The sequence below is a fragment of the Tachysurus fulvidraco genome, chromosome 1, assembly GCF_022655615.1.
Source record: "Tachysurus fulvidraco isolate hzauxx_2018 chromosome 1, HZAU_PFXX_2.0, whole genome shotgun sequence".
Taxonomy (NCBI): domain Eukaryota; kingdom Metazoa; phylum Chordata; class Actinopteri; order Siluriformes; family Bagridae; genus Tachysurus; species Tachysurus fulvidraco.
This window is the reverse complement of record NC_062518.1, coordinates 38,235,934-38,308,022: the sequence shown is the minus strand read 5'-3', so window position 1 is coordinate 38,308,022 and position 72,089 is coordinate 38,235,934. Positions and strand designations below refer to the sequence as shown.

The 72,089-nt window shown below is 38.2% G+C and overlaps 2 protein-coding genes and 1 long non-coding RNA gene across 3 annotated transcripts; 1 reads left to right on the top strand and 2 right to left on the bottom strand.

Annotated features, from left to right (window-relative positions):
• Positions 1–13,290: 13,290 nt before the first annotated feature.
• LOC125145184 (butyrophilin subfamily 1 member A1-like) lies at positions 13,291–34,938 on the bottom strand. The gene is made up of 8 exons (XM_047816144.1): positions 34,867–34,938; positions 21,726–22,076; positions 21,224–21,502; positions 20,902–21,000; positions 19,906–19,926; positions 17,891–17,917; positions 17,102–17,128; positions 13,291–14,090 (listed from the first exon to the last, which is right to left on the bottom strand). Exons 1-8 carry the CDS (start codon positions 34,916–34,918, stop codon positions 13,543–13,545), a joined length of 1,404 nt encoding a protein of 467 aa, XP_047672100.1. The 5' UTR covers positions 34,919–34,938; the 3' UTR covers positions 13,291–13,542.
• Positions 34,939–44,501: 9,563 nt separating this feature from the next.
• Positions 44,502–48,076, top strand: LOC125145227. Its single transcript, XR_007143561.1, has 3 exons — positions 44,502–44,688; positions 47,525–47,603; positions 47,695–48,076. It is a non-coding gene; the product is annotated as an uncharacterized LOC125145227 (long non-coding RNA).
• A 1,518-nt stretch (positions 48,077–49,594) lies between these two features.
• Positions 49,595–62,783, bottom strand: LOC125145211 (butyrophilin subfamily 1 member A1-like). Its single transcript, XM_047816439.1, has 10 exons — positions 62,688–62,783; positions 59,385–59,735; positions 57,387–57,665; positions 57,014–57,112; positions 56,000–56,020; positions 55,517–55,523; positions 54,195–54,248; positions 52,013–52,029; positions 51,601–51,627; positions 49,595–50,147 (listed from the first exon to the last, which is right to left on the bottom strand). The coding sequence occupies exons 1-10, from the start codon at positions 62,737–62,739 to the stop codon at positions 49,603–49,605; spliced, it is 1,452 nt and encodes a 483-aa protein (XP_047672395.1). The 5' UTR covers positions 62,740–62,783; the 3' UTR covers positions 49,595–49,602.
• Positions 62,784–72,089: the final 9,306 nt, after the last annotated feature.

The window sequence follows — 72,089 nt, the reverse complement described above, 5'->3', positions numbered from 1 at the left end:
CCACTCATGTCTGTCATTTGCTATTGATAAGGCTTTACTAAGTGTCTCACTGAGCTCCCAATTCACAGAGTGTCAGACTCTTAAAATTGAGAAGCACACTGAACTTGTCTCTCACTTCACTGAGACTGACTGAGAAATCTTTCTTCAACAGCTTTAAAGAATGTCAGTTCTTACTTCTTTAACGCATCCATGAAAGGTTCATCATGAGCTTCATAGACGAAGCAAAGTTTTGTGCACCTCAGCCTTTTTTGCTTTTGTGTGGCTACTGTAATCTACATTCATGGCATCATAGATGTCCTTGGCTGTTGCCTGTGCTGCTGCAAAACCAGAGACTCTGTAGTCAGTGAGGGACCTGTGTGTCTTATTGAGCAGATCAACAGCTGCATAAGCTTGCTTACATGCTGGACAAAGGAAAGAATGTCATACCACACCACAGAGCAAATGGAGAAACAGAATTCTCAATTCTGAGGTTTCCATCAGTGGTCTTTTCCCTCACCTTTAAGAGAGCTTCTCTTACTTCTGCAGCCTGATAACGTAGAACCTCTACACTTTTTATCCTGCTTTCCCACCTTGTTTCTGTCCAGCCCTTTACACTGATTTCCACACGTTTTTTAAGTATTGCCCACCTTTGAGGAGCTGCTGAAAAAAGGCAGTAGATTTTTTGGAGGTATCCAAAATAACTTCTTGCATCCAAAGAGGCTTTGGCTGCATCAGCTAGAACTAAATTTAGTGTATGTGCAACACATGGTACAAAAAATGCACGTGGATTCTTATCCAGCAGCCTTGCCTGGATGCCCTTGTGCTTGCCTCTCATATTTGCTCTATTGTCATAAGCCTGACCTCTGCAATTATCAAATGAAAGATTGTGTTCTTCCAAAGCTAATAGAGTACGTCAAAGTATTAGCTTTGACAATTGCTCACCAGTGGTTGCTTCAGCTGTAAGGAATCCGAAGAAATGCTCCTAGATTTCAGGCATGTCATTGAAAGTGACTGTTCTTATGACAACAGACATTTGCTCCTGGTGGCTTACATCAGCACGTCAGCTGGATCAAGTGGTGAAGCTTGCATGACTTCAGCAGATACATCTACAGCAGGTGAAGCAGTCTGATCTGATGTATGGGGTTCTGAGGTTCTCCCTCTGAATCAGTAAATTGCCCTTAAAAGCAATTCTAATCAATCAAGCACCAATAATGTCCATTCTCTGCTAAGTTAACTTGTGCAAAACATAATACATACATACAAATACAAACTTTGGAAACTAAATCAAATTGCATTCCTCACCAGCAGTGCTATGAAAAACTTCAGATGGAGATGGATCTGTCTCTGTAACTGTGGTACCTTAAGGACAAGGATATTAATACAGAATAATTATAATTAATTAATGGTTGAAGAGTCTGACTCGTAATCCTAAGGTTGTGGGTTCGAGTCTCGGGCTGGCCACGACTGAGGTGCCCTTGAGCAAGGCACCGAACCCCCCAACTGCTCCCCGGGCGCCGCAGCATAAATGGTTGCCCACTGCTCCAGGTGTGTGTTCACTGCTGTGTGTGTGCACTTTGGATGGGTTAAAATGCAGAGAACATATTCTGAGTATGGGTCACGCCGTATGTCATGTCACTTTTTTTTTTTTAATTACTATTGGGTGATAGTGTTCTGTATACTGTTTTTGAGCCTTACTATAGTACATTTTTTTAGTATCTAAGAGTTCTACCACAGTATACTATAGTAAATGATATTGTATAATAGTTTTTTTTTCATGTGGGTTCATTTTTAGGGTGATGGACATTTTTTATGTTTTTAAATTAGCATACACATTAAACAATGTAAAGTAGAACATACCTTTTACTTTTAGCTTGATTTTCTTCCTCTACTTTTCTCTTTTTTCTCTTTTCAGCTTTTGCCTACCACTGCAACCTCAATAAAATAAGTCTTATTTTTTTTATTTGAAAAATGTAACGTGATCATTACGTTGTTATATGATACTACATTACCCATAATCCTAAATGTTTTATTTCCAAGCATGCGCAATGAGATGTATTTTGATACCTCCGCAATTGCGTCATTAACTTTATGCAAAATAGCCCACTCTGCTCCTATTTTGTAATGTTTTCTGTCTTATTTATACTGATGTTTCGTATTTGTCATTTTACCATCGATTGTTGTGTGGAGAGTTTATTGAGTTTAAGTCTGTTGTTAAATCCCTGTGGGGTTTTTCATCTACCGCTTTTGTGATCCCTGTGTTAATCAATAGAGTCCTTGCGCACACGTATTACTTGCTGATCGTGTCTTTGAGGATTGTGAAATTTCAAAATTATTTTTAAGATTTATGGGCCCTCGTCTTTTTGTCGGGCCCCAGGCAATCGCCTGTATTGCCTGTTGGACGGGCCAGACCTGCACAGGGGATGGGATGCTAGAGGTCACTGCTCTTTACAAAGCAGAGAGTACTCACACACACACAGGCCATATGTCCTTATTTACTACACTGATTGGGGGTGAGGTCACGGTTGATCAGTGGGAGGTCACATATGACAATGTGTAGTCTGTAATCTTCCATAAAACCCCTGCAGGAATCGTATGACATTAGATTTGTCTATATTTTGTCATTTTGTGTTACAGCAGATGACAGAAAAGAATAAGCACTAAAGTGCAAATAAGATGAGACAGTTTTTATCTCTATATGTATTATAACCTGGAGTTACTGTATCTGTATGGAAATGTTTACATTACTCTCATAGATTTTATTATGAGCATTACTCTTATAAATGAAAAGCTTCTATTTAACCAAAGTAACAATTTTAATTAGGGCTGGGCAATTAATCGAAAAGTAATCGAAATCGACATTCAGAACCTATAATCGATCAAATTTTTCCAGGTTGATTATTTCGATTACTTTCCCATTAAAAACACTACCGCGTGTGGAGTCACGTGACCCCGCTCCGTTACGTTATTCCACAGACATGTCGAGCATGGCGAGCTTAAACACTCAGACAACTGAGCAACAAGAGCAGCTTGTACCAAAGAAAAACGCAGTCTCCGTCATTTGGACACATTTTGGCTTCAGTAAGGATGACATCGAACAAAATGAAGTCAGATGTAGACACTGTAGAAAAACAGTTTAGACGCCCAAAGGTAACCCCACCAATTTGTTTCAACACTTGGAGTGCAATCACGTTACTGAATATGAACAGTGCATGGCTCAAAAAAAAAAACAAAAAGAGACAAGCGCCCAGCAAAGAAGTGCCTCCGCAAAGCAGATGTCGATAACAAATGCATTCACAAATGCCACACAGTATGAGAAGAGTTCAAGAAGATGTAAAGAAATAACTGACGCTATTTGATATTACATCGCAAAGGATATGACTCCCTTGGCTACAGAGGAGCGAAGTGGGTTTAAACACCTCGTTAAAACTCTCGACAGAAGATACACTGTGCCATCGCGATCACGTTTTTCTAAAACTGCGCTGCCAGACATGTACCAAGCATGTTGTAAAAATGTAGCTGCTGAACTGAAAAATGTTCAACACTGCAGCCACATCTGATCTCTGGTCAAGTAGGACGATGGACCCATTCTTGAGCCTTACTTTGCACTACATTGACGAAGATTGGAAGCTGCACCAGAGATACCTTGAGACGGCATATTTTCTAGCCGATCACATGGCAGATATAGTATGATTGCGCAAGGTCTGAAAGATATGCTTTCTGAATGGGACCTTGCGGAAGAAAAACTTTCAGCCACAACGGTGCTAATGTTGTCAAAGCTGTTGCACTTAATGGATGGATACGGCAGCAGTGTTTTGGACACCAACTACACCTTGCAATTGGTAAGCACACGTCAGCTTAATTAAATATAATAGCATTGGGATGTTATCTAATTGGGCATATCTGACCTTTACTATATTCTGTCTATGCTAAATTTGTTCATAAAGCACCATTGTAAATGTTACAATATGCTTGATATTACAGTTACAATGTTAAGTTCACATTACAATGTAACAGAACACTACATCATTTAAAGTAAAAATCTTTGTGTTGTAAAAATGTGTTAATCTGATATTATTTAAGAAATATAAGAGGCTAATTAATTTTGGTACTTTTAAAGCTTCAGGTATAAATAAAATATTGTCAATAATAATAAAAAAAATAATTGTGTGTTTCAGAAAATGGATTTAAAGATCAACGTGTGACACGTGCAGTGAGGGTATGCAAAAACAGTCAGTGCTTTTTCCTATAGCTGGAAAAAAAGAATGCATTAAAGAAGGTGCAACATGAACTGAACCTGACACAACACAAGCTAAAAACAGCATGCGTTACCAGATGGGGATCGATGCAAATGATGATTGCAAGAGTCCTCAAACAAAAGAAAGCTATTACACAGGTCCTTTCTGAAGACAAAAAAAATGCAGACACCTTGTTACATCGTGGGCTGACCTGGATGTCTTAGAAGCTGTCAGCAAGGCTCTTTCCCCTTTGATGGAGTTCACAGACGCCCTATCAAGGGAAGAGTATGTGGCCATTTCATTTGTAAAGCCTGTACTGCACATCCTCAATTCACGACTTTCTGAGGAGAAGGATGATGTGGAGCTGACTAAAACTCAGCATCCTCAGGTACATTAAGGAGAAGTACTCAGATCCTATCACTGAAGAGCTATTGGACACAGCCAGTTTTGTTGATCCCAGATTTAAAGCTACCTACATTTCTGCTGGCAATGTCCCCACCATTCAGGAGAATGTGAAAACAGAGATGGAGATGTCAGAAGCTGAAGTCTGCAGAGAAAGTCAGATTACAGAGACTGCAGAACCAACAACTTCATCAGCAGTAGCAAAAAAGCAAAAGAGGTCATTAGGAAGCTTTTTTAAAAGGAGTGAGGCAACACCTTCAGCTACACCCACTCTGTCACTTCAGCAATCGCTAGAAGCAGAGAAGAGCAGCTATTTGGTGTCCCCTATGCTAGATAGTGAGGCAAATCCACTGGACTGGTGGAGGAAGCATCATGTACATTTTCCCACTCTAAGTAAGGTGGCAAAAAAGTATCTCTGCATACCAGCTACTAGTTCCCCATCAGAGCGGGTTTTCAGTTCAGGCATAAACATTTTACATGCCTCAGGTCCTGCCTGAAACCTGAAAAGATTAACATGCTCATGTTTCTTAGTAAGAACTTCAAGATCACTAAGATCACCTCATGTAACAGTGTTTAAGAGAGTTCTATTTTCATTACAACAATCTGTTGTTTACATTGATACATTGCACATTAAAATACAGTATTTGTTTACAGAAAATGCAAGAAATGCACTGTTTAAAATATTATTTATTTAAGAGTTATTTTATTTAGAAGAGATACTGCTTATTTTCTACTTTTAATATGAAAAATTTTGTTTCCAAAAGTGCAAGTTATTTATTTTTACTTTTTTTATAAGAATAAAGTGACTGTTTGTTTTAGGAAATGTGTGCTTTAATTTCACTTGTTCAACATTGTTCAATAAATAATCATAGATAGTAGATAGTGTGTGTTTCCTTCAATTATTTTAAAATCAAGTAATGCACCCTTCATTCAAAAATCTCTCACTAAATAAAACTTGTCAGTGAACTATTAGGGCAAAAAAAAAATATTAATAATCGTTCATTAATCGTAATCGAGTTAAAATGTTCAATTAATCGAGATTTTGATTTTAGGCCAAATCGCCCATAATTTTAATTATGATACGGATTTTAGGCACCCAAATGAGCATGTTAATTATAACTTAATGTATAAATAATATATTAACAGCCGTAAATATAACCGTTCATTTGTATACTTACATGTTGAAGCTAATGGAGACAGAGAGATAAAGTGAGAATCAGCGGGTGAAGGTGAAGCATCACTGTCGCCTCACAGGCTCTCACCCCTCCCCTCTCTCTAACTTTAATTTGTTTTGTTTGTGTAACTGTTTAGCTTGTAAACTAGAGCTGTAATCTATACCACTGTTTTCTCAGAGGTAACCAAAACAAACCTTTAAAAATCCTGCCCAGCTTTTCTTCTCTTGTCTTCTGTCAGAACCTTTAGCATCCGAAGCTAACCTTTTTATGTTTTATAGCGTGCACGCGCATCCAGGGAGAAACAGATGGCGCGAGGCCCCGTAGCCATGGCAACATTTGGCACCCCATGAAAATTTTGCTAAAAAAACATAAGAAACATGTCCTGGTATTTAATCAGTAAAAAATAATACTTGTAACAATCACAAAACAAAATATACAAATAACAGAGGGTACCAGGTAGTAACAGAGTGGCTGAAGTAATTAGACTGACATACGTGTCCTCTAGTGACACTTTTCTGATAGCGTAGGAAATCCCTTCCACAGTCCCACTAAAAGATGTGTCCTAGTTTGCACGGGTTAGTTTTGAAAACACAAGATCAACAATTAGAGTTGCTCTTACCTTGAACGCAGGTATCCTTCGAAATCCTTTGGTCTTCTAACAAAGGTTCTGCTCCAAGTTCTTCTACCTATTCTATTGATTGAATCTTTAAATGAAGGAGGCAGACTTAGACCTTTTTGTCTTTTCAGGATCCTCACAATAGGAGGCCTTGTTTTTATTAAAAGTAGTGTAATACAAATAGATGTGTGTAATACATGTAAGGTAAAATAAAATAAAATTACAAATAAAAACTCCTTCAAATAGTCAAACAATTCTAGCATAAGTAGAAATAAGTAAAATGCAAAGATAAAACAAACTAAGAAACACTCTCCAAGTGTAAGCCTGTATTTGTTCTCCTGATGCACCCTCTATAAACAATAACAAAGTATAACACAATGAGCTTGCCTCAAGGTGAATGCACACCAATAACTGGCTCTAAAACCCTATTTATAATATTTATTAGTTTGATCTCATAACGGTTATTCTGCCTCAGTCAGCATACCGTCAGGTCTCCTAGGAAGAAGTCTCCTGAGAAGTCTCCTAGGCTGCACAGCTGACTGTTTTCTTATTCTGCTGGCACAAAGCTGCTGACACAAAACCTTGTGATTTTCCTTTTAAGCTTTCACTGTTACTCTCTGTCTTAATATCTAAATATACTATTGAATATTATATAATTTCCTAATCCCAAAATGGTTACATTAATTCATAATTCAAGGTAAAGGAAACTTTTCATTCTATAAAATGGAAAAGAAAACGTATAACAATTCTGTAATCTTCTTTAAGCAAGATGATGGGTCTTGATCAAACTGTGTAGGTACAGCGTCTGTTTCTCCTGTTGTTGAATCAGCTTCCTTCTGGATCTCATCTTTACAGTTTTAATCACATACATTCAGTTTCTTTATTTCATACAATAATTTACCCATTTCTTTTAGTTTATTTTCCATAGCTTCCTTTTTCTTTGCTTTCTATCTCTGCTGTTTTATTTTATTTCTCTCTTTTTTTCTGTATTCATTTCACTGTTTCTTTATTGTATTGGATGAGTGTCACATATGGATAACCAGGTGCATGTTGTATGGCAGTTACTCCACTCCTAAAATTTCTATTCACCGTAATAATAATAATAATAATAATAATAATAATAATAATGATAATAATAATAATAATAATAGAACTAAATAAAGCTAGAGCTAATGAATTAGTAAAAGCCCATTAGTTACTGAATACATTTTTAATGTCGATTTTGCTAGACTACTATGCGTGTACTTGGCTGCTGAATGCAATAAGATTGAATGTCTAATCTATAACGGTTTGGCTGAAAAGAGGTAGACCAAGCTGGCTGGCGCTGAATCTGTACACAGGAGGTGGAATCTCTGAATTCCAAATCGAGAAAGAGAATCAGCGATTTGATTATTTAACGTGGAATGTGAACAGCTCAAAAATGAAGTTATCCCTGACAGATAGCCAAGTAAGGGCCTGACGAATCTGTTGATAAACGGAACTGATGAGAAACCTTTGTTGATAATGTTAACAGTTGCCTCATTGTCACAACCCCCCCCCCCCCCCAAAAAAAAAAAAAACCCAAAAAAAAACAACGGAAGGTGCAGCATCTGTATACGATTTAAAAGACCAGGCAAAGACCAGGACCTTTTTAACATTCCATTCCAGGTTCAGCTACCTTTAGGGACAGCAGCAGAGGAGAGCCAGCAGCAGAGGAGAGCCAGCAGCAGAGCTAGCTAAATCACAAACAGAACACAAGGCTACAACACCACAAATTAAGGTTTTACAGCGAGCAAAATAACTGACTGTAACATACAATACAGAACCCCTCTCCATTTAATGCCAAATAAATGCCACTGCGATGGATGTAAAGGCATAACTTTGAAGGCATCTGAAATATCTTCCTTTGCGAGCCATGCAACCCTACCTGCTATTTTAATCATTTTAATTGCGTCGTCAACGTTTGCGTAAAACAGAGAAACAGGAGCCAGAGGAATAAGACTTTTAATACTCTGCACAGCATCATTATGAGGTGAGGTGCAGCAACAAATTGAGAGAGGAGATTTTTCAAAAAGCCCAATAAGAAATCCTTTCTTAACTTCCTTTTCCAACAAAGAATAGAACAATTTCAGGTTCTTTAATAGCAGAAAGCAAATTATAACAGGAAAAATAATGAGTAGGCAACCAAGACAATCCTGCAAAAACCTTGGATAAGTCCAGGATAAGTCCATAATTTGATGACGTGCGGTTAGGATGCTTTCTCAGTGCCTTTCCCAGTTTGGAACATTGATATTTATTTTTTACAACAAGCATGTTGCATATCCACTAAGCTATAGTGGAGACGGCAGGGGAAGCGTCACCCTGGGCTGAGCATAAATGCAACAAGCATGTTGCTGGGAACTTATTTTTTACTCTAGAACAGAAACACAATACAAGCAGAGCCAGCAGCCATCGATTATCAATCTGCCAGGTCACTATCTTTCTTTCGCTGGACACTGCTGTAGAGCTTCAACAAGGAGGAGAGAAATTTTATCAAAAGCTTTTCATTGCTGGCTAACATTTAACCATTGTCAAGTTTAAGAAGAGTTAGAGAATTTGTCAATAAATATTTCCTGACAGATTTTCTGTAACCTTTAGTATATAATGCATGAAAAATGGACTCAGTTGAACAGAGGAATCAGCTGTTATAATTGCCAACCATTTATACACATTTGCGTTCTTTTCAGTGAATCATAAAATCTTTTATAGCATGCATTTGGCAGCATTGTGAGTTACTTATGAAATCGCAATGTGCTATTTGAGGCTCCTTGTGCACTGCTGTGATCCGTTCCACTTCCAAGCCCAGTAAACGAGAGCTGCAGATCAATTACTGCCAGGGAAGCGTCACCCAGAGTGACTGGAAGCATGTCAACCGAAACATAAAACAGGAAATTTGGGCGAGGAACAACATAACCTACTGTAGCATGACATAGCATAACATGACGTAACATAACATAGACTAACATGACTTAACATAACCAAACGTAACTTACATAACCCAACATGACATACCATACCTAGCCTAACATGACGTAACATAACGTGGCCTAACATAGCGTAATATAACATAGCCTAGCAAGGCATAGCATAGCATAATGTAACATGACGCCTAGCAATGCATAGCATAAGCTAACATAGCCTAGCGAGATATCGCATAACGTAACATAACGCCTAGCATGACATAACGCATCATAACAGCATAGTGCGTCCTAGCATAACGTATCATAACAGCCTAGCGAGTCCTTACATAACGTATCATAACAGCCTAGCGAGTCCTAACATAACGTGTCATAACAGCCTAGCGAGTCCTATCACAACGTATCATAACAGCCTAGCAAGTCCTTACATAACGTATCATAACAGCCTAGTGCATCCTAGCATAACATGTCATAACAGCCTAGCAAGTCCTAGCATAACGTATCATAACATCTTAGCGAGTCCTATCACAACGCATCATAACAGCCTAGCGAGTCCTTACATAACGTATCATAACAGCCTAGTGCATCCTAGCATAATGTGTCATAACAGCCTAGCAAGTCCTTAGCATAACGTATCATAACAGCCTAGCGAGTCCTTACATAACGTATCATAACAGTCTAGCAAGTCCTAGCATAACGTATCATAACAGCCTAGCGAGTCGTAGCATAACGTATCATAACAGCCTAGCGAGTCGTAGCATAACGTAACATAACGCCTAGCAACACATGGCATAACATATAACAGCCTAGCGAGGCATAGTATGACGTATCATAATAGCCTAGCTAGGCATAACCTAGCGTAACTTAACATAACATGGCCTAGCAAGGCATAGCATAATGTAACCTAACATAGCCTAGCAAGGCATAGCATAACGTAACGTAACATAGCCTAGCAAGGCATAGCATAACGTAACATAACATAGCCTAGCAGGGTATAGCATAACATATCATATCAGCCAACGAGGCAGAACATAGCGTAACATAACATGGCCTAGCAAGGCATAGCATAACGTAACCTAGCCTAGCAAGGCATAGCATAACATAACGTAACATAGTCTAGCAAGGCATAGCATAACATAGCGTAACATAGCCTAGCAAGGCGTAGCATACATAACATAGCATAACCTAGCATAACATAACTGGCTGGCATAGCAAGGCATATCGAGGCATAGCATAACCTTATCTTATAACATAGCGTAACATACAATAACATAACCTAGCATAGCATAACATTGTATAGCATAGCATAGTGAAGCATAGCCTAACATAGTGTAGCATAACAGACTGTACAACACACCAGCCCTAAGGTCGCTTCCGGCTCAACAAAAGCACCATTATACACGAACATGCGCACCATATCGATTTACCGTAAGTTCAAAGCGTAATCAAACTTCCCTTTGGGCTCGAGTATACTAATAGTAATCACGACCGCTTATAGTTCCATATCGCGAACACAAAAGGAGATAGCTTGCGGTTTAAACTCTGAAAAGCCACAGAGTTTAAATCGCAGCAGCAGCAATGCAGAGGAAACAGCCAAGCAGACAGACTGAAAATGCACTTAAATAGGCCACCCTGTTTGAAAGGGACCAATTGCGTGCTTAGGAATCAGATCAGCTGATGGGCTGGGTTAGACATTTTTGCCAATCAGCTGATAGTCGAGCTTGACTATGTGGCCTGCCTGAACTGACGCTGAACGCTATATTTTACGTCGTGAAGTATTATATATCGTCTAGTATTTTACTGCTGTACTGAGCTATTGTTTGTTCTACTCATGTTTGATCCAGTGTTCTGTTTTCCCGGGTTTACACACTGCTTCTTCTTTAATAACTCTGTTAAAACATTTAATGACAAATTATGTCTAAATAAAGTAACATCATAATATTTACTAGGGATGAGCAAGTACAGCATTATCTGTATCTGTACTCGGAGTGGGTGGGGCCTAACCCGGAAGTAGGCAGGGCTTGTCTTGAAATAGGCGGGGCTTTAACGGTATGTTATTTTAAGCATGCAATTGATATGGGTTGATCAGAAATTGTTATATTTATTGCTGATTAGAAAAATATTCACAGGACAGCATCAGGATTGAGCTTCAGATCAATGGTTTTGATCACAATAGCAAACAAACTATATTACAGAACAAGTTTTGCAACAATGAAAACAGAACAATGCTGTGCAATTATGAAGTAAAATGTAATGAACAAAACTTTCTTTTTAAATTTTTTTATGATCAGTGTGATTTTAAATTAAATTTTTTTTGTTTTTTTTATTTTTTCATTTCCACACCAGGTGTGTGTGTGTGTGTAGCTTAATGATTAATTTGTAATATTAATTTGTAACACTAGCTTACTACCTTTATGTTTTTATGAAATACAGCAAAAACGTGTCGGACACTCAGTGTCTGGTTACTGGTTAGAGACAAAGAAGGTTTAAAAAAGAAAAAAATATGACAGGCAGAGACGCAATGCGAGTTGCATTCTACCAAGCAACACCACGTCTGAACAAACCCACGTTTACCAGAACTCTATGGGGTCAGAATTGTTTCATTATTCTGAATAAATACACTATGATCCACAAATAAATATAAAGAGTTTCACAAATATTTTTACAAATTTCACAAAACGAAATGAAATTCACAAATAAATAAAATGGGATTTGCAAATAAAAAAAATATTTATAAATTGTATTTATTTGCGAATTGCTTCCTGCTCATTTGTGAATTGCGTTCTGTGCATTTGTGAATCACTGCACGCATTTGTGGATTGCGTTCTGTGCATTTGTGGATTTGAAACATTTCTAACGCCAAGACGTGCACAAAAATCCACAAATAGGTGGACTCCGAACACCGTCTTCTCCAGCCAATCACGTTCTGATTTACTCGCTCTTCACACTACCACTGGACCCAGTGATGATGCTGAGTGCTGGCTACAATCCATACAGGGTTACCAGATTGGGCTCGAATCTGCGACAAATGTTTTTTGTTTTTTTTTAATCGTATTTTGCAGTACATATTACACTGTGATAGTGCGAGTAAATCAGAACGTGATTGGTTTGAGGTAGACCGTGCCACGATTGGTCAGCGCCACGAGACCGTTGTCCAATTGGCTGGAGTAGACGGTGGGCGGAGTCCACCTATTTGTGGATTCTTGTGCGCGTCTTGGCGTTAGAAATGTTTCAAATCCACAAATGCACAGAACGCGATTCACAAATGAGCAGGAAGCAATTCGCAAATAAATACAATTTATATTTTTTTTTTTTTTATTTGCAAATCCCATTTATTTGTGAATTTCATTTCTTTTTGTGAAATTTGTAAAAAATATTTGTGAAAGTCTTTATATTTATTTGTGGATCATAGTGTATTTATTCAGAATAATGAAACAATTCTGACCCCATAGAACTATACTGGTTAGTAAGTACGTATTATTAATGTTACAACCTGAAGTAAAAAGCTGAAGAAACCCTAAACGTTAACGGAAAAGACCCGCGAACCCGAGTGACTGAGGGAGAGACAGAGAGCTGTTCTGTGTGTGACTGAGTGAGCAGAGTGAGACACAGCAACACAATACATCTGTATGTGTAAAGGAGGGGCGCTGTGACTAGCCTATCACAGAACGCTGACACAATCAGCTACCCAATGATGATTTTCATTCAATCCGAGCACAGATATTGACTCGTGTTACTCGTATAATACTCGAACTCAGCAGAAGCGCTTTATCCGTACCAGATACTCGTAGTAATATAGTTACACTAATGTGCAAAAAAATTACTGAACTTTTCATTTTCTACATTTATCAGACTTCCTTATCCAGAGTGACTTACATTTTATTTCAGTGTATGCAACTGAACAATTGAGGGTTAAGGGCCTTACTCAGGGGCCCAGCAGTGGCAGTTTGGGGGACCTAGGAGTCAAACTCATGGCCAACTGATCAGTAACCTTAACCACTAGGCTACAACATCCGATTTTTTTTGTGATGCTTTCAAACTTGTACTGCAGCTTCTTTCAGTTATTGTTTGTTAAGAGGACATTCATTATTCATTTGTTTTAATTTAACTACATGCACTGAGCTGAAATAATATTAATATTAAAATGTTTCTTTTTATTCTCAACTTTTAATAGATGATTAAATTTGTGAGGTGAAAATTCATTCAGTCTTAAATACTGAAGAGATGATCAGTGGTGCTGAATTTTCACCTTCTTTATTTAAACCTGGATAGAAGAATGGATAGAGTTTCTCAGTGAAAGACTGACCAGTGAAAGAGTAGATATGAGATCTGGACTTCACATCATAAAAGGAGACCAGACCCTCCTCATAATCCACAAACACCCCCACAACCTCCACCTTCTCTCTCAGTGTGAGGAGGACAGGGGGACCAACACAAGCCTGATACTGATTCTCATTCTTCAGAGCCACAGTCCAAAATCCATACTGAAGAGTCTCTATAATCCACCCCTTCCTGTTAATGTTCTCTCTCACGAATCCTAATGTCCAGTCAGTTTTCCCTCTGACCTGCACCTCAAAATAAAATCTCCCTGAAGAGACACTCTGCTTTCCCAGAACACAGAGCCTTGTATCAAACCTCTGTGGTGTATCAGGGAGATTTTGTCGTATGTCTCCATGTGTCACTTGTTTTCCATCAGCAGACAGTATGAGAAATGGATTTGCTGTATCAGGATCCAGATTCACATCCACTGAGAGAAACACACAGTATGTGATATGAGTAAACAGGTAAAATATTAAATCATCATCCAGTGAATTCAGAGAAGCTGAATTCAATCCAATCATGAAGCTGAACAGTGAAGGGGAAAGAACAGTGATTTAATCCAAGTCTGTAATTTGGATTAAAGCCTTTGTGTGTTTATTTATTGTCAGGACACAAAACTGTACAACATGCTCCAGGCTCGATTATCTTTACCTAACACTGAGTAACACGGACGATAAACCTGACTTTTCTGTGTTGAAACTAGGGTGAGTGTCGTGACAAACTTTGATGTTGGCTTTGACGGTGCAAGTATTCGCAAAGGCCAGTGCTTTTTGGAGGCGAGTGAACAGAGGGATTGTGAAAGATACTGGACCGCTAGGGTGCCAATACTTTTGGAGGCAAGTGGACATGAGCATGTGATGTGACCACAATACCTGTGGGGCAGTTCCCCTCATTGTGCTGAGTGTTTTGATATATGACACGTCCATGTTGTGCAAATTTTTAATTTTCACGTGACGTCACGTGACTGCCCCACGTGACGTGACCCCACATGAACTGCCCCACATGACGTGACCAGAATACCTTTAAACTCTTTAAAATATATTTAAACTCTGTGAATACGGAAGTTCAACTCATTGTGCTGAGTGTTTTGATGTGTCACATGTCCATGTTGTGCAAATTTTTGATTTCGCTTGTTTTGGGGGCGGGGCGGGGCTACACGTGACATCACGTGGTGTCGAGTGACATCACCAGAATACCTGGTGGGGTGCCAATACTTTTTGCAAAAAGTGGCTACTGAAGGTTTGGACATTTCATGTCAATGCTGCAGTCATTATGGGATTCTACTTATTATACTGCATAGAACAGTACATGCAATGCTTAATGTTGGATGTATTGTGTGTGTGAGAGCTTAGAGGACTTTTTGGAATTCCCCATTCAAGTCTATGGGATGTTCGACCGTCGACTACGGGAAAACCGTAGTAAGGTCCTAAAGAACCTTTCCGAGTTTGGTGTAAATCGCTCGAAAACTTGCTGAGTTATAAACCTCAAAAGTTTATAATGGAAGTCTATGGGAAAAAAAGGCCAATTTGAGCTTCCGTACCGGGAATGCCGGAATTCCGATCGCTAAGAAAAATAGGGGCAAGAAACTTCAGACCAGCGTCTATGACATATCTGAATTTGGTGCATGTGGCTCGAAAGCCCTAGGCCGCATTTTTAAAAAAAAATTTTGTCTAAGAATAATAATAATAACTAGATTAGTAAAGTTCGTCACGACAAACTTTGATGTTGGCTTTGACGGTGCAAGTATTCGCAAAGGCTGGTGCATTTTGGAGGCGAGTGGACAAAGATTGTGAAAGCTACTGGACCGCTAGGGTGACAATACTTTTGGAGGTGAGCGGACATGAGCATGTGACGTGACCAGAATACGCGTGGGGCAGTTCGCCTCATTGTGCTGAGTGTTTTGATGTGTCACATGTCCGTGTTGTGCAAATTTTTAATTTTCATGTGACGTGACCATAATACCCGTGGGGCAGTTCCCCTCATTGCGCTGAGTGTTTTGATATGTCACATGTCCATGTTGTGCAAATTTTTTATTTTCACGTGAATAATAATAACGGAAATCAGAATGTTGGCTTCTTCAAAGCCAACGTAATAATAATAATAATAATAATAATAATAAGCTTATAACAGAAATCAGAATGTTGGCTTCTACAAAGCCAACATAATTAGTGAACACTGTAAAAATAGATGTGAATATTGACTTGATGTTAGTGGATTCCTCCGGAGTTCCAGTTTGCGGCGGTCATTGGTGACGTCACTTACCGGTCAGCAGCCTCTGAATCCCGGCAGCGCTATTTAAGTGTTTCTGCATGATTTTCACCAGATGATCTCTCTACAGTTACGTCGTGATCTGTGAGTTATCTCACCGTCCTCCTGTTCTAGTTATTTCTCAGGGACTCGCTGCTGTTTGCCCGAGTGGACTTTTGCCAGGTTGGAGTTACTTTTTCTTTTTGTTTCACCTGTTTTTGCGGACTTCAGTCGTGCTTACGGACTATTCAGCACTATTCAGACGGGGTTAGTTTTATGTGGCGACGTGGAGTAATGCAATTTTACCTCAGGACGTCTGTAATATTAATTGGCCAATTCGCACGGGACAAGACATCTCAGTAAAACTAGCAGAAGTGGGAGGGGTAACTCGCATTACACACCACAGTAACCTCCTTCTCGTCATGTGCGTATGATGTTGCTTCCTGTTATCACGTGCGCAAACAGACAACTTGGCGCCTCCATGCTTGAAAAACGAGCCAAAAACCACTTTTAAACATGAAATGACGGAATTTTACCGTACATGTTTACAGCAGGTCTTTTCGGACGGGATTAGTATTACCCGAGGTAATTTTTATGGACCTTTTTACAGAAGGTAAAAGTTGCCGTAATCTTTACTGACATTGTCCGTAATGATTACCGAGATGGCACATTAGGACGGGACTAAAATCACAGAGAAGCTCTGGTAATAATTACTTTACCCCCACGTCCCCAGGTAAAACTAATCCCGTCCGAATAGGGCTTTAGTCGAGCAAGTTTGCTGCCTGCACTTTGTTTTGGTTTTTGTGCTCTGGTGTTTTTTTCTGTTTGTTTCTTGGGTTTTTTTTGCTATTTTTGCTCTCCCATTTTCCCCGTGGATTATTTCCCGTTTGTGGATTTTTCCTGCTTATGGATAGTGACCATGGTGGATTAAAGACCTGCGCTGGTGGACTATTATTGTACTTTGGCTACCTGTTGCTACCTGCTTGTGTTATGAGGTTTGTGCTGTGACTTTGACCTGCTTATGTCTCTGTCTCTGTTTTGCATCCTGTGTGGATTCGCACCTGAAAGCAGAGGAGCATGTGGAAGCAATGTGGGGCAACAAAAGCCCTAAAAGTGGGTAGTTCTGCGCTGTATTATTACAGTTCGGATGGTTTTAATCTGGGGCCTTTAACTGTAAAGAATTATTCTTACCTGCATACTGCTTCTTCTTTAATAACTCTGTGAAAACATGTACAATATAGTCAAACAATGACAATATAGTCCAAATAAAGTAACATTAAACACATCATAATATATACACCAATGTACAAAAAAATGACTGAAATTTTCATTTTTTATTCATTTGCTGCATTTTTCTTTTGTGATGCTTTCAATACTTGTATTTCAGCTTCTTTCGGTTATTGTTTGTTTTGGGTGTGAAATGGAGGTGAAATGCTGCTCAGTTTGGTTTTTGATTTGGCCAATATAAAACCTTCCACTTTTCCCCCTGTTTACGTCCAGAATTTTGCTGGCAGTGTGTTTTGGGTTTGCTTTGGAGGTTGTTTGTGATGTTACTGAATGCTGTGTTTACCATCATCAAATTTCATTCTTTTTTTTTCAGATCCTCCCAAATTGTTGCACTGGCTAAACCCAATGTTTCAGAGGAGAAACACGGAGCTCAGATCAAGAGAAAAACATTCAGTACTGTGTGATTAACAGGGCACTTTTGGGCAACAGGGAACACGTATCAGTAAAATTTCAATCATTTCTGTCACTTGAAAAGACACAGGTTCAGATAAAAGGTGAGTTGTTTAACACATCTAGCTATAAATGTCAGGAGAATGAAAATCTGATCTATTGTGGCATGTTCAAATGTTGATCTCAAATCAGTGTTCAGTGTAGAGCAAAATATAATTGACTTTACAACCCAACACATTTGGTGGGAACTGTAAATATTACACACAGAAAATCCTAAATTTTCACAAAACCAGGTGTAATTACCGTATTCCACACTCAGTCTCTGCAGTTCTGAAAAGAGAAAAAATATTAATTAGATATCTACTTAGATACTTGATAGATACTGTTTAATACATTATTATTATTATTATTATTATTATTATTATTTTATATTCAGGAATTATGTATTATGTATTATATAGGAACCAGATTTAAGTTGATCTAATTTGTTTATTTGTTCAGTTCATTCATTCATTCATTTTCTACCGCTTATCCGAACTACCTCGGGTCATGGGGAGCCTGTGCCTATCTCAGGCGTCATCGGGCATTGAGGCAGGATACACCCTGGACGGAGTGCCAACCCATCGCAGGGCACACACACACTCATTCACTCACACACTACGGACAATTTTCCAGAGATGCCAATCAACCTACCATGCATGTCTTTGGACCGGGGGAGGAAACCGGAGTACCCGGAGGAAACCCCTGAGGCACGGGGAGAACATGCAAACTCCACACACACAAGGCGGAGGCGGGAATCGAACCCCCAACCCTGGAGGTGTGAGGCGAACGTGCTAACCACCAAGCCACCGTGCCCCCCTTTGTTCAGTTCAGATTATTATTATTATTATTATTATTATTATTATTTATTACTATATGATTATACAAAATAATGTAATCCACTAATTTGCATGAAGAGGAAATATTACATATTAAATATTACATCACATGATAGTTTATCTTCTAACAAAATTTAATTTGACTGAATAAATTAACATTTTAAAAGTTTCAGTTTCATTATCTGTCAGAAAACGTTATCCAACACCAACTGGTCCTGTAGGAACAACCTCATAAAAGTGAATATATGTATGATTACTACTTAATGACATTAAAATCATTAATTTGTCTGGCATGTGTGCTTCATAGATAATAATCTGTATTAAACTAGAGCTCCATTAAAAATGTGTACAAATGTACTGACCATTCAGTTCCATGATCTTGTAAGAAGTAGATATCATTAATAAACCTCACAGAAGGCAGGTGAACAAATTTTTGCCATATACTGTGGTATATATCTATTATAGGGCATTCTAATTGTTTTAAGAAGCCCACATAACTGTCAGACTAAAGTTATTGTTTAGTTAATAACTAAAGTTATTTACTAAAGTTTTAATAAAATTTATATTCATTACATTCTATATTCTCCAAGTGTCAAGAATTTTCAGTTTGTAAAAATTTGTATCTCAGATCAGTCAACTTATTATAATTAATCATTGTTCTATATTCCTTTTGAAGAATCTAATATAGTTCTAGACATATTGACAGAAGCTTGTCATAAATGTTAACTGCTTTATAAAATATGTATGCTATTCTTAGGAATGTATTATAAAAAGCACTATGCAGATGGTCTTCAAATAGCATCAACTCTTTCTTTCTTTCTTTCTTTCTTTCTTTCTTTCTTTCTTTCTTTCTTTCTTTCTTTCCATGAATTGATTTATAAACATTATTGTAATTTCTTTCCAGATTCCTATAATATTGTTCTAATATAAAAAATGCTTCATTTAATTAAATTAATTAATTCTATTTAAGCAATTTGAGTAGATTTTACCTGTTTCTCTGTTCAGTTTAGTAGTGATTTATTTGTAGCAGCAATTCTCTGTACATAAACTACCATCACACAGTTATGTGTATTTTGTGTCACTAGTGCAGGGCTCTTCAATCTTACCCACAAAGTGTTGATGTGGCTGCAGGCTTTCAGATACAACTGACTCCGCTTTAATCAGCTCATATCCAGTCTCAGATATCAAGCAGTGCCTCTTATCAGGCCGTCATTGTAAATAAGAACCAGTTCTTAATGTCTTGCCTGTAAAAATAAAGGTTAAACAATCTGTCTGCTTTAAAAGCCTGCCTCCACACCAGACCTTTGCATATAAGATTGAAGACTTCTGCTCTAGTGGATCATCTGCCATTACAATGGTTGTAGATTATGGATTGTAATTTTCTGCCAATACAATGGAAATAAAAAGTTTATACACCCCTGTTAAAAAATTCTCACTCACCTTTGGACTGCTTCTGCATCTCTGTGGATAAAAAAAGATTTGTTGAAACATATTTGGCTTGAAATATTTTGTGGAAATTCTATATATATAAACGAATCGAAAATGATTAAGCACTGCAACACTGACAACACAAAAAATTGCGGATTATACAAATGATTGACAGATTGGTGGCTCTGTTATGGTTAAGCTATAAAATGTATAGAGTGACAGTAAATTAGTAAAGGTTTAAAAAATAGCAAAATATTAGTAAAAAATAATTATTAAATTAAAGATTTTAATCAACAGCATTTACTTGTTCATACACTATCATTTTATGTCCTCTTATGTCCTCTACTGGACATCTGCCATTACAATGTATATAGATTGTGGATTGTAATTTTCTGCTAATATGATGGGAATAGAAAGTCTTTACACCCCAGTTAAAATGACAGATTTGTGATGTGATGTAAAAAGATAAACTAAAATAAACCATTAAGAGAGTAATCAGTTGTCATATATTCCTGCAGCTCCTTTAATGTTGCTGCATGTCTCTTAGCAGCCTCTTTGGTAAGGTTTGTGTCTTGACTATATACACATTTTTAGAGGAAAATCCTCTAAAAAAAAAATGTTCTTAGTGATGTGAACAAAGATGATGTGAAAAAATCCTAAAGAAACAGGTGAGCATTATTAATCAGAATAATTTAATTGATGACAGCTGTATGCTAATTATTTTTTAAAATGAGATTGAATGTGATAGGTTTATTCTGAAGACAGCCATAAAACATATGCAAATTGGTTCTTGTAACTTTTTTAAATGTATTTTCCATAAAATATTTCTATTTGTTTTTACTTAATTTTTACAATGAGGATGAAAGTCTTTTTATATCCATTGTATATTTATGTACAGTGTAAAAAGGTCTCTCTGAATTAATTATGTTAAGTCTAAAATGTCTGTTTTATAATCTGCAGCATAACTTAATGTTGTGGTATTATTAAATAAAGATAATCAATTTTTACTTTTCTTGTGACAAACTGCAGTTACGATCATTCCGATGGCAATTAGACATGCTGAAACTGAAATCCCAACAATCCACTTCCAAGCATCAAAGACTTTACCTAAAATAAACCACATTTAACACATCACATATTTTAAACCATTCAATTAATTTATAGGTACAAGTGTGTTGTATTAATTATTAATAGCTAAAATAAAAATAACATGTAAGTTCAGATGCATAAATAGTGTTCATCAAGCTCATGTGTCATTATTTATTACCTTAATCTACATTGATTACAGTAGAACGTAACAAGCTAACTTAAGTATAAAAGTGACACTTACTATTGATGATAATCTCTGTCTCCAGCATGTGATGACGTTGCTGAAGTCTGCAGTAAAACCTGTTAGAGTCGCTATAATCATAAACAGTGATGTGGCTTTTCACACTGAAGAGATCAGTGTCTCTGTGTATCTGTGTATCTTCAGCAGTCAGAGTGACTCCTTCTCTGTCCAGCCACAGAACATCAGGTGCAGGGTTCCAGCCTCTGGACTCACACACTAGATTAATCCCTCCTGAGTTATCATAACTCTCCATCATTATCACGGGGTGGCTTCCCTGAGCTACAGTCAATAAAGAAAAAATAATATTAGATTTTACTGATACAAACAGACAGTAATAAACATCAATTAGAAAAGAACGTCAATAATAATAAAACATTAATTAATTAAATCAACAGTAATTAAATCTTCCCAACAGAGGTTCAACACTAAATACTAAAAACAAGACAAGGCAAAATGTTTTTCTGAAATTTTGTGAAACTTTCATCACAGAAATTGATCTTACCCTCTACAATGACGTTCACAGTGATGTCATCGGACCAGGATTTGTCCTCAACAAGACACTTATATTCTCCTTCATCAGAGACTCTGAGATCTGAGAGTTTGAGTGAAGTGTTGCCTTTCTGTAGCTCCTCTTTATACAGTGATGTTCTTGCTCTGTAGGACTTAGCCTGACCTTCATTTTTGTCTTCATGATCTCTGTAGAGATGCACTAATGAGTCTTCTACATATAGTTTGAACCACTCCACTGTCATGTCCACAGCACTGGTGTTGGGTTTGATAAAACAGGGCAGAACCAGATCTTCACCAGATAGAGCAACAAGAGGAGCTTCTGGACCAACCACCTGTAAACTCTCTGTATTGTGGTGAAAATAGAGTAAATATGGCATATCACTATATTTATTATATAATTTTATTTTTGAACATAGAATCAGGTTTTTACTTATTTTTACAGAAAATAAATAAATAAATGTATAATATTTATTACAAAAAAAAACATTTAAAGAAATACAGGTAATTCATGGTAAACATTTGTAGTTTCAAACAGGCACTTAGAGTCTCGCTGTTCTGGTGGATGAATGATGCTTTATTAGCTATTTACTGTAGCTTATTAAATTTTCAAACAACATTATATATTTTGTTTACAAAGGTTTACAAAAAACTATAATTCAAATCAAACAACTGAGTGGGGAAATCCAAAACAGGCAAGGTTCAACCATCAGGCGAACAACAACATCAAAGGAAATCCAAAAACAGTAGTCAATAGTCCAGGCGTAGGTCAGGGCAGGTAGCAAACATTCATAAACACGAAAAACAAGCAGGGTGAAAACAAGGCAACAGACGGAACCGATAATACGCTCAGAATGCAGACAATGCTAACAATACTTCGCGACATCCAAGAGTTCTGAGTGAGCTTAAATAGACCAGGTGATTGCAATTAGGAAACAGGTGTGCTGAGTTGGTGGTGCAATGAATTGTGGGAAATAGAGTCCTGATGCTAAAATGCAGCAAATGCCGGGATGGGATGGCGGGCCAGGTCCATGTGGCGGTAAAGGGTGGAGCCAAAGGCCTGGGCGGAGCCGGCAGAGCAGGTTGCCAGGGCGGCGCCGGCAGAGCAGGTGATGCTGTAGGCGAGGCCAGGGACCACAGCAGAGTTGGCGGCCAGGGTGGTGCTGCAGGTCGAGACAGAGACCCGAGCAGAGCTAGAAGCCAGGGTGGAGATCAGGGTGGTGCCGCAGGCAGAGCCAGAGACCAGAGCAGGACTGGAGACCAGGGTGGTGCCACAGACAGAGCCAGAGACCAGAGCAGGACTGGAGGCCAGGGTGGTGCCTCAGAGTAACTCAGTAAACTGGTCGGCATCGCGATCCAAGGCGGTGCTGGAGGCATTCCGAGCCTGTAAACAGGGACAGGAGGTAGAGGGGCTGGCAAAGCCAGTGAAACAAAACACAGGACAGATAGCACAGGAAAATTGGTTGGTTCAGGCCAGGCAGAGAGCTCAGGGAACCCCGAAACGACCATCTTGGGCCAGGCAGAGAGTTCAGGGAGCCCGGAAATGACTATCTTGGGCCAGGCAGAGAGTTCATAGTTGGACATCTTCAAAGATAAAGGCATGCCTACTTTAAAATCAGGATCTCCATAGTGTCCATTAGAGTAGGACGTTTCGTCCTCGTTCATGGATTCACTCGCCGTAGGAAGCACCTGCTCAGTGGACTGTGGTGAGCGAACTTCAGCAGGCATTGAGTGGGTGGTGGTGGTCACTGTGGGTGATATATCAGGAATAATGTCCTTGAAACAGCTCAAAGACAGGAAACGAGTGTTTCTCCTTAGAAGAACTGGAGTTGCTCTCGTGTACTCTTTGGACATCCAGTCTCTGAAGTTTTACATGATGGTCCTTGCTGACTGTCTGATACCAAGCACATCTTAGCTGTTAAGCTGCTGCGGTCAGTGGAGGCCCAAGTCTCCACAGGGGATATGTGGTATGGCGTATGACCAGCAATATTTGGACCAGATGTTGGAGAACTCAACTCCAAAGTCTTTTCATCTGGGCTAATGCAGACTTGGATGGGTTGTCCTTCAGCAGGTGGATTGTCCCTCAGAGCACCGTCGACCCAACTAAACTCAGTGGGTGTAAGGTCCAGATTCACACTGTACTCATTCTTTGGATTCTTGATATTTCCAGAGGCCTCAGTGAACTTGGCTGGATTCAGTATGTCATCTGTAGACTTCTCTGGACACTTATAGTTGTTTTTTTGGATCAACTTCACCTCGCGTTTCCTTCCTCAGTGGGATACTAGAAGACAATCCATGTAACTGCTCATGTTCCATTTCCAGAAACTCTGTTGTCATATCCTCAGGTGAAAAGATTTCTGAGTGTTTTGGATCTGCACCCACATCACTTGAGAACTTCTGGTTTTGCTGCTCCTTCTTAGATTTATTGATTTTTACTTTAATTGATTTTTCATTTGTCGTACCACTGCTTGTCCTGGGTTCTTTGGTCTGAGACTTGACACTGCCTTGGCTCTCAGCTCTTTTTGGATGCTTTTCTAGACCTTCCAGTGTCTTAGCTTGTGGTGTTGACCCAGGGAAAAGAACTTGTATGATCTGATCTTCTACTGGGGTCTCATTGGCAATCGAATTATCACCAGTGTTCTCTACGAGAGAAATTTAATGATCGGGTTGAGCCTGCTTGCTCATTTGCTTTTCAGATACTTCAGCTGTACGATCAGGGAAGCTGGACTTTGCTTGAGGTTTTAGTTCATCTTCACAGGAGCACTCATCCCACTCCTACAATGAAAAACCTTTCATTTCATCAAGCGACTCAATTGGTTCAGATGCTTCAGTAAATTCATCAGATTCAGCAGTTTCGGCAGATTCAGATGATTTGGCCGGTTCAGGTGGGGCAGGTGAGGCAGTGGGTCTGGGTGAATCAGCTGATTCCGATGATTCCATTGGTTCAGATGACTCCGAAGCAGATTCAGTAGGTTCAGTAGATTCAGATGATTCAGGTGGCTCGGGAGAGTTATATGGTTCCGAGTCATGGATTTGGGAACTGCCTGGTGAAGCAGAAGAGCAGCAAGCATACCATGGCACCATAGCAAATACAGGAGGCATGGAACTGAGATAACATACCTCTGTAGCCCTGGGGATCATTAAACTTGACATAACTGGATTTCGACTCTTAGACACCCGCACAGATGTCATCTGGCGGTCCAGTAGACTAGACACTAGAAGTGGATTTGCAGGAACAGGAGAGGTAGATGTGGCAGCCATTTTGTGAAGTGGTTGGGATGCAGGAATGGCAGCCACCTTGACAACAGGGACCGGGATGGCAACGGCCCTCTGAGGGACAGGTGTTGTCAGGACAGTAGCTCTTTTAACAGCTGGGGCAGATACGGTAGTAGCCCTCTTGAAAACAGGTGCAGGTAAAATGGTAGCCATCTTAGGGGTAGGTGCAGACACGGCAGTCTTGCTTGTGAAGCGTTTTCTTCTGATTGCCCTTCTAGACAAGGGTTCAGGCAGCATAGCGGCCATTTTATGATCTGAGCCAGGCGTGTTGGCGGCCCTTTTGGGAGTAGAGGCAGGCGTGGCAGCGGCTGTTTTAGGAGCAGAGACGGCGTCCTAGTGGCGGCCATTTTGTCAACGGATTTTCCATCTGGGGTTTCCCATAAGTTCCATCGGGTTTGGCTTTCTAAATTACTGACAAAACCCCAAAAGTCCAAAATTTGTAAGCTTTGCATTTCTGTTTAAGATAAAGGTTCATCCAAACAGTCATTTAAGTACAACTTTAATTCCATGTCTCTGAAGTTCAAACCAGCTGCACATGTCCAGAATAATTGGGCAAAACAACTCACCGCTCGTCCTTGTTGGCGGAGAGACATCAAGTCGTCCAACCTGTCCCACAATTCTTCCTCAGTGGAGGGGGGCAACACTTGAACTTGTATGCCGCTGTATCGGTACATGTCGGGGTACGGGAACACACCAATCGGAACGGGAAAATATCACTGCTGAATCCTTAGATAAGTGGTCAATAAAGGTGCCGGAAGACTTACTGGGAATGCTGGATTTAGTCGTTGGGTTTATGGCTGATGTAGTGATGAAACCAGGGTGGATGAAATAAACTGCTGGATCTTGTCAGGCAAAGTATTCTGTCATGCACGTGAAACAGGTTAGATCCAAATGCTGGTTTATAAGGCGATATCCAAAACAGGCAAGGTTCAAACATCAGGCGAACAACAACATCAAAGGAAATCAATAGTCTATAGTCAATAGTCCAGGCGTAGGTCAGGGCAGGTAGCAAACATTCATAAAAACGAAAAACAAGCAGGGTCAAAACAAGGCAACAGACGGAACCGATAATACGCTCAGAATGCAAACAATGTTAACAATACTTCACAACATCCAAGAGTTCTGAGTGAGCTCAAATAGACCAGGGGTCTCATTTATAAAACTGTGCGTAGGATCCCTAATAAAAGTTTACATACCCAAACGCCAAAAACTCCGATTTATAAATCCGTGCGTATGCACACCTGTAATCAATGTTACCTTCATAAATCACAGATCACCCGCAGATGTGCGTACTTGAACCAGCCTCAAATCCCGCCCTGTACACGCCCATTTTTAACCATAAATAGTCAATGCAAATCACTGCACGGGCACGAGAGTGGACCTCGTTATATTGAGTTTCCTCTGTGCTCTGCGGGTTTAAAAATGAGGTGAGGAGCCAGCGTCTCAGGGGTAGCCACTGTCATCCAGTTATTCGTCCTGGGGTCTGAGTGAACGCTGCCGCGTCTTGGCTGCCGCTGCTCTCCCCGATAATCATTAACATCATATACACTGCATAGACTACAATGAGGATCTATTGCTTATGGCTTGTACTTGCCTGGACTGTACTGCATCTTGTACAGTCCGCAGTACTGTTTCAATACTCTGCTGCTGAACTTTTGAGTTTCCGTCCGTGTTTATATGATTCAATACCTCCTGTACTGCTTGCTCATCCGGACATCTTATATCTGCCAAGGCGGAAATATATTCATCGTGGCTCTCGGCGGAACTTCTGGTTTAATAAATCAAGTGATATAAAGTCATTATGGTCAGCTGTTCGACGCCCACCAAGGAACGCCGGTCTTCTTAACATCCGCTCTCTTACGAGTAAAGGGCATCTTGTGCAGGATCTTCTTGCAAATCGCAAGATTGATTTTCTCTGTTTGACTGAAACATGGCAGCAAAAAAATGACTTTATTGCACTCAATGGAGGAGGTCTGGCGATAATCTACCGTGAGAAGTGGAGACTGATGTTAGTGAATGTTTCTGTCTCCCACTCATTTGAGGCTGCAGTTTGTCGGCTCTCTGGATCTACTCCAACTATTATCAGCACTGTATATCGGCCACCAAAATTTAACAAGGATTTTATCCCTGACTTTGCTGCTTTTTTGAATGAAATAACTACTCTTTCACCAAATATAATTCTTGTGGGGGATTTCAATATTCACATGGATGATGTTCACAACAACCTTGCTAAAGAATTTACATCTTGTCTGGATAGCTTCGGACAGCAGCAACATGTGAAATTTCCCACGCATATTAAAGGACATACTTTGGATTTAATCTGTTGTTCAGGTGTCTCTCCAGGCAACCTCAATGCAGACTTTTTTCCATGTACTGATCATCTGTTACTGTCCTTTAATGTTGATCTTCCTCTTTTTAAATCAAAATCTTCACGTATTATATCATTCCGGAAAATCAAGGACATTAATTTGGACAACTTGTCTTTATGCATTGCAAGTCTTCCTAGGGCTGACAGCTGTTCCACTCCAGATAATTTGGTCTCTCAGTACAATAATAGTCGCCATAATTTGTTGAATACTTTTGCTCCAGTTAAGACTAGGACTGTTTCGTTTACTGTTACTGCACCCTGGTTCACTCCTTTTCTCAGGCAATTAAAAGCAAAAGGACGACAGCTTGAGAGACTTTTCAGAAGAACTGGCCTTACTGTCCACAAGGAAATGTACTCAGAACATATGTCTCACTATAAGGACACTATTGCTAAAGCTAAATCTACATACTATTCTGGCTTAATCGGTTCTAATGAAGGGAATTCAAGGCTTCTTTTTTCCTTATTGAAAAATTTTACAACACCCCCCGACTCACTTCCCTCTCATTTGTACTCATCTGATTTCTGCAATACTTTAGCATCATTGTTTACCTCAAAAATTGAAGGCATTCATCGTCAACTTATGGCCACTCCTGTTTCTACTCCATGTGTCTCAGTTCTACCTGTTCCTACACAATTGTTCTCTGAGTTTATTCTGCCCACAATTGATGATATCTTAAAACTTATTCATCAATCTAAATCTTCAACCTGTGTTCTTGATCCTTTACCAACTGTCCTTGTTAAGGCTACTGCTTCCTCTCTGTCCCATTTTATTATGGATATTATTTATTCTTCCCTTACCACTGGGGTTGTTCCTTCTCTTTTCAAAACAGCTGCTGTAACTCCAATTCTAAAGAAACCAGGTTTGGACACCAACAACCTTAATCATTTTCGTCCTATTTCTAATCTTCCTTTCATTTCTAAAATTTTGGAAAAAGTTGTTGCTGCTCAACTTCATATCCACTTGTCTGGCAATAATCTATATGAACAATTCCAATCTGGTTTTCGCCCATTTCATAGCACTGAAACAGCTCTATTAAAAGTCACAAATGATTTGCTTATAGCAGCTGATTCTGGTTTACTATCCATCCTCCTTCTCCTTGATCTGAGTGCAGCTTTTGATACAATTTCCCACGATATTCTTTTAGACAGGCTTTCCACTATTGGCATCACCAACACGCCTCTGAAATGGTTTCATTCATATCTCTCTGATCGCACACAGTTTGTTCAACTAAAATCATTCACCTCTTCTGTAGTTTCTGTTACCTCTGGTGTTCCCCAGGGCTCTGTTCTTGGCCCTTTGTTATTTATTATTTACCTTTTACCCCTTGGACATATTTTTCATAAACATCAGGTTAAGTTTCATTGCTATGCGGATGACACCCAGCTCTACCTTTCCACAAAACCACATTCCAAACTCCCTCCATCTGCTCTTTCTGATTGTCTCATTGACATAAAATCATGGTTTTCAGCAAATTTTCTTAAACTAAATAGCAATAAAACAGAATTTTTCATTATAGGCACAAAAACTGTGCTTAACAAATTTTCGAATTTTCTTATTTCCATTGATGAATCTCTCATAGCTCCCTCATCTCAGGTTAAGAGTCTTGGTGTCATCTTTGATAGTACCCTTTCTTTTACCTCACATGTAAATAATGTTACTCGGGCTGCATACTTTCACCTTCGAAATATCAATAGGCTTCATTCCTTTCTCACCACTCAATCTACCACCACTCTTATTCACAGTCTAGTAACCTCCCGGCTTGACTACTGTAATTCTCTTCTTATTGGGCTTCCTCACAAAACCCTTCATAAGCTGCAACTCGTTCAAAATTCTTCTGCCCGTATTATCACTCGTACTCCCTCTATCCATCATATTACACCTGTTCTGGAACAGCTACACTGGCTTCCCATTAATTTTCGTATCAAATATAAAATTCTTCTTCTAACATTTAAAGCTATCCACAATCTTGCACCTTCATATCTTCTTGATCTTCTTCATACTCCAAAACCAACTCGCACTCTTAGGTCTTCTTCTTCCACTCATTTCATTGTTCCCTCTGTCCGTCTTGTAACTATGGGGAACAGAGCTTTCAGTTACTCTGCACCTCAGCTCTGGAACTCACTTCCATCTGAGCTCCGTAATATTGATTCTCTTTCATCATTTAAATCTCAGCTTAAAACTCATCTGTTTAGTTTAGCATATTCTAGATCATGATTTGTAATGTTGGTCCAATGTTGGTAATGTTTTTTTCTATGTAAGTATTTTATAACTATATTTTTTGTTGTTTTTCTTCTTCTTTTGTACGGTCACCTTGAGTGTTAGAAAGGCGCCTTTAAATAAAATGTATTATTATTATTATTATTATTATTACCTGCAGGTTATAATTATATTACAGTTTTTTCAGTTGCTAACAAGCATTTGTCCAAACAGTTGTCACATTTTCAAAACTCTAAACACAATTAGCACAGCATCAGTCTTTTGTGGCCATACCTTTCACACATTTCATGTCCTTTTCACACAATATGCAATCAGTGAACACATTTCCACAATGCTTACATTTTCTTAACAGACAAGCTATACCTCCCAACAAAATTATGGATTGTTTTTGTAATATTCACGAATGTTAACACACAACATCCCACAATAGCAAAAACAATATTCCAAACCTTAGATACAGTATAAAAACCTCTGCTTCTGCAATGATATCAGTTCAAAAACAATATATCTCAGCTGACAATCAACAAACAATCACCTCCATTATTCGCATCTTTCATCTTTCAAGTATTGCATTTTACATGGAATGTTTCTATTCTCACTTGACATGACAATAAGGTCATACAGTAATGCATATGTTGATTTTTCCCCCTCTAAAGAATGCAACGTCTTCCACCCTCTGGGGGAAGAGGAAAGATCCTCAATAAGGATCAAGAGCTTGCCATTGTAGAAATGGTTGTTGCAAATAATGCAATAAAACTGCATGAAATTAAAACTAGAATTGTGGAGGACCATGAGATATTTGGCAATATAGAAAGCATCAGCCTCACAACCATTAGACAGACATTGTCCAAACACAGAGTGCGGATGAAGCAGCTCTACACTGTTCCCTTTGAGAGGAACAGTGAGAGAGTCAAGGAGCTACGACGACAATATGTCCAGGTATAGTGTATATTCAATTCAATGTCCAGTTCTATAAGCTTTGCACTTTGCAAGTAGGAAACCTACACAGTAATAGGTTACAGTACAGTATGGTATACAGTAATGACATGATATACATAAACTTTGTTTCAGAGAGTTATGGAATTGAAGGCCAACCAGGCCCTTCATGAATTCATTTACTGTACTTAGATGAGGCAGGATTCAATCTATCCAAAAGGCGACGTGGACGAAATATAATTGGAAAAAGGGCCACAGTTGATGTGCCAGGACAGAGAGGGGCAAACGTTACCATGTGTGCAGCAATGGAAATGCAGGATTACTCCTTCACAGATGTCAGGTTGGACCCTATAATACAGTGTCTCCTTGCCTTTCTCAATGATCTCCAGCAGCATGCGGACCTTTGTAATTACCTGGGACAATGTTGCTTTCCATCATTCGCAAGCAATAACAGCATGGTTTGAAGTCCACCCAAGACTGGTAAGTCTCTTCCTTACACCCTATTCACCTTTCCTCAACCACATAGAGGAGTTCTTTTCTGCATGGAAGTGGAAGGTTTATGACCATCAGCCACATGACCAGATGTCCCTCCTTGAAGCCATGGATGCTGGCTGCAGGGACTTCACAGTTCAAGATTGCCAAGGGTGGATCCGACATACCAAGCGGTTTTATCCCAGGTGCATCGCCTTGGATGATGTCAGATGTGATGTTGACGAAAACAAGTGGCCTAACCTTGAGGATCGCAGGGATTAGATACATTAATTGTGTGCTATTTTTTTTCCCCCCCTTCTTATCTGGGCTTTTTGCTGTTTTGTTTTTTTGTTTTTCAGAATGCTATTATATATGATATTTTGTTCACTGTAAGCAATACTGTAAGACTTTTTCTGTTCTATTATATTGTGTTTCTACTGTACCTCATTTAGTAAACAGTAAAGAAAAAATAACTGATTTGCTTTTTACTGGAATGCATTTGAATGTGAACATTACTGTACATGTGGACATACAGTTCCCAACTAAGACATTTTGTGTAAAAGGTGGATCGCATGTTACCTGAAACATAAAAGTCTATGCAGTTTTTCTAATGTCAACAATAGCCAGTATTTTGAAACCTGCTGTACTTTGACTGACTGCATATACCTTGTGAAGTGAAAACAAGTGTTATTCTTTGACAGAATAATTTCATTTTGAGTCAGATTTCCAGTGTTTCGGTAAAGTTAGTGTGTGCAGAGAAAGATGTGTTCTGTTTTGAAATGGAGAGTTAGTATATATTTAACAAAATGTGTTTTTGAGAGGAAAATTATCAATTTGGCCAATTGTGTTTTGTAGGTGTAAGTCTGTGTTAAGAGTTTAGAAAAATTATCTTAAGTATAGGTAAGCGCTTGTTAGCGATTGAAAAAAACTGTAAAAGCAACATTGTTATAATTATATTACAAACAAAATTGTTACATTTTCTACTTTTTAATATTGTTAAACTCACCAAGAAGCAAGCCATCATGTACTGCGCCTGCATTTAGTCTGTTCCATACACTGTTATGTGTCAAGATAAAGGAATCATGTGTTGAACCATCTATCTGATTAAAACTATATAAAGATGGGGTATAAATGCAATTGATTTCAACATTATAAATGGTGTTTAAAATTAAAATGGTTAAAGTCCGTCATCCAAAATTATCATTCTTTTTGGTATTGTGATGGACATTTTTACTAAGATGTTGTTTGTAAAGTTCCGACCTTCTGTGTGCAGGACCAGAAGTTGGTTGTGACTAGAAATTGTTATTTTCAATCTCTGGTAATAACAATTTCTAGTCACAACCAGAGTCGTTGTACAACAAGAGTCGTTGTACATCTAGCCAATGATTGAGGATGTTTTCCTTCCTTCAGTCTGTGTTTGAATGATGTCTATAAAATCACAATATAATGAATGATCAGGGCCTTTCCTCTCTCATGCTACATGAGGAGCATTGAGTCCTGTTTCACAACAGCACAAATAAATTGTGAACCTTTTTACTCTTGCCCGTGCCTACCAGTGTGCTATTTTCTTAAAACAGTAAATTGTCTGTTGGTAACTAATGGTTAAAAATAGAGTACTCCAAGGTTTTCCCATTAATTTTGTGATAAAAAAAAATCTTTTACAAGCATTTTACCCAAACCCTATTAAAATGTATCCATCTATTCCTCTTCCTCTGAAGGCTAAGAAAGTTAACTTTTTAATTTTAAATGAGATTTATCCCAGAAACAAGTTTTTAAGATTAAAATTCAATCTTGAAGTAAATAATTGTTTATTTTGTGAAACTAATATTTAAAGTTTAGACCCTGCTTTCTTTCTGTGTGCATTGGGGCAACCCTTTTGGAGAGATGTACAGAACTGGTTACAATCCATAGAGATTATACTTCCACCCCTTACAGTGCAGCTAATCAAGTTTTTAATGGAGAAAAATTATTTAGATTTTGTTGTTAACTTTTTGATTTGTATGGCTGTTTTTCATTCATAAAAGTAGGTGGTTTAAATCAAATCCCAACTTCAGTCAGTGATTAAAAAGAATAAAACAGATGTATAAAACATTACAATGGGTTAATAATACAAAAGCTTTTACTCTGATTTCACTTTAGTGTTAATTTCGTCACCTATTTTTAATTTAGTCTTAGTCTTAGTCTTGGGCCAAATGTCCTTGTTAGTTTTAGTCATATTTAGTCATTCAGTAAATTACCAACTTAATGAAAATGTTATACATGGAATTGCACACACCATTATTGATGATATTTGGAGCAATATTACGTGTAATTGTTAAACTTGATTCCCTTACATATACATTTGCTTTTAAGCCTAATTAATAATTTTGATTATGATGTGATTGTGACATGGGCGTGGGAAGAGGTTTCAGGTTGGGGGTTCTGAGTTTTTTCTGTCACCACTTTTGAATAAGAAACAATATCAAGGCTATAAAACTTGTCAAAACTCTGCGAATCACAAAAGTATCAGTGAGAAGTTGAGAACACTTAAACAGTACATACACTCGAACTTGACTGCACACATTTTTTACTTTATTGATACTGCTTTTAATCATAATGCAAAGACGGGTCATCGGGACATAAGCGGTCATGTACAATAAAAGCGCCTTCTTAGAGACAGGAAATATCATTTAACACAAAAAGCCGCCTATACGGTGGACTTGCGCTCAGGATTTTTTTTTTTTTTTTTTTTTTGAGCGGCGTGTGGACGAATTCTTTCTACGCGCACACTATTTTATTTATTGATAACAGACCGCTGCTAACTATAACACAGCGTTGCCATGGACACACAGGATTCTAACCGTAGAGACGGAGCACACTATGTTCTTTAGCGGAAGCAATACAATTGTTCAGCAGTTTCGTATTGCAGCCACAGGCGTATGAGACTTGAGCAACAGCGCGAAGCCGCGAACAAGTTCTGAATATTTTAAAGGCGTAACAGCTGAGGAAAAAGCAGAGACAATTGTAGACGAAAATGAAGAGAGATTTTATCTTAGTTTTTATTTCATACAAAACATTTTCGTCTCGTCTTTTTTCGTCAACAATAATGCATGTTAATTTAGTCTTAGTCAGAGTTTTTGGACAGCGGTGCGGTCTTATCATCGTCTCGTCTTAGTCATGAAAAAATGTTGTTGAACTTATTTCGTCTCGTCTGACGAAATTAACACTTTCACTTTTTGATTAAGTTAATTTAAATAAGTCTCTCTTTGTTAGTTTTTTCTCTCGATTTGTATTTCTGATTGTTAATTATTGGTTTGTCCATCAAATTTCTTTATATTTTGGAATAAGATTGTATGTCTATTTTGTTTGTACATTTGATACAGAAAACAATAAATAAATCTTTAACAGTATAATGACAGTCAATCTCCCAGCTGCTGCAGCTCTGGAACAGACACAAACTCACTTAACCTGTCTAATATTATATGTCTTTACAGTAAGAGGTTATCAGTAGAGTGTCCTGTTCACTGCCCATGGAGGAACTTGACAGTGAATGACGTCATACACCCCACCCCCTCATAATAATTTATTTACGTGCAGATGTTCGAAACGCAAATGCAAAAGGAATTGTGATCACATTTAAGTTTTGCCAGGTTCTGTACACGAGGCCAGAGGAAGTTAAATAGCAAATGGTGAATTTCTAGTGAGATTAAAATATGTCAAGGTTGTAACTTGAAAGACAGGAAATTCAACTGCAGATGAACTTTGTTTTTCTATTTGAAATGTCACATACATTGTACCTTTAAGTAAACGGTATAATTTTTAATATTGTCACTCCACACACACACCCACACCCACACCCACACACACCCACACACACAGTTTTCATACCTGATCGAAATTCGATAAAGCTGACAAGAATAAGAGTCACACACCAAAGCATTTTCCCTGATAGACAGTGTACCGTAAGACGATGCTAGAAGCTTCTTTTTCTAAGTCAACACTTTCAGTTTCATTTTGTATCACGTGATACCTTTTCATTAGTCACACCTTTTTTCTACAGAAACCTTCTGTTTGTCTCTTTCTATAACTTTACATGACAATTGAATTGGTTCAAATGTATTTCTTTTAACATGATTAAAATTAAGCCCAAAGGTTTAAATGTGGTTGAAAAAAATCTGTTTGAAAAACTTTATGGTTCAGTAAAGAGGAGCATAATGTGACTTATGGCAGATGAATGGCTTATTAATCAGGCATTGTCTAATTGTTCATAACTGTAAATAATATAGAATGTATATATGATATTTTTATTTATTATATTTCTTTTTTTATTATATTATGGGGTATTTATAAAATGAAATGATTCATCCTCTTTATGTCCCACTTCCTCATTAAACTGACTAATCCAAGTTTGATGCTCTGAATTATACAGCATGCAGAAAAAAAGAGATTTCATGATGAACAAAGAAGAGAGACTTTGTTGTACAGCAGGTGTAAATATTGTAATCATTTAACCAGCAGTGAAACTGAACCTTTTGACAGTTAACAAATTTAATTCTGTTGAACATCCGGCTTATTTCACACTACATCATACATACTCTACATTCTTCTGCTAGTAGAAATGCAGTGTATGAATTACTATATACTCTGTGTAAAAATGTGTATGTGAAATTAAACCAAACATTTTAAGATGCTTTCCTACTCAATAATGACAGAAACAAAATAATATTAACTTGCATTGAAATAAAAAAGCTCATTAAGTTCATTCAAATGTGTATCAGTTCCTATCAGAAAACATAGGGGTACAAAATCCAGACCCAAATGCAGGAATAAAATGACAAAAGGGATTTATTAAGAAAAATAAAACTACCGCCACATGGAAACACTACACAACAACCAAGGATCAAACCCAAGCCAAAGGAATTCTGCAACAGCCAATAATTATAATTTGTCAACTAGCATCCTCACAAAATGACAATTTTTAATTGTAATAGTATTTACATCATTTACATTAATATGGAATATTTTATATGTGTTTACATAATTCAAACTGTTTTAGTATAAGCATTGAAATCACATTTTTGATGAGAAACTTATATTTTGTGTAAACTATAAGTTATATATTCTATTACATTTTTGTGTACACATTGAATCGCCACCTTATTGTGGTGGAGGGTTTTGCGTGCCTGAATGATCCTAGGAGCTATGTTGTCTGGGGCTTTCTGCCCCTGGTAGGGTCTCCCAAGGCAAACAGGTCTGGGTGACGGGCCAGATAACTCCCAACTCCGGCAGAGCTTCAACCAGATCCCGTGGGAGGTTGGAGACATTGAGTCAGAGTGGACCATGTTCTCCACTTCCATTGTCGATGCGGCTGCTCGGAGCTGTGGCCGTAAGGTATCCGGTGCCTGTCGTGGTGGCAACCCCCGAACCAGGTGGTGGACCCCGAATGTAAGGGATGCCGTCAAGCTGAAGGAGAAGTCCTATCGAGCCTGGTTGGCTCGGGGGACTCCGGAGGCAGCTGAGAGGTACCGGAGGGCCAAGCGAGCTTCAGCCCGGGTGGTTGCGGAGGCAAAAACTCGGGTATGGGAGGAGTTTGGTGAGGCCATGGAGAAGGTTTATTGGTCGGCCTCGAAGAAATTCTGGCAAACCGTGCGGCGTCTCAGGAGAGGGAAGCAGTGCCCTGCTCACACTGTTTACAGCAGATTCCCACTCCCACTGAAAACAGTGTGAGCAGTGCCCTGCTCACACTGTTTACAGTGGGAGTGGGAATCTGCTGACTTCGACTGGGGACATTCTCGGACGGTGGAAAGAGTACTTTGAGGTTCTCATCAACCCCACCGACATGTCTTCCACTAAGGAAGCAGAGGCCGAGGACTCAGTTGTGGACTCGTCAATCCCCAAGCTGAGGTCACTGAGGAAGTTGAGAAGCTCCTCAATGGCAAGGCACCGGGGGTGGATGAGATCCACCCGGAGTACCTCAAGTCTCTGGATGTTGTGGGGCTGTCTTGGTTGACACGCCTCTGCAACATCGCATGGTGGTTGGGGACAGTGCCTCTGGACTGACAGACTGGGGTGGTAGTCCCTCCGTTTAATAAGGGGGACCGGAGGGTGTGTTCCAACTACAGGGGGATCACACTCCTCAGCCTCCCCGGTAAAGTCTATGCCAGGGTATTGGAGAGGAGAATTCGACCGATAGTCGAACCTCGGATGCAGGAGGAACAATGCGGGTTTTGTCCCGGTCGTGGAACACTGGACCATCTCTATACCCTCGCCAGGCTGCTGGAGGGTTCATGGGAGTTTGCCCAACCAGTCCACATGTGCTTTGTGGATCTGGAGAATTCGACTGTGTCACTCGTGGTGACCTTTGGGGTGGGGTGCTCTGGGAGTATGGGGTCCGGGGCCCTCTGCTAAGGGCTGTCTGGTCCCTATATGACCGGAGCAGGAGTTTGGTTCGCGTTGCTGGCAGTAAGTCAGACTTGTTCCCAGTGCATGTTGGACTCCGGCAGGGCTGCCCTTTGTCACCAGTCCTGTTCATTATTTTTATGGACAGGATTTCTAGGCGCAGTCGGGGGCTGGAAGGAGTTCGGTTTGGGGACCATGGGATTTCGTCTCTGCTTTTTGCAGATGATGTTGTCCTGTTGGCTTCCTCAAATCAGGACCTCCAGCGTGCACTGGGACTGTTTGCAGCCGAGTGTGAAGTGGCGAGGATGAGAATCAGCATCTCCAAATCCGAGGCCATGGTTCTCAACCGGAAAAGGGTGGCTTGTCCCCTTCAGGTTGGTGGAGAGCTCCTGCCTCAAGTGGAGGAGTTTAAGTATCTTGGGGTCTTGTTCACGAGTGAGGGAAGGATGGAGCGGGAGATCGACAGGCGGATCGGTGTATCTTCTGCAGTGATGCAGTCGATATACCGGTCTGTTGTGGTGAAGAAAGAGCTGAGCCGCAAGGCGAAGCTCTCTATTTACCGGTCGATCTACGTTCCTACCCTCACCTATGGTCATGAGCTTTGGGTCATGACCGAAAGGACAAGATCCCGGATTCAGGCAGCCGAAATGAGTTTCCTCTGCAGGGTGGCTGGGCGCTCCCTTAGAGATAGGGTGAGGAGCTCGGTCACTCGGGAGGAGCTCAGAGTAGAGCCGCTTCTCCTCCACATTGAGAGGAGTCAGCTGAGGTGGCTCGGCATCTGTTCTGGCTGCCTCCTGGACGCCTTCCTGGGGAGTTGTTCTGAGCATGTCCAACCAGGAGGAGGCCCCGGGGAAAACCTAGGACACGCTGGAGGGACTATGTCTCTTGGCTGGCCTGGGAACGCCTCGGTATTCCCCTGGAAGAGCTGGAGGAAGTGTCTGGGGAGAAGGAAGTCTGGGCATCCCTGCTTAGACTGCTGCCCCCACGACCCAGTCCCGGATAAGTGGTAGAAAATGGATGGATGGATGGATGAGTTTAACAGTTCATTTTAACAGTGAGACATTCAGAATGGCCCACTGCTTCATCAAATCCTAAAGCCTAAAGTGTAGCTAAGATCAGTGACATTATTGACACCGTACTGACACTGCGTCAATGACAATGTTGATCTCATGGAACTGCTCGAGACTTCTGTGCATGACACATAGGCATGATACATGGTCATTATGCCATTACACTTCTTGACTACTACAGTAAATGGTCTTGAGGTGGCTTTCACCTCATCTGTCATCACTGATACATTATTGACATTTCTATCCACAGTGTTTGCTCATGAAGGCAACCCTGAATACATTGTCATTGACAAGGGCAGGCAATTTTGCTCTTCAATGTACAATGAGATGTCGAGCGTTTCAACAGAATCCTCAAGAACTGCATACAAACGGCTGTGCAGCTGCACAAGCCATAGAAATAGGAATTAACTGCATTTCTACAGTACATGTCTACAGAGCAACACCACATGCAACTACTAACAAAATCTTTTCGAAATTATGAGATTGCAACAAGTGCACACAAAATTGCACATCCTTCCTGCACAGATCTCACAAGATTCTGCCATTAGGGAGTATGTTAAAGCCAAGCAAGAGAGAATTAAGGCTTACCAGGCTGCCAATTGAAGTGCAAAAATTCCTTCTTTTCGACCAGGACATGAGGTGAGGGTGAGAAAACCATTACTTTTAAAATAAATAGACTCAAAATTCTCACAACCTCTCACAGTGCACAAACAATTAGGAGCAAGTACTTACCTTCTTAATTTATGATGGGAGGCAATGTAATGCAGTCAGTTTCTCCGAGTGTGCTGGGAAAATGAAGGGGGATTCATTTGAGAAATCTCTTACACATCAAAATGAATGCCCAAAGAGGAAAAAGGTGGTAGAATGAACTTCCCCTAGGGGTCTGGACAGCTGAGTCACTGGCTATTTTCAAACGGCGGTTAAAGACCTACTTATTCAGGAAACACTTCAGCTAGCACTTCCTTCTCTATCTTCTGCAGTCATTCATATTATATATATATATATATATATATATATATATATATATATATATATATATATATATATATAAATAAATGTTTCCATTGTAACTTTGAACAATGTTTTAAACTCATGGTATCTTAAGTATGTAACCTAGGGAACCAGCATTAATGTATTCAATGTTTGAGATTTAAGCACTTATGTATGTCGCTCTGAATAAGGGCATCTCCAAATGCTGTAAATGTTAATGTAAATGGGATTGCCTCAGTAAATGGTAAAGACAAAACAATTTAATTTTAATTTTTGTACTCAAAAGCTTGCATACCCTGAAAGAAATTTTTAAACATTGCCATATATTTGGAAAATATGACTGATAATGCTAAATAATTATTTCTTATTTAAGGATAGTGCTAACTTGAAGTCATTATCACATAGTTGTTTGACTCCTTTTTAAAACCTAATGATAACTGAAGTCACCTTAACAACCCTGATTAAAAGTTTACATATCCTTGAATGTTTTGCCACATTATAAACACACGGGTTGACACTCAGAGGTTTAAATGGCTATTAAAGGGATGTTTCCACACCTGCGACTCATTTTTGTTTATAATTGTTATTAGTGTCTGTGTATAAATAGTCAATGAGTTTCTCAGCTCATGAGGTGATGCCCCAACTTTGAAGGATACTGCACTACGGGGAAGACAAAAAACTGCCAATGGACCTGCGTAATAAGGTAGCTGAACTTTATAAAGCATGAAAAGGACATAAAAAGATATCTTAACACTTAAAAATGCCAGTCAGTACTGTTCAAACTCTGATAAAGAGGTGGAAAATAAGCGGTTCTGTTGATACTAAGCCACGATCTTGTTGTTCAGGATTCAAAGAAAACCCACAAACAACTTAATACAGGCTGCTCTGAAAAAAGGGGTGTTTATCTGCATGGAAAAGCTATTTCTGTGCCTATGTCACAAAAAGGCTTGCCTTTAGTACACCAGAAAGAACCTAGACATTTGGAGTGATAAGACCAAAATTTAACTTTATAGTCACAACCATAAACACTATATTTGGAGAGGAGTAAACAAGGTCTATGATGAAAAGTCATCCCCACTGTAAAAAAAAATGCTAGTGGATCTCTTATGTTTGGGGCTGAGTGAGCTCCATTGGCACAGGAAATTAGCAAAACTCAATGGCAAGATAAATATAGCATGTTATCAGAAAATACTAGACAGACTGCATTCTACAGCAAGAAAGCTGCACAAGGAAAGCTCTCAGATGTTCCAAAATGACAATAATCCAAAGCTACAGCAGAAAAAGGTGAAGGTTTTGGAGCCCATTACTGTCTCCTGACATTAATATCATTGAGCCACTTTAGGGAAATCTCAATTGTGCAGTTTGTGCAAGGCAGACCAAAAGAATTACAGGAACTGGACACATTTTGCCAAGAATAATGGGCAGCTATACCAACTGAGAGAATTAAAGATTAATGCACAATTATTACAAAAGACTGCATGCCATCATTGATGCTGAAGGGGGAAATACACAGCATCATATTTAGTACTAAAGGTATGCAAGCTGTTGAACAGCGATTTTTTACTTATTTTCTTTTTTATGTTTTGTTTGATGATAGTGCCATTCTGTTATGCCTTACGTATTAACTTGAGTCCTATAAGAAATAAAAATAAATTTGTTTTGCCTTCTCACTCATGTTTTCTTTATAAAATGGTACACATATTGCAAATTCTCCCTAGGTATGCCAATTTTTGAGCACAACTGTATGTTATTACTTCTGCTGTTGACATTTCTTTATATACAATACAAAGGGGGGGGGGGAGATATGTTGTGTCCACTAGATGACATTATACTGTAGGTTGTTCTGATGTTGCGCATAAGAAGGAAGAAAAGAAGAAGAGTAAAGGAGTGAGTTGAGATGAGAAATCTGTATCCGGTGACCAAGTGCTTTTCTTTAGTTGCAAATGTAGTACCTGTGTAAAAGTACCAAAAGGATTAATTAATGAAATAATGACACAGAGAACGCTGCAGTGATGGCTTCGGTGACGGTGTATTCAGAATGAACATGAATGTAGACATAACAAAAACTCATTATCTGACAGCATCAATACATGTGTGCATCACTGCTTCTCCACTGTAGTAACTAGAAATACAAACAGAACTGACAACACTTTCTTAACTTTATGTGCTCTTTGCAAGAATGGAATATTCTGAAACATACATATAACTATTAAATATGCACAATATTAATACTTCCTCTTAAATTGAAAAAAAAAAACCAAATCATCTGAAACAATATAAGAATATAATTATACTTTCAATAACATCAATATTTAAGTATAAATATACAAATACATAAGTATTCTAAATAGCATCTCTCCCGTTGACTGCGAGGTACCCATACTACACATGTGCTCAGGCCTGCTAGCTCATGACACACTATCAATAGAGTAATTCTAACAAGTTTTCAAACAGTTTTCAACACACTTACCTCGACAGTATCGCATTAATTGGTGCTCGTTTTTAAATAAGTGTCTACATTTGCAACTACTGTACCTGTGTAGAAGTACCAAAAAGATAAATTAATGCAATAATGACAGAGAACGCTGGATTCCGTGACGGTGTATTCAGAATGAAGTGCATCGTGGCGCGTCATCTAGTGGCACGCGCGATGACGTCATCACGCAGGTACGTCAAATAATGATAATTAATTCAATAAATGTGCTAAATTAAACACTTGTTTTATGTAGCTTACGAATTGTAAATTAAACACTATTTAATGAATACTAATGAGTATTATAAAAATAAATGTAACATTTCTGTAATGCATTTAAATGTAAACTCATTTGATAACAATTTTTCAGTATATCACACAAAGAAAAAAATTGCTAAATTTAGCAAAATTGCTAAATTTACAGAACTAAAGCTGCATGAAGCAGAACTCTTGTGGTTGACTGTCAAATGCTGCTGAAAGGTCTGGGCGGATGAGGACCCTGAAAAACAGGGTCAACGGTAGTCTTGTTTTTTTATCTGCTCAAAATGGAGATTTGAAGTGATTACAAAGAGCAATTATTACCATAGATATATAAATGTGAAATGTTTTTGTTTGCTATTTTAAAATTTGGATTTTAATTTATTTCACTCACACTGAATGGCATTGAAAATTAAAAATAAACCTTGAAAATATGCATTATGAAATTTGTAACTAATCAAAATGTTGTTAGAAATTATAGAGGAAATATGCAAATTATTGCTCCAATAAATATTACTGTGTTATAAAAAATTATATTTACAAATTGTTCAATTGATGCCTTTAACAAAACTAATAATTTGAAAAAATTATTGCGATTCATCTTTAATACATATGTCCTTTAATGAAATCTTGCAACACTTAAACTTTATAAATAACTAACTTAAATGTATAATGTAATGCTGAATACAGTAAGGTCCAAAAGTCTAAGAATTATAAAGTTTAATAATAAACATGTACAAATAAATATGTATTTACATATATGTAAATAGTGGTGGCAGAGCAAGTGGCGCTCACTCTCTGCCTGAGAAACACAGCGGAGAAAGAGAGCGGTACAGTAAGTGTCAGGAACGCGGGGATAAAACAGACCCAAATGCAGGATAGCTAAAAGAAAACAGGGATTTAAAAAAGGGTTTATTAACTTTAAAAGAAAAACCACGAAACAGGGACACCGACTAGCGACAGGACGACAAAAGACAACAGAGGATTTCGCGCTGCTCAAGGCAACACGGCTCAACTAAATAGACAAGACAATCAGACACATAAGGAACAGGTGTGCAGAAGCAAGCAGGACGAGACGAGGGCGGGGCAGACATGTGACACAAAACATAAACAAAAGCACGTCTCCTCTTTTCTTTATCATTTCAAATTCCTCATGCTACAGGAAGCATCGCCACCCTCGCAAAGGTTTGCAGACTGTGGAGTGGTGAGATGCTTTACATCCAGAGGTAGCCCTCATGTCTGTCACGCCTTCTGGCTCTAGCCTTTTAATTATTCTGTTATAGCTAGTCTTGCTAGAGTCCATGTCTGCACGTTGCACATAATTTACATTGACCATAACCTGATCACAGTCATACCTAACAATTATTCTCTTTCTCTGTCGAGCTATATATGCCACTCCAGAGCTCTGAGTGTTCTGAGTTCCTAGCCCAATCGTCTCTTCTTACGGAGAGACTTCGTCAATCCTGATGGATTCTTGCCACCTTGCCAGGGATTGATCTGCATGGTCAGCCAGTTTCTCATGGGATTGCTGTGAATGAACCTGCCCGGATACTCTCATGCCTTCTTTTGAACCAGTGTTGTGTCAGTCAGCTGTATGGTCTGGTCTTTATCAGCAATCAGGTATGCACTGAACTTAAGAGTTTAAGATGACCCATTAGTTCCTCAGGAGCTCTTGGTTGCACTATTATAAACTGTTGTAGAAATGACATTATTTACATTTATACTATCTACTGGAGAGTGTAACCCAAATAAGGATGGATTCCCTTCTGAGCCTGGTTCCTCTCAATGTTTCTTCCTCTTATCTTCTCAGGGAGTTTTTCCTTGCCGCCGTCACCTCCAGGTTGCTCATTAGGGATAGATATATAGTATTTAACATTTTAAGTTAATCTTTTTAAAATTAATTTCAAACTTTAATTGTATATATATTCATTTATTTATTTTTCTTCTTTTTTTCTTCTTTTTATTATTATTTATTTATTTATTTATTTATTTATTTATTTATTTATTTATTTATTTATTTTTCTTTCTCTCTATTCTGTTTCCATACTCCTGTAAAGCTGCTTTGAGACAATGGGAAATTGTTAAAAACGCTATACAAATAAATTTAATTGAATTGACACCAAACAGTTTTTTTACATAAAGAATCACAAGCTGCAATTATTATTGGATATTTACACTTGAAGTAAAAAAAAAATGTCCTCATACTTTTATTCATCAAAATATTGCAAGGAATGAGACGACTATCGCTTTAAGAGTGTGGTTAGGATAATTACACAGATGTTTAAAGTCTCGCGACTCTCAGAAACTATCGTTTGATCTCGTTCCATCTGGTATGTGTGTGCGTTGGAAGGTCTGCTGCGACTAGTCTGTTAGACGATCTTGTTAAAAACTATCGTTTCATTTCGTTTCCTCTGGTACGTGTGTTCCCTAAAGGTCGCTATGGATATTCTGCCTCTTCAATTTGGTGGATTTAGTGACTTTAGTGACTGCTGGGCATTCTTAAGGAGTGTCATTTATCAGGTAAAGACGCTGCAGTGGTGTTTTAAGATCACAGTCATCCTACCATGCGATTCCTACCATCCTCATAACTATCTACCGCCCTCCCAAGAACAATAATGCCTTTTTAACTGAACTATCTGAAATCTTGACTTTTATCTATGTTCCATATCCTCAAATGTTATCCTTCTGGGTGATTTTAACATTTCATGTAGATAATGTCAGTAATGCATGTACAAGCGAATTTTTATCATGTTTGGATAGCTTTGGTATACAACACTTTAACACACTGCCCACTCATACTAAGGGGCATACTCTTGATCTCGTTTGCTGCTCTGGTATAACATCTTTTTAATTGTAATGTCTCTAATCTATCCATGTCAGATCACTTTCTGGTGTCATTTTGTGCCAAACTAGCTATTTTTAAGGTTAACCTGTGTCGCCCAATTACATATTTTGGAATATTAAGAACATTGATTTGCCTACTTTTGCTGATGAACTTGCCATTTTCTCAAGTAAATCTGATTTCTCTACTGTTGATCTGGTAAAATATTATGATGATGGACTGAGCGTGATTTTAGATTAATTCGCACCTGTGAAAACTCAAACGGTTTCATTTGTACGTTCAGCTCCTTGGTTTACTCCTGAACTGCGTGAACTTAAAACTAAAGGCCGTAGGTTAGAGTGGCTGTACTGTATGTCAGGTCTGGCCTTACTGTTCATAAAGAAATGTATGCTGAACATATTCTAAATTATAAAAATGGACTGACTAAAGCTAAATCCGATTATTACTCCAACATTAGCAATGGGAACTCTTGGTCTCTTTTCTTGGTGGAAAACAATATTCTGAAACCACCAGATTCTTTGCCATCCAATATGTATTCTACTGACCTGTGTGATCGCTTTTTGACCTTTTTTTTTTTTTTTTAATATCTAAGGTTGAGAATGTACATCGGCAATTACCTACTGGTACCCTTCACAATGATTCTTGTCAGTCTATCACTCGCACACCTCCCCACTCTGTTTTCTCTAATTTTACACTACCAACTATCTGCGATAGTAGGTCTGATAGGTAAATCTAAATATTCGACTTGTCAGTTAGACCCTCTACCAACTCCTTTTAGTAAAAGCTTGTTTACCAGCCCTTTTGCCATTGATTACCAAAATTGTTCATGCTTCACTTGGTTCTGGTTTTGTACCTCCATCTCTTAAACCTGCTATTATCACACCCATATTTAAGAAACCAGGGGGTGATCCATTCAATTTTGAAAATTTTTGTCCTATTTCAAATTTACCATTTATCTCTAAGGTAGTTGAAAAGTGTTTTGCAACTCAAATTCATGAACATCTGTCCAATAACAACTTGTATGAAACATTCCAATCCGGTTTTCATCCTCACCACAGCACTGAGACTGCTTTTGTCAGAATAACCAATGATCTACTGTTGGCAGCTGACTCTGGGCTTTTAACTATACTTGTCCTTCTAGACTTGAGTGCTGCCTTTGGTACAATCTCACATAACATACTTATTGAAAGATTAGTTTCCATTGGTATTACTGTTCTGTCTTGGTCATATCTATCTGGGTGCAGTCAGCGTATTCAGTTAAAAGGTCTTAGTTCAAGAACATCTACAGCCACCACTGGTGTTCCGCAGGGTTCTGTCTTGGGCCCACTTCTTTTCATTTTATATATATATATATATATATATATATATATATAAAAAATAAATAAATAAAATAATGCTTCCTCTTGGTGATATCTTAAGGAAATATGGTACTAATTTTCACTGCTATGCGGATGACACCCAACTCTACCTGTCTGCCAAACCCACAGGTACTTTTCCTCTGCCGTCTTTGTCAAGCTGTTTAGCTGAAATTAAAGACTGGCTCTCAGCGAACCTTTTGAAGGTAAATGGCAATAAAACTGAGGCTCTGCTTGTTGGCACTAGATCTGTTGTGTCCAAATCTGTGTTTCTCTTTGCATATCGACATTACTGTAATCTGTCCTTCTTCTCAGGTTGAAAGTTTGGGTGTCATCTTGGATAGCACACTATCTTTTTAAAGCTCAAATTAATAATATAACACTGATTGCATACCTCCATTTGCGCAACATTAATCGTCTCCGTCCCTTTCTTTCTAATAATAATACTGCAGTTCTCATTCACGCACTAGTCACTTCACGTATAGCCTACTTCAATGCTCTTCTCACAGGTATTCCCTCCAAAATGCTGCATAAGCTTCAACTGGTTCAGAATTCTGCAGCTCGTGTTCTCTCTAGAACACCCTATACTGATCACATTTCTCCGGTTCTCCAGCAATTGCATTGGCTTCCAGTAAAATGTAGAGTTCAGTTTAAAATCCTGCTACTCACTTATAAGGCACTTCATAATCTTGCACCACAATACATTACTCAACAGGTTTACACTCCTTCACATGCACTCAGATCTTCATCTTCAATTTCTCTTGGGGTACCTCGGATTAAACTTACTACTATGGGTGCCAGATCTTTTAGTTATGTTGCACTTTATATGTATATGCTGTTTGTTTGTGTTTTTTTTTATGCAGTGACCTGTATATTGCTTGTAAGGTGACCTTGGGTGTTCTGAAAGGCGCCATGAAATAAAATGCATTATTATTATTGAGTTGAAATGTATAATTGCGGGATATTGCTTAAATTAATAGTTGTTTGTGTTGCTACAGTTCATAAATGCAGATGCACAACTTTCCAGGACAGGATGTGTAACAAATAACCAATTGCTCAATAGCACCTGATAATGCTGTTTTTATTCTTATTGAAGTGTGGGGTTTTTATTGTGTAATATGGAGAGATGGTAATGTTAAAATGTAACTGTTTATTGTAGATTTATTTGTATTGGACAAAGGGGAAAAGCTTCTCTTCAAATGAGGCAGCCAGGTTAATTTGGCTGTTTTAAAAAGGAGGTATGTAATTTGTGAAATGCCCATGTCTTATACTGTATATATTTGATGCTCTGTTTTAATTGAAATGTATTAAAGGTGTTTTAATTTATAGGAGTACTTTTGGCTGTTGACTGGGCAAACACTTTCTTTTCCTGTTGTATTCTTTTCTTTTTTGTATTTCTTTACATCGTTGTACACTAAAATATAACTGAATTATACGCTCCTGTTTTAATAAGTTTGATCTCCCTCTCCTTGGGTTTGCGCTGTGGGTTTGTGTAGGAATTGAGTTTTTGTGTATTGGTGTTTGTATTATTTGTTTATTCTTTGGATTTGAGGTGTGGTTGAAATATTTTTCATACAGGTTTAATTTTGATGTGATTTTTATTGTTTATTTTTTATTAATGCTAGAACTCCTTCCTTTATGCCCAGTGGGTGTTTAAATCTGAACCAATGGGGGGGAGCTGCTGACAGTCTTTGTATATGTGGAGCTTGTATTTTATCATCGCTGTTGAATAAATTGTAAACTCCTTTGTACTCTGGCTTCTAATTCATTCATTTGAATTGCTTGAGCGGGTTGTCTTATTTTCTCCCACTAAGTTGTTAAAGTGGGGGTGGCGTAGTCATTCTCAGTTTAATTATTAAAATTAGGAATTTGTACCCTATGGTTCACAATGAATAGAAAATAGTCAAGAAACTGACAACTATAAATAATTTCTACTGAAAATAAGTTATCATCCATCAGTTACAGTAACTTCAATTTTAGACCTTCAGTATTTATCTACAGAAATTCACCCCATGCTTTCTGAAGCATATCACAATAGTTAGTTGAATTTTTTTTTTTTGGTAAATAATCCTCCAGTTAAACAGTTACCACAACATCTAAATAGTCAAGATCTGGTGACTGTCAATATTCTAATAATTACACAATATAATCTTTTAGATAAAGCATGTCTGTTGTACAGCTACAGTTTATTAGTTTAATTTGACCCCTGACACCTGTCTGCCTCTCACCTGACAATCACCTATAATGTCACTAACTCTATCTGCTTATGTGTCTTTTTAACCACACATTAAACTAACAATTACAGATGACAAACATGATGCATTATGGGAAGAACATAAGCTAGCAGAGGTGGTGTGATGCTCTGAATAATGTTTTGCTGGAAACCTTGTCCTGTCATTCACATGGATGTTACTTTGACACACCATCTTCATAAACATTGTTGTAGACCAAATACACTATCATGTCAACAGTATTCCCTAAGTGCAATGGGCTCCTTCAGCAGAATTATGCTCCATCACACTGCAAACATTGCTCAGGAATGATGTTGCATAAAATAAATCATAACGACTAAAAAGTTCAGAACTCGTACATGTAGAAATATATACATGTAGACTTTCTCCAAGGTAAAGTTTGCTTTAATTTCTCATTTAGCTGGATATCACTTAGCATAGCTATCTGTCTTTACAAACAGAAAAATAAAATGTATAAACTATATTTCAGGTTGGTTAATCCTGTTTCTTGCTCTGGTCAGTTTGATCTCCTCAAGATGATTTTTCACAGCAGTCATAAAACCTTCATGTGCATCAACATGAAACGTCAGAACATTTCACTGACCAATCAGGTAGCACTTGCACTATGAATATTAATGAAGCTCTGTCTGCTGTCCATCATTTTAGACATTTGCTTATTAATGCAGATAAAGTGAGTTTAGCCTGAGATTTTTAGTTCTAAATAAAATGAATCTGATTGTGTTTGTGTTTGATGAAGTTTTAAAGAGAAACAGAAATTTTGTGGGTTTTTTTTTTTTTTTAGAGTAAACTGTAAATGATATTTATATATGTGATTTGTAATGACAAAGTTCCATAATATCACATAATCATAAAAAACAGACTAGTATTACAATTAAAAACAGGTATTAAAATAATCTGTACAGCATATTTCTAAAATGTAACTAAAGTAAAATGTTTCTTTTTATGCTCAACATTTAATAGATGATCACATTTGTGAGGTTAAAATTCATTCAGTCTTAAATACAGGAGAGATGATCAGTGGTGCTGAATTTTTACCTCCATAATTTAAACCTGGACAGAAGAATGGATAGAGTTTCTCAGTGAAAGACTGACCAGTGAAAGAGTAGATATGAGATCTGGACTTTACATCATAAAAGGAGACCAGACCCTCCTCATAATCCACAAACACTCCCACAACCTCCACCTTCTCTCTCAGTATGAGGGGGACATCGGGACCAGCACAAGCCTTATACTGATTCTCATCCCACAGACCCACAGTCCAAAATCCATTCTGAGGAGTCTGTATAATCACCCCCTTCCTGTTAATGTTCTCTCTCACGACTCCTAATGACCAGTCAGTTTTCCCTCTGAACTGCACCTCATAGTAAAATCTCCATGAGGAGAAACTCTGCTTTCCCAGAACACAGGGATAATTAAACCTCTTTGGTGTAGCAGGGAGATTCTGTCGTGTGTCTCCACATGTCACTTGTTTTCCATCAGCAGACAGGATGAGAACAGGATGAGCTGTATCAGGATCCAGAGTCACATCCACTGAGAGAAACACACAGTGTGTGATATGAGTAAACAGGTAAAAATATTAAATCATCATCCAGTGAATTTATTGAAGCTGAATTCAATCCAAACATAAAGCTGAACAGTGAAGGGGAAAGAACTGTGACTTACTCCAAGTCTGTAATTTGGACTAAAACCTTTGTGTGTTTATTTAATGTCAGGACACAAAACTGTACAACATGCTACAGGCTCGATTGTCCTTACCTAACACTGAGTAACACGGATGATAAACTTCACTTTTCTATGTTGAAACGCTGAAATATTGAATGTGAATTAGTGAACACTGTAAAAATAGATGTGAATATTGACTTGATGTCAGCGGATTCCTCCGGAGTTCCATTTTCCTTTTTGTTTCACCTGTTTTTGGGGACTTCAATCAATCAATCAATCAAATTTTATTTATAGAGCACCTTACAACAGCCAAAAGGAGCACAAGGTGCTTTCCAGTAAAACAACAATAAAAAACAAAATAAATAGAATCAATAAGAACACAATGAAACATAAAATAGCAGTTGAAACCGGGTCTACGCATTAAAAGCTTGTATGAATTGTCTTCAACTGCGATTTAAAAACACTCAGCACAGTGATGGATCGTAAATGTGCTGGAAGTGCGTTCCACAGCTTTGGTCCCTTGATGGCAAATGACCGGCCTCCAAACTTCTCATAATTGTATTTGGGAATGACCAGAGAGGTATGTCCAGAGGAGCGGAGAGATCTGGCTGGTTGGTAGACCTTTATTAATTCTGTGAGGTAGGCTAGGGCCAGACCATTGATGGCCTTGAACACACAGAGAAGGACCTTATACTCCACCCTAAACCGCACCGGAAGCCAGTGAAGCGAGTGGAAGACAGGGGTGATGTGTGAGCGTTTGGAGGTGTTGGAGAGAAGACGTGCTGCCGCGTTTTGTACTATTTGAAGCCAATTTAGAAGTGATTGATTAAGTCCAGTGTAGAGAGCATTACAGTAGTCAATCCTTGAGCTGATGAAGGCATGTATAGCTTTTTCAACTTCAGTCGTGCTCTTTTTGCTCCCTGGGCTTTGTTTTGGTTTTCGGCTCTGGCGCTTTTTCTGTTTGTTTTTTGTTTGTTTGTTCTCCCATTTTCCCCGTGGATTATTTCCCTTGTGTGGATTATTTCCTGTTTATAGATAGTGACCATGGTGGATTAAAGACCTGTGCTGGTGGACTATTATTGTACTTTGGCTACCTGTTGCTACCTGCTTGTTTTATGAGGTGTGTGCTGTGACTTTGACCTGCTTATGTCTCTGTCTCTCTGTTTGTTTTGCATCCTGTGTGGATTCGCACCTGAAAGCAGAGGAGCATGTGGAAGCAATGTGGGGCAACAAAAGCCCTAAAGTGGGTAGTTATGTGCTGTATTATTACAGTTAGGATTGATTTAATCTGGGGCCTTTAACTGTAAAGAATTATTCTTACCTGCATACTGCTTCTTCTTTAATAACTCTGTGAAAACATGTAGTTTAATGACAATAAAGTAACAAATTAAAGTAGCATTAAATAAACACTAAATCATAATAAATACACTAATGTACAAAAATTACTGAAATTTCCATTTTTTATTCATTTTCTGCATTTTTCTTTTGTGATGCTTTCAATAATTGTATTGCAGCTTCTTTCAGTTATTGTTAGTTTTGGGTGTGAAATGGAGGTGAAATGTTGCTCAGTTTGATTAAGGTTTGGTTTTTGACTTGGCCAATATAAAACCTTCCACTTTTCCCCCTGATTAAGTCCAGTATTTTGCTGGCAGTGTGTTTTGGTTTTGCTTTGGAGGTTGTTTGATGTTACTGAATGCTGTTTTTGGGTTTTTCTTCACAGCTTCATCAACTACCATCTTCAAATTTCTTTCTTTTTTTTCAAATCCTTCCAAATTGTTGCACTGGCTAAAGCCAATGCTTCAGAGGAGAACACAGAGCTCAGATCAAGAGAAAAACATTCAGTACTGTGTGATTAACAGGGCACTTTTGGGCAACAAGGAACAAGTATCAGTCACAATTTCAATCATTTCTATCACTTGAAAAGACACAGCTTCAGGCAAAAGGGGACATTTTCTGAGTTGCTTAACACATCTAGCTGTAAATGTCATGAGGATGAAAATCTGATCTACTGTTTCATGTTCACATGTTGATCTCAAACCAGTGTTAAGTGTAGAAAATACTTAATGACTTTCACAAATAAAATGACTTTACAACCCAACATTTTTGGTGGGAACTGTAAATATTACACTCACAGAAAATCCTAAATTTTCACAAAATCAGGTGTAATTACCGTATTCCACACTCAGTCTCTGCAGTTCTGAAAAGATAAAATATTAATGTTAAATATATTAATATTAGAGATCTACTTCAATACTTGATAGATACTGTTTAATACATGAATAATATTTTCTATTCAAGAATTGTGTGTATAAACCAGATTTAAGTTGATCTGATTTGTTTCTTTGTTCAGCTCTGAATAATTTGTAAATTATTATGATTATGATTATGATTATGATTGATTATTCAAAATAATGTAATCCACTAACTTGTATAAAGGGGAAATATTACATCACATATAATAGTTTCTTATCTTCTAACAAAATTTAATTTGACAGAATAAACTGATTTATTTGTAGCAGCATTTATCTGTACATAAACTACCATCACAGTTATTTCTGTATTTTGTGTCCTCTAGTGCAGGGCTCTTCAATCTTACCCACAGTGTTGATGTGGCTGCAGGCTTTCAGACACAACTGACTCCACATTAATCAGCTCATATCCAGTCTCAGATTTCAAGCAATGCCTCTTATTTGTCTGCTTTAAAAGACTGCAGCCACACCAGACCTTTTGTGTATAAGCAGGGTTTTTCCTACATTGAGGAATATATTAATGTTATATTATTGGTTATATTAGAATGTGTATTATGTTTGTCACTGTTAAAAATTAGACAACGAGTAATAAGAAGTGGAATGCAGATAATGCCGATCCTTGTCTGTATGGGTTGATTATTCGTCGATGTGTTCGTGTTGCCTTGGGGCTTCTGTAGGGGGAGGGGAATTACCTGCACACGTGCCTCTTCCTCATTCAATACAGACGAGTGAAGGCAAGAGCTGTGTATGTGTGTTTCTTCAACCTTCTCCCGTTACTTTTTCCCTTTTTAAGGTAATTACCACTCACAAAGCAATGTAGATCTTAACACCATGTTAACACTCCGTTATGATTTTGTGGTTTTATATGAGTAAAAGAGATGTTTTTGCATTGTTTAAAGAGCTCAGTGTTAACTTAAAAGATGTGTGGCTTTATGCTAACAGCTGGAGACCTCGTGGCTCTGTCGTGTCCAAGTCCCACAATATACAAGTGTTTACTGTGGGGTAGATGCGGATTGTTTTTTCGGCACAACATCTTCTACACACTTCCTGATGAAACATGTGACAGAATCTGACTACGCCTCTATGTCGTCGTCAGACGCTGCCCAGAACATGTCCCAGTCAAAACGTGATCAAAACAGTCCTGTAGTATTGCATCTGAATGGTCCGACTAGCATTGGATTGTCCTGAGGGTGGGTGCTTGCCATTTCAGTTTCTGCTTATAAGCAGGCAGGAGCAGAATGGACGAGTGATCTGGTTTGCCAAAAGGTGGGCGGGGGAGGGCTTTGTAGGCATCCCAGAAGGGAAAATAGCAGTGGTCCAGTACACGGTCACCACGCGTGTTGATGGAGATGTTGATGGAAATATTTTGGAGCCATTGTTCTGAAGTTGGCTTTCTTAACGTCCCCCGTAACAATAAATGCTGCATCTGGGTATGTGGTTTCCTGCTCACTTGTATTCCCATACAGTTCCTTGAGTGCCTGGTCTGTGTTAGCTTGAGGAGGAATGTAAACAGCTGTGATGATGGCCGCTGTAAATTCCCTCGGTAGCCAGAATGGTCGACACAGAAACATATGAAATTCCAGATCAGGGGAGCAGAAGGATTTAATAGAGTGTAGGTTCCTTTCATCACACCACGGGTTGTCAATAAAAAAACAAACACCCCCACCTCTGCTTTTCCCTGTGAGCTCTTTCGTCATGTCTGAGTGGTGCATGGAGAATCCTGTTTGCTCGATGACTGAATCTGGAACCTCCGCAGACAACCAGGTTTCTGTGAGGCAAATAATGCTGCAGTCCCTCGTTTCTCGTTGGTAAGAGATACGTGCCCGCAGTTCACAGAGTTTGTTGTCCAGTGACTGAACATTAGCCAGCAAAATGGTTGGGAGAGGAGGTCGGAGGGGACAACGTCTGAGTCTGACAAGGTCGCCGGCTCTCTTCCCTCTTTTCCGGCGGCGTTTCCTTGGTCGCATCCGTGTGGCCCAGACAAAGGGCTCTGATGCAGTGTTGGTAGTTCAAGAATTCAAATTCCGGTTTGCGTTTCGTGACATAGGAACCTATGTTTAAAAGAGTGTGTCTGTCGTAGACAGTTATGCAAACAACATCCAACACGCAGAACAGCAGAATAAATGTAGTAAAATAAATGAAAAAAGTTTCCTTGGAGCTCGCAACATGGCTGCCATGCTCGGCACCATCTTGGAACATCAAATCATTAACTAATCAATAACAAATCATTACTTCTTAGAAGAACATACACACCTGAAATGATAAAGTGTGCTTACCCCATTTAGCAAGAGTGTTTAGTAAAATTTAGCCTTAATAATCCACAGTATGTATAGGCCTATGACAATGTGTAGTAAATTACCTATAAAATCATTTAGTTTAAAGTTAGACTGGAGTGAGATGAAACTAGATCAAAGCACAAAGCAAGCTGTTGCTAGCTAGCTGCTAATTTTATTAAATTTTATATGGTAAAAAAATATACTATTACACCCTTTAACGCTACGTTTTTAATGCTACTTTTTAATTGATATGATTATACTAAAATGAAAAAGGACCAACGCTTAGACGTATGCTGCAAGGTGGCTGTGAATATGACCCATCAGGATGAAATCTACTGCAGAGGTCTTGTAAAAATGTTCTACAGTGTTAATAAAAAGAGATGAATTAAATGTTCATTTGCAGGCTGTGATATTTGTAAATAGATAAATTGTGATACCTTCGACATTTCAAATGTACTTTGGTATCGATGATGTTTACATGTAAAATAAGTTATCGCTTTTCTTTACTATCTAGCCTTACAGTGATGTTTTTTCATGAATAAATAGAAATACAAACTGTTTCTTTATTTTAAATGTAACATTTATTATCAATATTGGGCTTGCAGATTATGTGGGTACTAGGGTACTCTTTGCTGTGTGTGGATGACCATGTCGGTCAGCCACCACTAAAGACCAATTTTGACCCGGGAAAAATCCTGATAAGATTGAAGACTCCTGCTCTAGTGGATCATCTGGCATTACAATAGCTGTAGATTATGGATTGTAATTTTCTGCCAATATAATGGAAATAAAAAGTTTATATACCCCTGTTAAACTGTCAGATATCTGTGTTTAGTGATCATTTAGTCATCAGTAAGAATATTGTCCATCTCAGTCATTTATTTACTTTTTATGACACACACACACACACTCTGAAAAATGTCAGTAAACTTGTTAAAATTTTCTTAAACTCGGTTCAAACACTTTTTGTGTGAAATCTACATCACTACAGCAGCCTAAACAACCTCAAAAACGTCCCAGATACCTTTGTGATTACTTGAATTTAGTGTGAACACTTCTCTTAAAGACACCTGTCACTATTTAACTATTTAATTCTCTGTTTACTCTGTTTATTGTTTCATAGATGTTCTATCTATAATTTGCTTAGTTACACCATAGGTATGATCTAAAAAGCACAAAAAAAAATCTCATTCACCTTCGGACTGCTTCTGCATCTCTGTGGATAAAAAAAGATTTGTTGAAACAAATTTGGCTTGAAATATTTTGTGGAAATTCTATATGTAAACGAATCGAAAACGATTACGCACTGCAACACTGACAACACAAAAAATTGCAGATTATACAAATGATTGACAGATTGGTGGCTCTGTTATGGTTAAGCTATAAAATGTATAGAGAGTGACAGTAAATTAGTAAATGTTAGAAAAATTAGCAAAATATTAGTAAAAATAATTATTAAAGATTTTAATCAACAGCTTTTACTTGTGCATACACTATCATCATTTTATGTTCTCTACTGGACATCTGCCATTACAATGTATATAGATTGTGGATTGTAATTTTATGATATGTGGATGATGATATGTGGATTGTAATTCTGCTAATATGATGGGATTAAAAAGTCTATACACCCCAGTTAAAATGACAGATTTGTGATGTGATGTAAAAAGATAAACTAAAATAAACCATTAAGAGAGTAATCAGTTGTCATATATTCCTGCAGCTCCTTTAATGTTGCTGCATGTCTCTTAGCAGCCTCTTTGGTAAGCTTTTGTGTCTTGACTATAAAATCCTCTAAAAAATGTTCTTAGTGATGTGAACAAAGATGATGTGAAAAAAATCCTAAAGAAACAGGTGAGCATTATTAATCAGAATAATTTAATTGATGACAGCTGTATGCTAATTATTTTTAAAATGAGATTCAAGGTGATAGGTTTATTCCGAAGACAGCCATAAAACATATGCAAATTGGTTCTTGTAACTTTTTTAATTGTATTTTCCATAAAATATTTCTGTTTGTTTTTACTTAATTTTTAAACTTTTACAATTTCACAATGAGGATGAAAGTCTTTTTATATCCATTGTATATTTATGTACAGTGTAAAAAGTTCTCTCTCAATTAATGATGTTAAGTCTAAAATGGCTGTTTTATAATCTGCAGTATAACTTAATGTTGTAGTGTTATTAAATAAAGATAATTAAATTTTACCTTTCTTGTTACAAACTGCAGTTACGATCAATCCAACAGCAATAAGACATGCTGAAACTGAAATCGCAACAATCCACTTCCAAGCACCAAAGACTTTACCTAAAATAAACCACATTTAACACATCAGATATCTTAAAACATTCAATTAATTTATAGGTACAAGGTGTATTATTACACACAACAGTGTTGCAGTTATCGTTAATAGTTAAAATAAAAATAACATGTAAGTTCAGATGCGTAAATGGTGTTCATCAAGCTCATGTGTAATTATTAATTACCAATTATTAATAAATAAATTATTAATTTGTAATGATTACAGTAGAATGTAGCAATCTAACTTAAGCATAAACGTTTTATATTCACAAACACTTACTATTGATGATAATCTCTGTCTCCATAATGTGATGTTGTTGCTGAAGTCTGCAGTAAAACCTGTTAGAGTCGCTATAATCATAAACAGTTATGTGGCTTTTCACACTGAAGAGCTCGGTGTCTCTGTGTATCTGTGTATCTTCAGCAGTCAGAGTGACTCCTTCTCTGTCCAGCCACAGAACATCAGGTGCAGGGTTCCAGCCTCTGGACTCACACACTAGATTAATCCCTCCTGAGTTATCATAACTCTCCATCATTATCACGGGGTGGCTTCCCTGAGCTACAGTCAATAAAGTAAAAAATAATATTAGATTTTAGTGATACAAACAGACAGTAATAAACATCAATTAGAAAAGAAAACATCAATAATAACTAGATTTGTAAAGTTCGTCATGACAAACTTTGATGTTGGCTTTGACGGTGCAAGTATTCGCAAAGGCCGGTGCATTTTGGAGGCGAGTGGACAGAAAGATTGTGAAAGCTATTGGACCGCTAGGGTGCCAATACTTTTGGAGGTGAGCGGACATGAGCATGTGACATGATCTGAATACCCTTGAGGTAGTTCCCCTCATTGTGCTGAGTGTTTTGATATGTCACATGTCCATGTTGTGCAAATTTTTAATTTTCACGTGACGTCACTTGACCTCACGTGACGTCACGTGACGTGACCAGAATACCCGTGGGGCAGTTCCCCTCATTGTGCTGAGTGTTTTGATATGTCACATGTCCATGTTGTGCAAATTTTTAATTTCGCTTGTTTCTGGGGCGGGGCTACATGTGACATCACGTGGTGTCGAGTGACGTCACCAGAATACCCGTGGGGCAGTTCCAATCATTGTGCTGAGTGTTTTGATATGCCACATGTCCATGTTGTGCAAATTGTTAATTTCGCTTGTTTTTAGGGTGGGGCTACATGTGACGTCAGGTGACGTCACGTGACGTGACCATAATACCCGTGGGGCAGTTCCCCTCAATTTCCTGAGTGTTTTGATATGTCACATGTCCATGTTGTGCAAATTTTTCATTTTCACGTGACCTCACGTGACGTCACGTGACCAGAGTACCTGTGAGGCAGTTCCCCTCATTGTGCTGAGTGTTTTGATATGTCACATGTCCATGTTGTGCAAATTTTTTTGGAGGTGAGCGGACATGAGCATGTGACATGATCTGAATACCCGTGAGGTAGTTCCCCTCATTGTGATGTAAAATATTATGCTGAGTGTTTTGATATGTCACATGTCCATGTTGTGCAAATTTTTTATTTTGCTTGTTTTGGGGGCGGGGCTACACGTGATGTCACTAGAATACCAGGTGGGGTGTCAATATTTTTGGCAAAAAGTGGCTACTGAGGGTTTGGACATTTCATGTCAATACTGCAGTCATTATGGAATTCTACTTATTATACTGCATAGAACAGCACATGCAATTCTTAAAGTTCGGAATTCCCCATTCAAGTCTATGGGATGTTAGATTGTCGACTACGGGAAAAACGAAAATTCCGTCAGAACTCCGGAATAAAAATTTGGTCCGGAGTAAGGTCCTAAAGAACCTGTCCGAGTTCGGTGTAAATCGCTCGAAAACTTGCCGAGTTATAAACCTCAAAATTTATAATGGAAGTCTATGGGAAAAAAGGCCAATTTGAGCTTCCGTACCGGGAATGCCGGAATTCCGATCGCTTAGAAAAATAGGAGCAACAAACTTCAGACCAGGGTCTACGACATATCCGAATTTGGTGCATGTGGCTCGAAAGCCACATTAATTATTTTTTAAATAATTTTTTGTCTAATAATAATAATAATAATAATAATAATAATAATAATAATAATAATAAGCTTATAACGGAAATCAGAATGTTGGCTTCTACAAAGCCAACATAATAATAATAACAGTAATTAAATCTTCCCAACTGAGGTTCAACACTAAAAACTAAAAACAAGACAATGTAAAATGTAGTTTTTCGGAAATTTTGTGAAACTTTCATCACAGAAAATGATCTTACCCTCTACAATGACCTTCACAGTGATGTCATCGGACCAGGATTTGTCCTCAACAAGACACTTATATTCTCCTTCATCAGAGACTCTGAGATCTGAGAGTTTGAGTGAAGTGTTGCCTTTCTGTAGCTCCTCTTTATACAGTGATGTTCTTGCTCTGTAGGACTTAGCCTGACCTTCATTTCTGTCTTTATGATCCCTATAGAGATGCACTAATGAGTCTTCTACATATAGTTTGAACCACTCCACTGTCATGTCCACAGCACTGGTGTTGGGTTTGATAAAACAGGGCAGAACCAGATCTTCACCCGATAGAGCAACAAGAGGAGCTTCTGGACCAACCACCTGTAAACTCTCTGTATTGTGGTGAAAATAGAGTAAATACAATATCACTATATTTATATATACAAGACTGACTTAATTTAATTTTATTTTTGAACATAGAATCAGGTTTTTACTTATTTTTAGAGAAAAACTCTTGTTTTTGTCAGAATATATATATATATAATATTTATTACAAAAAAATATTTAAGGGCGCATTAAAGAAATACAGGTCATTCATGGCAAACATTAAAGTTAAATACATGTTAGTAGTTTCCAACAGGCACTTATCAGAGTCATACTGTTCTGGTGGATGAATGATGCTGTATTTGCTATTACTGTAGCCTATTAAATATTCAAACAACATCACTTAATAAACATATGAAGTAAATAATTAACTGTGAATATTTTTAATGTAATGATGTAAAATAGATATAAATATACTAAATGAATTTAGTAAAATACATATTTTGTTTACAAAGGTTTACAAAAAACTAAATTCACATCAAACATCTGAGTGGGGAAAATGTGACTGTAACTTGAACTGTTACATGGTTGATGGTGCAAGATGGGTCCCCCTAAATTATATTTCTTTAACATTATGAATTTACATTAAGACCAATTTGCATAAACACAGTAAGATTAAGACTGATAATACTAAGAACGATGGTAAAAACTGAAGTAAGTTAAATAAAATGCTCTGCCAAGTACTTTTGCTGTCTTCATTTGCTATAGGAATTATAGTAAAAAGGAATTTCCCCACTAGGAAGTTTATTGTATTGTCGGTTTGCACTGTCTCATATCTTGCACTGTGTTGTCTTGCACTGTTTTAACAAGGTTGCTCACATGCACTTTATATGTGAACAGGTTAACCTTACTTAAACTATTTTATTGTTAGTGTTTGTCATGTTGGTCATATTCATTTATGTATATAAGCAAGAAAACTTTATCATTAGCAAGCTAGCTGAATAATTTGTTGTTAATATAAAAGTTAAAAAAGAAAAGAAAATATGCATGAATAAACCTGGCGTTGTGCAGGTTTCATGTTCATTATGACAACAAAGCATTTAGACATGATGCTTGTATTATCACTTCAGAAATGGGATGTAGAATAATGATATACTACTTGTAGGAAACTTGATAGCACATGCCCTTTAGAAACATTTCCATTTCTTGCAAACAACGTGTGGTGTGTTTTCAGTTTAAAGCTGTGGTTCTGATGTTTTCTCAGATTGCATCAGGTTTCTACATGCAGTCGTTGTGGCTTCAAGTTTGTTAATGTGTGCAGTATGCAGAAGAATTTGCAGCTGCTGTTTCTGAGCCTCTCTGAGCATGCTGCCAGTTTAATGCATCAATTTTATGCATTTCTATGTGCTTTGTGCAACTGCAGCATGTTGCCATGTGGTGGCCTTTGTCATTTTTCACAAAGAAGAATGCCTATTTAAAGATTTTTTAAGTTGCCATGTGTCACTCCAGAAATCAGTTTTGTCAAAAACAAATGTTCTAACTAAATGTACATATGACTCAGAGATTGGTAGTTGGGCCTGAAGTCATATCAATATATTCAGTTCAATTCAATTCAATTCAAGTTTATTTGTATAGCGCTTTTTACAATAGACATTGTCTCAAAGCAGCTTTACAGAACATAAACATAGAGCAACATAAGGAATGATAAACGAAATAACAAATAATAAAAGAAAAAGAATTAACAGAATAAAAAAAATTCAAGAGTTAAATATATATAGTTCACAATGTGTATGTATTTATCCCCTATGAGCAAGTCTGAGGTGACTCAGGCAGCAGTGGCGAGGAAAAACTCCCTTAAATTGATAAAGGAAGAAACCTTGAGAGGAACCGGACTCAAGGGGGACCCATCCTCATATGGGTGACACTGGGGGTGTATCAACTGGACTTCTTTCTAACTTCCTGCCAACTTCCCTCAGGCTAAAGAAGTTACTCACATGAGTAGTGAAATGTTGTGATCTAATTAGAAAGAAGTACACTTGACATTACTCAACCTCCAGATAACCTCACATGGATGACTGAGAATCTTCACATACGACTCAATACAAATATAAGCAAAAAATATCAGTTTTGATAAAACAAGCTTAAAATTCTATTAAACAGCCACACACACATATGCATTGATTTTGTGGACAATATTAAAGGAAAGGCAAATAATATTTGCAATCACGTTTCCTACGTGCCGTTGTAAAAACAGTCACATAATTCAAACTGTTTCTTTGTATTTATTTTAAATTTAACATTTATTGTCAAAATTGGGCTTGTGGATTATGTGGGTACTAGGGTACTCTTTGCTGTGTGTGGATGACCATGTCAGTCAGCCACCACTGAAGACAAATTTTGACCCGGGAAAAACCCTGAAATACCCTCTGAATTATTGGTATGTCCATCAAAGATGCTAATTTGTTTATATTTTGAAATAAGATTGTATGTCTATTTTGTTTGTACATTTGATACAGAAAAAATAAGTCTTTAACAGTATAATGACAAAGTCAATCTCCCAGCTGCAGCTCTGGAACAGACACAAACTCACTTAACCTGTCTAAAATTATATGTCTTTACAGTAAGAGGTAATCAGTAGAGAAATAATTCACACATGTTCTGTCCTGTTCACTAACCACGAGGCGCTTGACCGTGAATGATGTCACATAATATAATTCCCCCAATAATATTTTATTTACCTGCAGATGTTCGAAATGCAAATGCAAAAGGAATTGTGATCACATAAGTTTTGTCAGGTTCTGTACACGAGGCCAGAGGAAGTGAAATAGCAAATGGAGATTTTCTAGTGAGATTAAAATATGTCAGGGTTGTAACTTGAAATTCAACTGCAGATGAACTTTGTTTTTCCATTTGAAATGTCACATACATTGTACCTTTAAGTAAATGATATAATTTTTAATATTGTCACTCCACACACACACACACACACACACACACACACATACACACAGTTTTCATACCTGATCGAGATTCGATAAAGCTGACAAGAATAACAGCCACACACCAAAGCATTTTCCCTGATAGACAGTGTATCGTAAGACGATGCTAGAAGTTTCTTTGTCCGAGTCAGCACTTTCAGTTTCATTTTGTATCACGTGATACCGTTTCATTAGTCACACCTTTTTTCAACAGAAGCCTCCTGTTTGTCTCTTTCTGAAACTTTGCTGAACATTGAATTGTTCAAATGTATTTTTTTAAATGATTAAAATTAAGCCCAAAGGTTTGTGGTTGAAAAAATAAGTTTGAAAACTTTGTTATGGTTCAGTAAAGAGGAGCGTAATGTGACTTATGGCTGATGGATGGCTTATAGATGATATTATGCAATCATTGTGTAATTGTTCGTACATTTTTATAATATAGAATGTATATAATTATGGGGTATTTTTATCGCATTCTATCTGTAACATTTTGTTTATTATTTACAGGATAAATGATCACGATATTGTGCTATTTCAATTCATTCAACTTTTCGGTTTTAACCATCTGATCATCTGAACCATCCAAGTTTGATGCTCTGAATTGGATGTCTACAGAGAAACACCACATGTAACTACTAACAAAACTCCTTTCGAAATGATGAGATTGCAACAAGTGCACACAAAATTGCACATCCTTCCTGCACAGACCTCACAAGATTCTGCCATTATGGAGTATGTTAAAGCCAAGCAAGAGAGAATTAAGGCTTACCAGGCTGCCAATTGAAGTGCAAAAATCCCTTCTTTTTGACCAGGAGATGAGGTGAGGGTGAGAAAACCATTTCTTTTAAAATAAATAGACTCAAAATTCTCATAACCTCTCACAGTACACAAACAATTAGGAGCAAGTACTTACCTTCTTAACTTATGATGGGAGGCAATGTAATGCAGTCAGTTTCTCCAAGTGTGCTGGGAAGATGAAGGGGGGATTCATTTGAGAAATCTCTTACACATCAAAAAGAATGCCCAAAGAGGAAAACGTATTGCCTCAGTAAATGTTAAAGGCAAAACAATTTAAGTTTAACCTTTGTACTGAAAAATTTGCATTCCCTGAAAGAAATTGTTAAACATTCCCATTTATTTGGAAAATATGACTGATAACGCCAAATAATTATATCTTATTTAAGGATAGTGGTCACTTGAAGTCATTAATTATCACATAGTTGTTTGACTCCTTTTTAAAACCTAATGATAACTGAAGTCACCTTAACAATCCTGATCAAAAGTTTACATATCCTTGAATGTTTTGCCACATTATAAACACACATGTTGACACTCGGAGGTTTAAATGGCTATTAAAGGGACGTTTCCACACCTGTGACACATTATGTTGGCTTTGTAGAAACCAACATTATGTTTTCCTATTTAAGCTTAGACAAATATTTATGAAGAGTAACTGCTCCTAGGAACTTCCTCGCAGGTATTCTGATGATGTCACATGAAAACAAAAAATAGCACAACATGGACATGTGGCATATCAAAACGCTTAGCCAAAGGAGGGGAATTACATCACAGGTTTTTGGATGGCGTCACATGCTCGTCTCCACTTGCCAAATGTTTTGGCTTGGCACCCTAGCGCTCCACTAGATTTCACAAGTTTTACGTCCCCTTGCCTCCAAAAGTAACACTGACCCTTATGTCCACTTGCCTCCAAAAAGCACCGGCCTTTGCAAATACTTGCCTTGTCAAAGCCAACATCAAGGTTTGTTGCAACGAACTTTATAAATCTAGTTTTTGTTTATAATTGTTATTATTTCTGTGTATAAATAGTCAGTGAGTTTCTCAGCTCATGAGGTGATGCCCCAGTTTGGCAGGATACTGCACCACGAGGAATACAAAAGAACTGCCAATGGATCTGCGTAATAATGTAGCTGAACTTTATAAAGCATGAAAAGGACATAAAAAGATATCTTAACACTTGAAAATGCCAGTCAGTACTGTCTGTTCAAACTCTGATAAAGAGGAGGAAAATAAGCAGTTCTGTTGATACTAAGCCATGGTCAGGTAGACTAAGAAAGATTTCACCCACTACTGCCGAAGAGTTGTTCGGGATGCGCTGCTCTGAAAAAAGGGGTGTTGTAGTTTAATGAGCACAATAATGTCAATGTCAACTTTATTTGTATAGCACTATTCAAACAACACATGTTGACCAATGTGCTTTACAACATCTAATTATAAAAAAGAAATAAATACAATTTTAATAATAGCTATACACACATTAACAGTAATAATAAAAAAAAATATTTCAACAAGAGTGATATGCCATGGAAAACAAGTATGTCTTAAGTTGTATTTTAAAAACGTGTACGGAATCAGTATCCCTGACGTACATTGGTAAGCTATTCCAAAGTCTAGGTGCTACTGCCGCAAATGCACAATCCCCTTACCGGATTAACTTGGTCTTTGGAATTTTAAGTAAATTTTGAGTTGTTGATCTCAATGTTCTTCCCGTTTGATGTTCAGTTAACAAATCTGATAAGTAAGATGGTGCAAGGCCATGCAGAGATTTATATACTAGTAAAAGTAACTTAAAATCAATTCTGTACTGTACAGAAAGCCAATGCATGGAGACCAGGGACGGAGTGGTGTGTTCATGTTTTTTAATATTCATTAATAATCTTGCAGCAGCATTTTGAGCCTACTGCAGCTGTATATTTTACACAATAAGGAGGTACTTTACACAAATGACCTGCATGGAAAAGGTGCCAGTAGAAAGCTGTTACTTCACCCATGCCACAAAAAGGCCCACCTTCAGTACGCCAGAAAGAACCTAGACATTTGGAGAGATAAGACCAAAATTTAATATACCAAAATATAAGATAGAGCAAGATGGTGCCCGCTGGTGTTTTTTGGCATGCCATCATGTATAGACTGCTTACATTAAGTTTTCTGGTTTTCTTATGCTTTTTAAATCACATGGACTGTCTATGGCTGATATACTGTACGATCGGGTTACTCTGCTAAATCTTTGACAGATGTTATCGGATACCAACACTTGCGATTTCCATATAAAACTGTTTGCTGAGCAAAGTCTAATACCACACTTACCTTTTAAATTGTGTGCTTCACCAGGCTGTGCATGCTGGTTCACAAGACGTCAGAGGACACGGGGACGCATGCGGGAATCATGGTAAAGCTTAAGAAACTGAGGTCAGATTGAGGAAGCAGACGGGTTGTGGAGATACGGCCTTCTTTCTCTGTACCTGTGGTCCCTCCTGCATCTCAGCCACCTTTGATCCGGTCTACGTGGATGAGGCGGTGGGAAAGCAGAAGAGTGTATTGTGCAAATCTACGGCACTTGAAACAAGTTGGTTCCGGTGAGCTGTGAGTGCTCACTCCACAGACACATATCTTGATTCGACTACTGTGAACATGGGTTTAATAAATGCCTGTTCTATTGCAAATAAGACTTTTATTGTGAATGACTTTTATATTACACATTGCCTGGACTTTCTCTTCATTACTGAGACTTGGCTAAACGATAATGACATGAGTCCTACAGCCAAACTGCCAGTTTTTACATACCCGCGGATAAATCGTCGTGGGTGAGGTCTAGCTGCTATTTTTAGTCATTTGTTTAAATGTAAGCAGCTCCCCATGGAAAATTTTAAAACCTTTAAAGTTTAAGTTATGAAGGTTGACATGTCTACGCCAGTTTATTTTGCATTAGTTTATAGGCCACCTGGTTACTGTAAGGATTTCCTTGAGGATTAATCTGGTGTTATAACGTGCTGACAAGATTCTGATTATGGGGGATTTTAATATTCATGTCTGTTGCCCAGAAAAACCCGTGTCTAAGGATTTTTTAATTTTGATTGACTTTTTTAATCTCACCCAGAGTGTAATGGAGTATACACATGTCCATGGGCATACATTGGATCTGGGGTCTCATTTATAAAAGTGTGCGTAGGATCCCTAATAAAAGTTTACGTACGCACAAAAGCCAAAAATGGCGTACGCCAAAAAAAAATCAGATTTATTAAACCGTGCGTACGCACACCTGTAAGCAATGTTTCCTTTATAATTCACAGATCACCCGCAGATGTGCATACGTGAACCAGCCTCAAATAGTCAGTGCAAATCACTGCGCGGGCACTAGATTGGACCTCGTTATAATGAGTTTCCTCTGCGCTCTGCGGGTTTAAAAATGGGGTGAGGAGCCAGCGTCTCAGGGGTAGCCACTGTCACCTGCAGGTTATAATTATATTAAAAGCAACATTGTTATAATTATATTAAAAACAAAATTGTTACAGTTTCTACTTTTTAATATTGTTAAACTCACCAAGAAGCAAGCCACGAGCCACGTACTGTGCCTGCATTTAGTCTGTTCCCTACACTGCTATGTGTCAAGATAAAAGAATAATGTGTTGAACCAGGCCAGCGTGCCACAATGTTTGTGAGGGTCATGTTGGAGTCACATATGATTTGCACATTAATAGAATGCACATGCTTTCTATTAACATAAGCAAATTCATTTTCAGATGGTGCCCTTATAGCAACATGAGCGCAGTCAATTACGCCGATTACATTTGGGAAACCAGACATTGCTGCAAAATTGCATTTTAATTTCGGCCTGTTCTCGCACACTGTAGGGGAACCTGATGTATCGACTACCCATATTAAGTATACCATTCAAAACGACAGATATTATGGCAGTCAGGGATGTGATATACCAGACCTATAGGGTGAGATGATAGATTCCAATAGAATTATTTCATATACGAAAAGGTTTTAGACACAAAGTTGAGGATTACTTACAATGAGAGACTTACTTACAATTTTTTTTTTTTATATAAATAATTTACCTGTCTGCCAATTCCCGCTGGAAACAGTCGGTTGCCAAGAACCCCAGAGTGGGGAGGACTTGTATTTAGACTGGGATGGCATGGTTCCGGCGTGTTGCCCTCTCTAATACTGGACCCAATTCAACACATAGATCTAAGAGCATAGCTCTAGGGAATCTAAATCGGCTTATTAGCCACTCATCATAATGGGCCAGGAAATCATCATGGTCCCTGAAAACTCATTCTATCCTTATTCTCCCATTGGCGCAATCCTCCAACAGTGCCATCATGAAGCATTACATACCCTGGTCACTGGAGGATTTATATGTTTCTAGCAATTAGACTGAGTGTTAACACCATGACAAAATCACAGAATTAATTTGTGGGTGAAAATTTAAGACGAAAATGTTATAGTGAACACATGCTTCTTCATGATGGTTTTGTAATGAACACCGTAATAGTTAGGACCGATGATGAGTAGCGATTGTGCTTCATGACTGTATTTGCAGACTTTGACATTTTATGATATATGTACATTAAGGAAAATATTTAGTTTTTACACTGTGAGATACAAAATCAAAAGGAAAGAGTCACTTCTTAATATAAAATGGTTTGACAGCAAAACAAGGAGGACATTGAGTCTTTTTGTTAACACGCCACGTAGTTTGAGTAGCTTGTGTGTTTGTGGATGAGGCTGAAGGAGTCTGGGTAGACTTGGTGGCCACTGTAGCAGTCTGGGTTGAAACATTGATTCCCCTAGCAGCAGATGTGTCACTGGGCTGACCACGACTCTCCATGTCCTGGAGGTAATGAGTAATGACCTCAGTGAGAAGATCAGCAGTAGGAGATGATGAGAAAGATTAATCTCATCCAAGAGATTTGCAACCCAAGCAGAGATGGAAGCTAAAAAAATACAAGAGCTTCAATAAGCAGATACTCACTCCACCCACCAGGTTAATAAGTAAACCAATGACTGCTGCACACCGTATCCAAAGAGACGGAATAGTAAAAGAACAGGTTTTAAGTCATATAGAAGAGAAAGTGTTGGTAGACAAGAACATGAGAAGATCCAATACATACCCATGTGTAGTTGCGTTAAGTTGAGTCTGTTAAAGAAAAACCTCAGGAAAGAGAGTAAGTCTAAAAACACATAAAACCCAACTTATAAGCTTTATGGCCTGATGATGTAGGCCCAAGTCCTATGGAAGTGGGACCGCTCAGGTGGAAGATATTGGGAATTTAGGTGGCCTAATGCAAAGGCAAATATTGACCCAACGTCTGGGCAAAAAGGGTCCATTTTGGAGATAATGGTAAATTCCTGAGCATGCGGAAAATGCGTGCGTGAGCGATTTTATGATTGGATAGCAAGGAGGGTATGGCGAAGAGGGGGCCATATCAGAGCTGTATATAAGTGTAGAACCCTGAACAAATTTTTGGATTTCTGAATCTTTAACTGTTTTATTTTGTGTGTGTGTTTTGGGTCTGACATAATGCACATATATACGCTGACAAATGTTTTTATTTATTTTATTATTTTCTTTTCTAAGTCATATTTCTAAAGGAATTTTCAAATGTGTGTGTATGTAAAATATTGAAAAAACTGCATTATATTGTTTTCTGAAAACGTAATTTCTTTTCTGTCCTATGAGAGATGTGGACTTTGACCTCTCAAGTTCAAGGGGAGGGGTTAGAGGAAAAAGGATACGGGGGATTGAGTTTTTTTGTTTGACACGGATAGTGAGAAGATTACGCGGGAAAAGTTGAATGTGACATGACAAAATTAGTCAGTTTGGAGAAAAACTGACATTAGTCAAGGCTCACGGACATTCTGAGTGACCGCTTATCTGTGAAAGGTTGTGTGTGTAACTTTTGGAGTTCGAGAGAATTCAGCGACAGGCCGCACGCATTTCAACTCGTGAGTCAGAGCTACGGAAGAAAGCTAGCACGCGGATCTGCACGTGAGATACTCTCATATACATATCTTGTGAGCGTTACATTTATTTGTTTTGTTAGATTCAGATCTACAAATTGTCCGGAAGAATATTCCCGTGTTTGTTTGTTTTTTCCAGTTCAGTGTTACAGTTTCTAGCTATATTTCGTTTGTAAACTGGAAGATTATACCCATGTTTAATTCAATAATTCAGTGCAATGGTACTACAGTGGTGTGTGGAGTTTGTCAAATGCGTGCTTAGTGTGCTTAAGAAATTGAATTCAACGAGTCAAAATCGGGAGTTCTGTGTTGAATCTCGCGGATGCATCAAACCAGTTCGAGGAGGGAGGAGTTCATCGCGGTTCCTTTCATCGTCGTCATGGAAAATGTCCCGGATGCTGTTTATCATCTCGTCTGAATGTGAGGATTGGAGGTTGTCATTCTGAAATTGGAATTTAATTTTTCCTCTGTTTCGTGAGTACATTGGCCTGGCATAAAAAGAGCTCCAACTAGCGCGCCATCTGTGTATTGAAAATCCCAGCTGGGTAAAATTTGAGAGTACAGTGACAATTGTTTTTTTTCTTTCTTCATTTCTTTTGGGGTTACAGTTATTGAGATCTACTGTTGTTGTGAGTGACTTTGCAAATTTAATTATTTGATCATTTAAAGGAACACACAAAAGAAAAAAGTACACAAAGCCAAAATAGTTCTGAGAAAAAAAAATTGTTGAGTTCATTGTAAAATTGTTTTTTTTTCTTTCTTTGAATATTTGTCATTTCCAATTTAAGGTAAACACAAAAATCAAGTGAATATCTGTGGTCTGGGTGTTGTGATTAATAGGAATGGTATAATTTAGAAATGTGTCTCTCACCAGGTTATTGTTGATTTGTAAATTTCCCTAGACTTAATTCTCACATTTGAGCTAGCCTGGGCCAATGTAGGGTGGAGACAGTTTTCTCCTACAAACAAACAGTAAACTCTTTAGTCCTGTACCCACACAGTGCAGTGACACTGTTTAGAGGACTGAGAGCAGGTCACAGTTTGTTGGTGCAAATTTAGGTGTGAAGAAGCGGATGTGTGGGGAAAAAAGGGTGTTGAGGGGGGTGAAGATGGACGTGTAAAAGCAATAACTAATAATGTGGGTAAATTTAACTAACATCACAACAGTTTATTCTAATACACACTATCACCAAACTATTGTCTAGTATCATTTACTTATTTGTGTCAAATCTATCAAAGAATTCTACAGAAATAAACACTGCTCATTAGCCTTGTACACTGACACACACGGGGTAAAGACAGTTTTTTTTAGAGAACTAAGAACACATACAAGTGAGCAGTTGTGGTTTAGCTTCTTTCTTTTTTTTTACTGTAAATTCAGTGTTGTGAGTTCAGCAGTGAAGAAGGGGAGGAGGCGTGAAACTGAAAATATTTGCATGCTGCATGCATTCAAGATGTTGGTGCTAAATTCTGAGCCTTCCTCCTGCATCATACAGTAAATTGTATATAACCCATCTTCACACTTATCAGCCAAGCCTTTCCCCACATTCTACTTTATTCTCTACAAGCACTCGGTCTCTACCAACCAAGTGATTCCTGTTTGGTGAGATTGTTGCTGCTTAGCTGAAGAATGTTTCTGTGGTGTCTTCTACCTATGCACTTGTAATTGTTATACTCATGTTAAACAATAAGGTGCAGTATGGGGAATGTAGAAATGAGATGTAAGGTAGAGAAGAAGAGTTAGGGATTGAGTATGAAGATGAAGAGTGTTGCACGTGTTATGTGTAAAGCATAAAGTAAAGAATTGCTCCGTTGGCCTTGATTGCTTCTTTTATTAATATTACACAACATCACAAACTGGCGACGAGGATGGGATCGTCAGCACCATTTCCAAACCTTTTCTTGCCTGTTCCGGGAGAACCTGCAATCCCTTTCAAAACGTGGGAGCGGATGTTTCAGAATTACTTACTAGTCATTGATGTGCAAGGACAGGAATGGTCGGAGGTCCGGAAACGAGCTCTTTTATTGCACTGCTTGGGAACCGAAGGTCAGAGAATCTTTTATACATTGCCAGACACGGGGGATACAATGGCCGCTGCTATTACTGCTTTGCACACTCATTTCACGCCCAAAGTAAACGTGGTCATGGAACGACACACATTTCGGAAACGAGCACAACAAGTCGGTGAATCGATAACTCAATACATTGCTGCACTGAGAGAACTGTCGTCTACTTGCGAGTTTACAAATGCTGATGATATGATTCGGGATCAGCTGGTGGAAAATGTAAGCAATCCGCGAATCCGTGAGAGACTTTTGCTACAGGAACAGTTAACACTGACAAATGCTATTACAATTGCTCAGCAAATTGAAACCGCTGGAGAAAATGCAAAAGTAATGTCGAGTACTCAGAACTTTCCGGTGCAGCCCGTACAGGTCCAGAGAAATACTAGACGCAGTACAGGAGGATTCAAAAACAAATCGCCTCCTCAGCGACTGTCTGCCTCTTCTACAGCAGCGTCAAAGGTGACGTCAGCTACACGCTGTTGCTTTCGCTGTGGCTCAGACAAACATCTAGCCAACGCAGTGGAACGTTCGGCAGCCAAGGTAACATGCAAAAATTGTAAGAAAAAAGGACATTTTGAACGGGTCTGTAGAACTACGCAAACGCAT

What these genes read in the sequence shown, in the direction of transcription:
- LOC125145184 (XM_047816144.1), bottom strand. Translation starts at nt 34,918, where the DNA reads ATGCTTTGGTGTGTGACTCTTATTCTTGTCAGCTTTATCGAATTTCGA. An exon ending in CTTTATCGAATTTCGATCAG is followed by an intron (nt 22,077 to 34,866) that starts GTATGAAAACTG and finishes ACCACAATACAG; the next exon opens with AGAGTTTACAGGTGGTTGGT. An exon ending in TGTGAACGTCATTGTAGAGG is followed by an intron (nt 21,503 to 21,725) that starts GTAAGATCAATT and finishes TATTGACTGTAG; the next exon opens with CTCAGGGAAGCCACCCCGTG.
- LOC125145211 (XM_047816439.1), bottom strand. Translation starts at nt 62,739, where the DNA reads ATGCTTTGGTGTGTGGCTGTTATTCTTGTCAGCTTTATCGAATCTCGA. An exon ending in TGTGAAGGTCATTGTAGAGG is followed by an intron (nt 57,666 to 59,384) that starts GTAAGATCATTT and finishes TATTGACTGTAG; the next exon opens with CTCAGGGAAGCCACCCCGTG. An exon ending in AAAGAAGAAGCAGTATGCAG is followed by an intron (nt 50,148 to 51,600) that starts GTAAGAATAATT and finishes TGTTTCTCTCAG; the next exon opens with TGGATGTGACTCTGGATCCT.